The sequence below is a fragment of the Chlorocebus sabaeus genome, chromosome 16, assembly GCF_047675955.1.
Source record: "Chlorocebus sabaeus isolate Y175 chromosome 16, mChlSab1.0.hap1, whole genome shotgun sequence".
In the NCBI taxonomy this organism is placed as follows: domain Eukaryota; kingdom Metazoa; phylum Chordata; class Mammalia; order Primates; family Cercopithecidae; genus Chlorocebus; species Chlorocebus sabaeus.
Window position 1 is genome coordinate 70063788 of NC_132919.1, and position 69531 is coordinate 70133318.

Here is a 69531-nt window from a genome sequence, read left to right on the forward strand (position 1 = left end):
GTTTATTTATTTCAACACTCTCAGTTGCAGGGATAAGTAGAGTGGTGAAAAGAGACCAGGGGTTTTAGACTCAAAGGCCTCCGGGGCCAGGCAGGTAAGTAGGATCAAGGAGCGCAAACAGCCAAGTGTGATGTAATGGGGTGGACTGGGGGCTGGAGTAAGAACTATGGGCTGCAGTAGCCGCTCACCTCCCGCCCGTTGTGCTAGATCTTTTTCAAGAGTGCCAGGAAATGTAGGTGTTTACATAAAATCTCTTGATTTTTAAATACTGCCAATAAATTGATTTTTTTTTTTTTTTTTTGAGACAGAGTCTCACTTTGTCACTGAGGCTGGAGTGCAGTGGCACTGTGTCGGCTCACTGCAACCTCCGTCTCCTGGGTTCAAGCAATTCTCCTGCCTCAGCCTCCCGGGTAGCTGGGATTACAGGCATCCACCACCACCCCTGGCTAGTTTTTTAAAACATTTTTAGTAGAGACGAGGTTTCACCATGGTGGCTGGCTTTTTTTTTTTTTGTGAGACTGAGTCTAGCTCTGCCACCCAGGCTGGAATGCAATGGCACGATCTCGGCTCACTGCAACCTCTGCCTCCCAGGTTCAAACGATTCTCCTGCCTCAGCCTCCTGAGTAGCTGGGATTACAGGCACACACCACCACACCCAGATAATTTTTGTATTTTTAGTAGAGATGAGGTTTTACTGTTTTGGCCAGGCTGGTCTCGAACTCCTGACCTCGTGATCCGCATGCCTTGGTCTCCCAAAGTGCTGGGATTACAAGCGTGAGCCACTATTCCCAACATGGCTGGTCTTGAACTCCTGACCTCAGGTGATCCACTTGCCTCGGCCTCCCAAAGTGCTGGGATTACAGGAATGAATTGAAGTTTTGATAAAACGCTGTGCAAGCCAGAGAAAAATATGCATGCCCATGGACTGCTGGTTTATGTCCCCGACAGTCAGGGTCACTGCCCTTGTGGAGTTGAAGGCCAGTGGGAGAGAGAGCCACTAAACAAATAATAAGATAATGAGGCTGGGTGCTATGGCTTAGGCCTGTAATCCCAGCACTTTGAGAGGCTGAGGTGGGCGGATCACCTGAGGTCAGGAGCTCAAGAACAGCCTGGCCAATATGGTGAAACCCTGTCTCTACTAAAAATACAAAAATTAGCTGAGTGTGGTGGCGCATGCCCGTAGTCCCAGCTACTCAGAAGGCTGAGGCATGATAATTGTTTGAACCCGGGAAGAGGAGGCTGCAGTGAGCCGAGATGGCGCCATTGCATTCCAGCCTGGGCGACAGAGCAAGACTCTGTCTCAAAAAAAAAGACAATGACAGATTGTGAGAGGTGCCAAAAAGGAGATAAACAGGGTGATGTGACAGGGCCAGCCTCCTTCAGATGGGGTGGTCAGAGAAGGCCTCTGGGGAGGCAGCATTCCAGCTGACGGAGGGTAGGAAGGAGTCCATTGTGGGACAGGGCACGTGCCTGCCAGAGGAAAAACTCTGTAGGAGGAGATGCTAGGTGTACCTGATATATATGTGTGTGTGTGTGTGTGTGTGTGTGTGTGTGTATATTTGTGTGTATATATGTATTTGTGTGTATATATATATTTGAGAGTGTGTGTGTATATATATATATTTGCGTATTTGCGTGTGTGTGTGTGTGTGTGTGTATATAGACAAAGTCTCACTCTGTCACCCAGACTGGCTGGAATGCAGTGGCATGATCATGGCTTACTGCAGCCTCAACCTACGGAGCTTAAGCGATCCCCCTGCCTTGGCCTCCCAAAGTGCTGGGATTACAGGCAGGAGCCCATGTGCCTGGCCTGATACTTTGTTTTGATTCTATATTTACTAAGTAAACTTGATTAATAGTTTGGTCTCCTTGACATCAGGAGGGAGGAACCATGGCTAGGTCATGGGCATCCCAGTCTCATGGTCATACCCGTTTGAGAAGCTAAGGACCCAGCCTGCCAACTTGGGAACCTTTATACTGACAGACTTGGTTCTGCTGGAAAGGGTTTGGGGAGAGAGTTTGAATGAATGAATTGGAACTGTCCTTCCCAGTGTGCACGCAATATTTTGTCATACTGAAATATTTTTTGAGACAGAATCTCGCTTTGTTGTCCAGGCTGTAGTGAAGTGGTGCAATCTCAGCTCACTGCAACCTTCGCCTCCTGAGTTCAAGCTATGCTTCTGCCTCAGCCTCCCGAGTACCTGAGATTGCAGGCAGGTGCCACCATGCCTGGCTAATTTTTGTATTTTTGGTAGAGATGGGTTTTACCACGTTGCCCAGGCTGGTCTTGAACTCCTGACCTCAAGTGATCTGCCCGCCTCGGCCTCCCAAAGTGTTGGGATTACAGGCGTGAGCCACCACACCCAGCCACAACTCAGTTCTTTTTTTTTTTTTTTCCCGAGACAGGGTCTGGCTTTGTCACTTAGGCTGGAGTGCAGTGGTGCCATTATAGCTTACTGCAGACTTGAACTCCTAGGCTCAAGTGATCTTCTGCCTCAGCCTCCTGAGTACCTGGGACTACAGCATGCGCCACTATGGCCAGCTAATTTTTAAAATTGTTGGTAGAGTTGAGGTCTCACTATGTTGCCCAGGCTGGTCTTGAACTCCTAGACTCAAGTAATCCTTTACCTCGGCCTCCCAAAGTGCTGGGATGAGCCACCACATCAGGCCTGAGACTCAGTTCTTGACTTGCCACCAGCTTTGTGGGTGACCTGGTTTACCTCTTGGCTTCAGTCGTATGTCCTGTAAAAGGAGCCCTGGGTGATCTCTTCCTGGGTCTAAAGTCTGAAGCGCTGTTCTCCCAAGTTGGGAGCATTTCCAGAAGGGTCTTCCAAAGTCCACCTTCCAGTGTGGGAGTTTACCCCAGCCCCAGGAGCCTGAGGAGTAATCATGGAGGCAGGAGTAATTAGTTTGAAAGTGACATGTGTGCCTGCTGTTAATGCTGGCTTCTTTATTACTGTGCTCTGAGGTGCTGTCACCTGGGCAGCCAAGGGCAGGGTACAAAGCACAGGCTCTGGAGTGTCTGTATCTGAATATCTTCTCCATCTTGTTGCCCAGGCAATTTGGCCCCTCTCAGCCTGCATTTTCTCCTCTGTACGACAGAGACAGTAATGCCCTTCTCATAGGCTGTTAAGGGGATTTAAAGAGGAGACTATGTACAGCTGGATAAAAATGTACAGTTATGAAACCACTAAACAGATTATGCCAGTTTCCCAGAGGAGAAGGGAGAGAGAGAGCCTCCGAGAGCAGTGGGGGACAGGAGGGAGCCCCTTTGAATGAGGATGAGATGGAGGTGGGCACCTCTCCATGATGATCTCCTTGGGATGTGACAAGGGCATGGCTGTGTGGGACACCTTGGGACCCTTGACCTCAATAAGATTCTCCAAGGCCGCCAGCGTGGCACAGAAGCAGCAGAATCTCCCTCCAGGAAGGGATTGCATCCTCTGAGAAAATAGACATCTCCATGGTAACCAAGGCAGATAGATGATCTGGTCCAGGGGCTCCTTGTAGCTCTGGTGCTCTAGAAAACCCCGTGAGTGAGAGAATCCTGGGGAGGGCTGGAGCCCCTGTCATATCCAAGGCTGGATTTCTGAGCAGCCCAGTGGGATGTTAATTGGCAAGGATCTCACTTGATTTAAAGAAAGTCCAATTAATGCCATATTTCTTGCATTCCTTATTTGGGACCTACCACCCACGTACATAAGTGACTAGAATAGTTCCCCCTCCCCTGCTCCCATGCACATAGACGGTTCCAGTGAATGAAGGCTGCTATTCTTTCCACTTGGAGAAGGAGGGAGACCCGTGCCTGCTGCAGCTTGATCTGCAGCCTGCACAGGGTAATGATGAGATGTGCAGGTCAGGCATCAGCCGGGGTTCTGCTGGCAATACATCACTTCTTCATTTATTTTTATTTATTTATTTTTTTTTTGAGACGGAGTCTCGCTCTGTCACCCAGGCTGGAGTGCAGTGGCGCAATCTCGGCTCACTGCAAGCTCCGCCTCCCAGGTTCACGCCATTCTCCTACCTCAGCCTCCCGAGTAGCTGGGACTACAGGCGCCCGCCACTGCGCCCGGCTAATTTTTTTCTATTTTTTAGTAGAGACGGGGTTTCACCATGGTCTCGATCTCCTGACCTTGTGATCCGCCCGCCTCGGCCTCCCAAAGTGCTGGGATTACAGGCGTGAGCCACCGCGCCCGGCCAATACATCACTTCTTCAAACCTGCCTAGGGTAGATGCTGGGAAGGGACGTGGGGGAACCTTTTTTTTTTTTTTTTTTTTTGAGATATTGTCTCACTCTGTCTCCCAGGCTGGAGTACAGTGGCATGATCTTGGCTCACTGCAACCTCTGCCTCCCGGGTTCAAGCGATTCTCCTGCTTCAGCCTCCTGAGTAGCTGGCATTACAGGTGCCCACCACCACGCCTGGCAAATTTTTGTATTTTTAGTAGAGACGGGGGTTCACCATGTTGGTCAGGCTGGTCTTGAACTCCTGACCTCAAGTGATCCGCCTGCCTCAGCCTCCCAAAGTGTTGGGATTACAGGCGTGAGCCACCACGCCACGCCTGGCCTGACATGGGGAAACCTTATGGGGTGCTGGAAATGACCTTCCTCTTGATCCAGGTGGCAAAAATCTATTGAGCTATACCCTTATGGCTAGAGCGTGTGTTGTGTGTGTGTGTGGCGGTTATATTTTATCCCCACCTCCCAACCCGGTCAGCCTTTCTTCTTCTTCTCACTTTCTCTTCCCTTGCCAGGGACCCACTTATGCCAACCCACAACGGAGACTTGGCTGAGTTCCTCTTTGCCTCTTTGCTGGCAGAGCATCTGCCTTCCCCATCCTGCTTCCCACTCCTTCCCCTCCTGTCTTTCCTTTTCTTTCAGGGAGTCCTGCATGAGCTCCTATAGATTGGGGGAAACTTCATTTAGGAAGGGAGATAAAGGCCAGAGCCCTTGGTTCCTCTCTCTTGGGCAGGGCCATCCAGGTTGGCCCAACAGCGGACTCAACTGCTGAGGCAGGTGGGAGAGGATAGAAAGTGCAGCCTGGGCCCATGGAGGAGGTGGGGAAGGCCAGGCCTGGCATCTGGCCTCTAGGAGCTCACAGCCTAGCGAGGGTTCAGACACCGCTGCAAAGAACCAGGGGCCCAGGAAGCGTGGAGGAGGTGCCAGGCACAGGTGCACAGCGGGGTCCCGTGTTCTGACCGGGCACTGGAGGAGGTGTTCTCTAGCTGAGGGCGGGTGGACGTTCCAGATGGAGGGAGGAGCATTAGACATGTTTGATGGCAATCAGTTCCGATCTGGCCCCTTTCCTGGGACAAGCTCACAGGTATGTTTGGGTGGAGCAGTCTGCCTTGGACCCAAGCATAGGTCCTCTAGCCCTCCTTTTATTTCGTTTCATTTTATTTTTTAAACTAGTGTAACTCATACAAGGACTGTCTCCAAGAGTTCATCCAGCGGTAATTGAGCAGCAAGACTCATCAAGTCCTTCCCTTTCACTGTGAGAGGACAGGAAGAAATGCAGAGAGGGCTGGTGCCGTGTGGTGACAGCCCTCACCAGTTGGGACTCCCTGCTCCTCCCCTTTCAGCCACACCTCTGCACACCCCCCAACACTCAGCTGTCCCCAGTGTGCAGCTCTGGCCCCAAGCACGTGTCACCTGGAGGTGCCTCTCTGGGCAGCCTCCCCTCTCCTCTGCACCCACCGATCTTCCCCAAATTAAATCTAACTCTCAAAGGGCCACAGCAGCCACAAGCCAGTCTGAATGAGGATGCACTCTAAGTGTGAAAACACGCAGGGCTCTGAAGAATGAGCATGAAAAAAACCTGTAAAGTCTCACAGTGCTTTTTATTATACTGATTAATTTATTTACTTATTTTGAGTTGGAGTTTTGCTCTTGTTGCCCAGGCTGGAGTGCAAAGGTGTGATCTCGGCTCACTGCAGCCTCTGCCTCCCTGGTTCAAGTGATTCTTCTGTGTCACCCGAGTAGCTAGGATTACAGGCGTTCACCACTGTGCCCGGCTAATTTTTGTATTTTTAGTAGAAATGGGGTTTCACCATGTTGGCCAGGCTGGTCTCGAACTCCTGACCTCGTGATTTGCCCGCCTTGACCTCCCAAAGTGCGGGGATTACAGGCGTGAGCCACCACTCTCGGCCTGTTGTTTTTGAGACAGATCTTGCTCTGTTGGGCTGGAGTGCAATGGTGCCATCTCAGCTCACTGCAACCCTGCCTCCTGGGTTCAAGTGATTCTGCTGCCTCAGCCTCCTGAGTAGCTGAGATTACAGGTGCACACCACCTAATTAGCCCGGCTAATTTTTGTTTGTAGAAACAGGGTTTCAGCATGTTGGCCAGACTGGTCTCAAACTCCTCTGCTCAAGCCATTCCTGTGCCTCAGCCTCCCAAATTGCTGGGATTACAGGTGTGAGCCACCGTGCCCAGCCTTCACAATACTTTTTTTTGAATTACTTAATTAAAAGATGACTATTTTGGATCTATTATGTTAAATAAAATATATTAAGTTAATTTCACCTGTTTTTTTTTTAACTTTAAAGAAACGTGGCTCCTGGGAGATTTTAAGTTGCTTGTGTGGTGTGCGTTCCATTCCTACTGGACAGCGCTGCTCAGCAGGATGCTAGACCGACGCGAGCCTGCTGGCACACACACGGCAGGCCCTAGTCACAGGAACGGCTGTTCTTTCCAGCCTTCTCTGCCACCACCTGCCTCATTTCCTTGTCTCCTGCCCCCGCCTCCAGCATCCCTAGTTCCCAGTGATATAACTCTGCTGTGAGCTTGCATATTTCTGTCCCTGCTCCCAGTTTAGAAGACAGCTTGGTTATGGTCCTATGTACCAAAGCCAGGCCAGGGATGTGGAGGGAACTTTTTCCTGCTCAAGTGGCTTATTGAGTATTCACCCACCCAAACTGGGTCCCTTCCTGGGCCAAGAAGGTGAAATTCTCTCCTGTTTTTCACTCACCTAGCCCAAGCTGACCCTCCACCAGCCAGTGGACAGATACTGCCACCTGAGCATGCACCGGGGCAGTGGGGGCATCGATTTCATCCTTTGCCCCAAACAGCTTAGCAGCTGTCCCTTTACCGTAGATAAGACTCTTCCTGAGGGTTTTGCACAGTCCATTTTTTTTTTCATTTTGTGAAATTTACAGTGGTTGAGCTGTTGCTACGAGCTTAGCTGAGTGTTCCACACCCTGTCCCATGGAATCCTGACAAAGCTCATTAGTCCTTCTGCAGGCAGAGACCTGGCAGGGTGGCGGTGGTGGCCCTTTTCCTGCTGGGCTGCCTGACCACCCAAGAGGGACCAGGTTTCCTGAGCGAGGAACCTCTGGTATGATTCTGCTGTCATAAAGGGGTTATCTGTTTTCTTGATGGACGCCAGCATTCGGGGCATGCACCCCAGTTCTCTCCAGAGCTCGGATGTGCTGTGGGTATTTGGAGAGAGTCTGGGAGGCCGGTGCTACTGTGGACAATCTCATTGCAGCACACAACTTAAGATTCAAACAAATTCTCTCTCTCTCTCTCTTTCTCTCCCTCCCTTCCTTCCTTCCTTCCTTCCTTCCTTCCTTCCTTCCTTCCTTCCTTCCTTCCTTCCTTCCTTCCTTCCTTCCTCCTCCTTCTTCTCTTTCCTTTCCCTTCCCTCCCCTTCCCTTCCCTCCCCTCCCCTCCCCTTCCCCTCCCCTCCCCTCCCCTTCCCTTCCCTTCCTTTCTTTGTCTTTCTCTCTCTCCTTCCTTTCTTTCTCTCTCTCTCTCTCTCTCCCTCCCTCCCTCCCTCTTTCTTCTTTCCCTTCTTTCTTTCTTGTTTTCTTTCTTTCCTTCTTCTTGAGATGGGGGGTCTCACTTTGTTGCCTGGGCTGGTCTTGAACTCCTGGGCTCAACCAGTCCTCCTACCTTGGCCTCCCAAAGTTTGGAATTACAGGTGTGAGCTGCCACCCCTGGCTTCAAATACATTTTTGATCCTTAATTCCTCTATTTGAACAAACCGTAGCTAAGTCCCCATGACAGGTGCTGTGATGGGCACAGCCTGCCCTTGAGGAGCTTGAAGATGGGTCAGAAAGATCAACATGGTTCAGTCTTTTTTTTTGTTTTGAGATGGAGTCTCACTCTGTCGTCCAGGCTGGAGTGCAGTGGCACAATCTCGGCTCACTGCAACCTCTGCCTCCTGAGTTCAAGCGATTCTCCCACCTCAGTCTCCTGAGTAGCTGGGATTACAGGCACCCATGATGATGCCTGGCTAAGTTTTATATTTTTCATAGAGATGGGGTTTTGCCATGTTGCCCGAGCTGGTCTCAAACTCCTGACCTCAGGATCTGCCCACCTTGGCCTCCTAAAGTGCTGGGATTACAGGTGTGAGCCATTGTGCCTGGCGAGAATTGTTATTTTGTTTTACAGATGAGGATGTTACCCAGTGTAATGCCTGTGTGACACAGGTGAATTTCTACCCTGCCTTAATTCTGCTTATCTTTAGGGAACTGGATGCTTGAGGTCAAAAGCTCCCCCTCCTGACCAAACTGGCTAAGATTTGTGGGATCCAAGGCAGCTCACTTGACCTCTGAAGAACCTCTAACTTCATTATAACTAATTTCTGTGCTAAATGACACTCCCACCAGCACCATGACAGTTAACAATCACCATGACAGGCCAGGTGCGGTGGCTCACGCCTGTAATCCCAGCACTTTGGGAGGTCAAGGTGGGCGGATCTCGAGGTCAGGAGATTGAGACCATCCTGGCTAACACGGTGAAACCCCGTCACTACTAAAAATACAAAAAATTAGCCCGGCATGGTGGCGGGTGCCTGTAGTCCTGGCTACTTGGGAGGCTGAGGCAGGAGAATGGCATAAATCTGGGAGGCGGAGCTTGCAGTGAGCCGGGATCGCGCCACTGCACTCCAGCCTCAGGGATAGAGCAAGACTCTGTCTCAAAAACAAACAAACAAAACAAACCCTGTATCTCTGAGATTGGTCACTGAGATTTAAAACAAAAACAAAAACAAAAACAATTACCATGACAAAGACCGGAAGAAATCACAAAAGCACGAAAAGGAGGACGGCATCCAGTTTCAAGGAGTTCTCCACTCAGTCCCAGAAAAGAAATGAATATTTCCCTGCTTGCTTTTAATATCCAACCATTTCATTAAAGATGCCCTGACTTCCTGGCTCTCAGGAGCTGAGCCCAAGCTCCCACTTCTTTATTCTGTGACCATCTAATGAAGCCTGCACTGCTTGGCGCTCACTTTCAGTTTTGCATATTGGTTTTGTAACACCGAATGGGGAAAGGCTCCATTTTTTGGGGACCAGCTTTGTTAGTAACAAAGATACTGAATCATAGAGAGGAATCATTTTTACAAGATCACAGCCAGTAAGTTGCATGGCTGGAATTCAAATCCAGAGCCTGTGCCCCTAACCTGGAAGGGGTGCCTGCCCTGGAAGATTGTCTGGGTCTGGTCCAGGGCCCCATACAGGCATCACTGTAGTCACTGCTGGTTTTCCTTCCCAGAGCTTGGGGGAGGTGTTAAATGCCCTGCCCAGGTCAGTGTGGCATTAAAGAAAAAATTACTCATGACACTTGTTGAAGGAAGACTTTATTCAAGGGGGAGCTATTATATTGGGGTTTTGTAGTAGAGGAGAGAGATTGGGTTCCACTGTCTCTGCAATAGGGAAAATTGGAGATTTATAGCCAAGGAACAGGGCAGGGAGGTTGGTGGAAAATTACTAAGGAGTGTTGCAGCTCTTTTGCCCCTGTAGTTCAATGAGTTCCGAGTTCTTGTCCTGCGACTGAGAAAAATGAGGTACATGGACTGCAGAGAGTAAAGCAGAGTAGAATTTATTGAGGGACAGAAAAGCTCTCGACAGGGAGAGGGGACCTGAAAATGGGTTGCTGACCACGAGGCTGATATATTATAATTAACATATAATAAGCAGTCAGGGCACCAGAGGTTGGGTTGCTTTCTTTTTGTTTTTTTTTTGAGATGGAGTCTCTCTCTGTTGCCCAGGCTGGAGTGCAGTGGCACGATCTTAGCTCACTGCAACCTCCGCCTCCCAGGTTGAAGCAATTCTCTTGCCTCAGCCTCCCAAGTAACTGGGACTACAGGCACATGTCACCAGGCCCAGCTAATTTTTTGTATTTTTAGTAGAGGTGGGGTTTCACCGTGTTAGTGAGGATGGTCTTGATCTCCTGACCTCATGATATGCCCACCTTAGCCTCCTAAAGTGTTAGGATTACAGGCGTGAGCCACCGTGCCTGGCCCAGAGGTCACTTTCATTACTATCTTGGTTTTGGCTGGCTTCTTTACCACATCTTATTTTATCAGAGGGGTCTTCATGACCTGTACCTTGCAAAACCAGTCCTGCGAAACTCCTATTGCAAGACCACACAGGTTAATGGGTTAGCTCTACTATACTAGCCCACCTCATTTTTAAATTTTATCTATCTATCTATCTATCTATCTATCTATCTATCTATCTATCTATCTATCTATCTGACTACTTTTAGAGACAGTCTTGCTCTGTTGCCCAGGCTGGAGTGCAGTGGCATGATCATAGCTCACTGCAGCCTCCAATTCCTGAAAACCGTCCCACTGCGATGCCAGCCACAAGTCTGCGCTTCAGGTGCTTCTGGCCAACCGGTTATAAATCAGAGGTTCCCATAACCCCCTCCTTGAATTTGATAGTTTGCTAGAATGGCTCACAGAACTCAGGAAAATATTTGAGTGACTAGACTGACAGCTTATTATAAAAGAATACAACTACAAAACAGCAGATGGCTGGGTGCAGTGGCTCACTGCTGTAACACCAGCACTTTGAGAGGCCAAGGCGGGCAGACCACTTGAGGTCAGGAGTTCAAGACAAACCTGGCCAATACAGTGAAACCCTGTTTCTACTAAAACTATAAAAATTAGCCAGGTGGGGTGGCGGGCACCTGTAATCCCAGCTACTAGGGAGGCTGAGGCAGGAGAATCGCTTGAACCCGGGAGGTGGAGGTTGCAGTGAGCCGAGATTGCGCCACTGCACTCCAGCCTGGGCAGCAGAGCGAGACGCCTTCTCGACAACAACAACCACAAAACCCAAAACAACAACAACAACAACAACAAAACAAACCTGGCAGGATGGAGGAGACGCACAGGGCAAGGTGTGGAGAAGTGTGGGGAGCTTAGACGTGCTTTCGGGTGCACCATCCTCCCAACACCTTGAGGGGTCCTTTGGGTTTTTATGGTGGTTCCATTATGTAGGCGTGATTGATTACATCATTGGCCCTTGGTGATTAAACTCAATCTCAAGCTTCCCTCCCCAGATGCCAGGAGGTGGGGATGAAAGTTCCACTTCTCTTTTTTTTTTTTTTTTGAGACGGAGTCTCGCTCTGTCGCCCAGACTGGAGTGCAGTGACCGGATCTCAGCTCACTGCAAGCTCCACCTCCTGGGTTTACGCCATTCTAGTGCCTCAGCCTCCCAAGTAGCTGGGACTACAGGCGCCCGCCACGTTGCCCGGCTAGTTTTTTGTATTTTTTTTAGTAGAGACAGGGTTTCACCGTGTTAGCCAGGATGGTCTTGATCTCCTAACCTTGTGATCCGCCTGTCTTGGCCTCCCAAAGTGCTGGGATTACAGACTCGAGCCACCGCGCCCGGCCCGAAAGTTCCACTTCTCTAATCACATGCTTGGTTCCCCTGGCATCCAGCCCCCCTCCTTAGGGGCTTTCCAAAAGTCTCTCATTAACTTAAACTCTCGTGTGGTTGAAAGGGGCTTGTTTTGATAACAAAACATGTTCCTTTCACTTTTGTTGCTTCAGGGATATTTCAAGAGCTGGGGACAAAAGACAAATATTAATTTATTACTTTACTTTAGGGCTCTGTGTCAGAAACTGGGGACCAATGGCAAACATACTTTTCATAGCATATCTCCATATCGCAATGCCTATTGCATAAACATTTAAAAAGTAGCAAAGCAACCAAAAAATCACCTGTTAAGTCAGTCACCACCCAGAGATGACCAGGACCCATTCTGATCTATTTCCATCTGGTTATGTGTAGATTTATGATGACGCCAAATTCTTTGAGTCTCCCTTTGCTCTGTGCTGTGTCAATCTGTATGCAGTCCTGGGCAGCTCTTCACAGTCTCCCCAAAGAATTCATTTTCACTTAAAACACAAGTTATAACTGTAATAGGTTTATCGCTTGATGTGCACATGGGAAGTCAGTATCTGAGACACTGGGTTGTAGCAGAGAAAGAAGTTTAATTGTAGTGTAGCAGGACGAGCCTCAGACGCTGGATTAAAGAAGGAAGAGGTTTTTTATTTGGCCGGGAGCGTCGGCAGACTCACGTCTTAAGAACCGAGCTCCCCGAGAAAGAAATACTTGGCCTTTTTAAAGGCTTACAACTTTAAGGGGTCCACGTGAAAGGGTTGTGAAAAATCGAGCAAGCGTGGGAAACGTGACGGGGGGCTACATGCATCAGCTAACAGAACAGAAAGTTTTACAATGCTTTTTTCATACAGTGTCTGGAATTTACAGATAACACAAGTAGTTTAGGCCGGGGGTTGATGTTATTATTATTACTTTGTTTAACTCCTAGGGCTGGGTGGTGGTGCCAAGGTTGTCTGCCTATTTATCTTACTTTTGTTTTTTTCTCTCTTTACTCCTGTCTTGTGAACTAGGCAAGGTGGGGGGAGGAGGGCAGCAGGAGTAGGAGTGGTCTCCTTCCTTAGTAGGGCTGCTGAATGAGGAGACCAGAGGAAACCACATTCATCTCCCTGAGGAGTCTGCTAGGAATTTTAAGGGTTTTGGAGGGAACTGATCATTGGTTGGTGCAAGGTGAATTAACGGACAGAGAAATGAAGAAACTGCATTCTCAAGCTAATTTGATTCCTCTGTGGGAGCCTTCAAACTGGTTGGCATCAGCTGTTCCATTGGAATTCAGGATTAGAGAAACATCTTCAGCAATTCTTTTTTTTTTTTTTTTTTTTGAGATAGATTCTCGCTTTGTCACCCAGGCTGGAGTGCAATGGCGAGATCTGGGCTCACTGCAACCTCTGCCTCCCGGGTTCCAGCGAGTCTCCTGCCTCAGCCTCCCGAGTAGCTGGGATTACAGGCATGCACCACCATGCTCCACTAATTTTTGTATTTTTGTAGAGATGGGGGTTTCTCCATGTTGGCCAGGCTGGTCTCGAACTGCTGACCTCAGGTGATCCACCCACCTCGGCCTCCCAAAGTGCTGGGATTACAGACGTGAGCTAACACACCCGGCCATCTTCAGCAATTCTTAAACGAAAGTCTCATGATTCTAATGTCAGAGATCCTATCTACAGGAACATGGAGATACAGATGTTCAGTACTGAGTGTTAAGTGATTTTAGGTTACAAGGAACTGGAACAAAGAGCAGCCCGATTAATGCGTAATTATACCTGTATTCCTGTCCAGAGTTCTTGTTAACCTTGTGAGGACAGCTTCAGTGTGAGTGATGTAAACTACTCAGTGATCCCTGAAAGAGGTGGGGGAGGGTATTTACACACACACAGAGACACACACATGCCATATCTCAAAAGTCTTAACTTGCTTAGATCCCTCTTGACCTCTCTATGGGGGTTGCTTTCTCCATCCCGAACCTGTTCTGTTGGCTCCTTGATCTCCTCCTTTGATCCCCTCCCAATTCCAGACCTTCAACTTTTCTGTCTCTGGTTTTGCAGGTCAGTTTATCCCTGCTCCCTGCTTGCCCGCAAATGTGTACAGCCAAGACCTATTTCAGTACTGGGGAGAAAATATAAAGAGGGTTGCAGGTTTATAGAACCTCTAGAGAGCAGGAGGGGTTAGAAACATCCAAAAATTTCTTTTTTTTTTTTGAGATGGAGTCTTGGTCTGTAACCCAGGCTGCAGTGCAGTGGTGTGATCTCATTTTACTGCAACCTCTGCCTCCTGGGTTCAAGCGATTCTCCTGCTTCAGCCTCCTGAGTAGCTAGGTTTATAGGCATGTGCCACCACACCTGGCTACATTTTTTATTTTTTGTAAAGACAGGGTTTTGCCATGTTGGCCAGGCTGGTCTTGAACTACCTTGGCCTCCCAAAATGCAGGGATTACAGGTGTGAGCCACTGCACCAAGCCAAAATTTTTATTTTTATTTTTAAATTATACATTTAAGCTGTTGGAGATCAGAATATGCCACCCCAAAATATGACCATAGACCAGAATAGGCTGCCCCAGGTATACTTTGGCATAAGGATTATTTAGAACTGATTTTTTTTTAACAAAAAAAATTTACAGTTAAGGGAATATACAAGTTAATCATGTTTAATGAACAGACCCAGGACATGTCCTGATGTACCAATACCTTAAGAAACAAGGCCGGGAGAGGTGGCTCACGCCTGTAATCCCAGCACTTCGCGAGGCTGAGGCGGGTGGATCACCTGAGGTCAGGAGTTTGAGACCAGCCTGGCCAACATGGTGAAACCCCATCTCTACTAAAAATACAGAAAATTAGCCGGGTGTGATGGCGCGCACCTGTAATCTCAGCTACTCAGGAGGCTGAGGCAGGAGAATTGCTTGAACTTGGGAGGTGGAGGTTGCAGGAGCTGAGATCATACCACTGCACTCCAGCATGGATGACAGAGCCAGACTCAGTCTCAAAAACAAAACAAAACAAAAACCAAAAGCATTCTTAGTGTGAGTTTTGCTTTAAAGATAATATACCAGAGGTCGGATGCGGTGGCTCACGCCTGTAATCCCAGCACTTTGAGAGGCCAAGGTGAGCAGATCACGAGGTCAGAAAATCGAGACCATCCTTGCTAACACAGTGAAACCCCTTCTCTGTTAAAAATACAAAAAAGTTAGCCAGGCGTGGTGGTGGGCGCCTATAGTCCCAGCTACTTGGGAGGCTGAGGCAGGAGAATCACTTAAACCTGGGAGGTGGAGATTGCAGTGAGCCAAGATGACACCATTGCACTCCAGCCTGGCAACAGAGTGAGACTCTGTCTCAAAAAAAAAAAAAAAAAAGATGATTCCTAAAGTTGCACATTAGCTCAATTCAGCTCTCATGGGTTTATGTTTCTAGATCTTTCTCCAGAGATGGTGTTAGAATCACAGCAACTCAGTGAACCGGAAACATCTCTGGGGCTGGGCACGGTGGCTCATGCATGTAATTCCAGCACTTCGGGAGGCCGAGGAGGGGTGGATCACCTAAGGTAAGGAGTTCCAGACCAGCTTGGTCAACATGGCAAAACCCCATCTCTACCAAAAATATAAAAATTAGCCAGATATGATGGTGTGCACCTGTAGTCCCAGCTACTCGGGAGGCTGAGGCAGGAGAATTGCTTGAACTTAGAGGGCAGAGGTTACAGTGAGCCGAGATCATGCCACTATGCTCCAGCCTGGGTGACAGAATGAGACTGTCTCAAAAAAAACACACAGAAACATCTCCGGGGCAAGGGTTGTTGGGCCAGGGCTTTGCTCTTGGGAGCTTCTCTGCCTGGCTAAGTCCCTTCACTCATCTGGTTCTCAGTTCCTTCCTGTGTAAAAGTGAGCATGAAAACACACAGGGAGGCCGGGCGCGGTGGCTCAAGCCTGTAATCCCAGCACTTTGGGAGGCCGAGACGGGCGGATCGTGAGGTCAGGAGATGGAGACCATCCTGGCTAACACGGTGAAACCCTGTCTCTACTAAAAAAATACAAAAAACTAGCCGGGCGACGTGGCGGGCGCCTGTAGTCCCAGCTACTCGGGAGGCTGAGGCAGGAGAATGGCGTAAACCCGGGAGGCGCAGCTTGCAGTGAGCTGAGATCCGGCCACTGCACTCCAGCCTGGGCAGCAGAGCGAGACCTGGTCTCAAAAAAAAAAAAAAAAAAAAAAAAAAAAAAAGAAAACACACAGGGTTGGAAAACAGTATTTCTTTCTTTTTTGAGACAGGGTCTTACTCTGTTACCCAGGCTGGAGTGCAGTGGTACCATCTTGGCTCACTGCAACCTCCACCTCCTGGGTTCAAGCGATTCTCTTGCCTCAGCCTCCCAAGTAACTGGGACTACAGGTGCGTGCCACCACGCCTGGCTAATTTACGTATTTTTAGTAGACATGGGGTTTTGCCATGTTGGCCAGGCTGGACTTGAACTCCTGACCTTAGGTGATCCACTCACCTTGGCCTCCTAAAATTTTGGGATTACATGCATGAGCCACTGTGCCCGGTCCCCATTGATGTTTAATAAACATCTCAAACTCAGTATGGCTCAGACAGAGCCCCTAATCTCCCTGCACTGAACAGGTCCTGCCCACAACCTTCCCATTGTTCATGGCAGCTCTATCCTCTCAGTAATAGCATTCTTGACCCCTCCACCCACTACAGTTTGTTGGTACGTCTGGGGGCTTTCCCTGCATGTTAACTCCAGCATCTGGTTGCTTCTTGCCACCTGTACATCATTTTCAAGTCTACAGTTCAGTGTATGGTTCCTTTGCTCCGCTCTGATCTGAGCCGCCATCCTCTCTCGCCTGGACTATTGCAGTCGTTTCCTCATCTCCCAGTGGGTCTCACTCCTGTCCCTGCTCCCTGGCCCTTCATTCCACACAGCAGCCATAGTTTCCACCATGTTCTAGGAGGCCCCCTGTGATCCAGTGCCTGTGACTCTGCTCAGCTCATCTCAACTACTCTGCCTTCTGTTCCCACTCCAGCTACACCAGCACCCTAGCTGGGCCTAGAGCATGTCAGAAATGCTCCCACCTTGGGGTCTGGAAGCTTTCCTCCAGAAATCCCCATGGCTTTCTTTCTCAAAGTCTAAGGTTTTGCTTACATAGCACTTTTGTATGAGGCCTTTCCTGACCTCTCTCTCTCTATATATTTTTTGAGACAGGGTTTCACTCTTGTTGCCCAGGCTGGAGTGCAGTGGTGTGATCTCGGCTCACCGCAACCTCCGCCTCCTGGGTTCAAGCTGTTCTCCTGCCTCAGCCTCCCGAGTAGCTGGGGCTACAGGCGCGTGCCACCATGCCCGGCTAATTTTTTGTATTTTTGGTAGAGACAGGGTTTCACCATGTTGGCCAGTCTGGTCTCAAACTCCTGACCTGAGGTGATCCACCCGCCTCAGCCTCCCAAAGTGTTGGGAGTACAGGCAAGCCCCCGTGCCCAGCCTTGACCTCCCTATTTTGAATCGCAGCCCTCCCTGCAGTCTTCCTCCACTCCCTTATTCTGCATTACTGCTCCTTTCCCTCCAGGACATCATCTCCTACACCCTGTAATGTACTTATTTATTTGGACTGTTAGTTAATATCTGCCTCCCTCACTGTAATCTAATATCATATTCACTGAAGTCCCCCAATGCAGTGAAGGATGTGCCATCCCCAAATATGCCAAATTGGCATAGTGATTATTTTGAGCTGAAACTATTGGAGAAATTGTAGTTTCAGAAAGGGTGAGCTGACCTGTCTTTTCCTGTATTCAGTAAGCCATAAAGATTCCTCTGGGAGGTCCCTTCCCTGGTTTAGAAATTAGCTCTTGTCCTCACAGACTGGGAACTGAGGCTGCAACAGACCTGAATAAAACTTTCCAGGCTGGGTGCGGTGGCTTACACCTGTAATCCCAACACTTTGGGAGGCTGAGGTGTGTGGATCATCTGAGGTCAGGAGTTCGAGACCAGCCTGGCTAACATGGTGAAACTCCGTCTCTACTAAAAATACAAAAATTATCTAGGTGTGGTGGCAAGCACCTGTAATCCCAGCACTGTGGGAGGCTGAGGCAGGAGGATCACTTGTGGTCAGGACTTGAGATCTGCCTGGGCAACATGATGAAACCCCATCTCTACTAAAAAAAAAAAAATTAACCAGGCGTGATGGCACGCGCCTGTAGTCCCAGTTACTCAGGAGTCTGAGGCATGAGAATCGCTTGAACCCAGGAGGCAGAGGTTGCAGCGAGCCAAGATCGCACCACTGCACTCCAGCCTAGGCAACAGAACAAGACTCCGTCTCAAAAATAAATAAATAAATAAATAAATAAAATATGAGTCAAATGCATGTATGGATTAAACTGCTTTATTTACTATAAAGTCTGTACACATATGAACAATAACTATTACCTCCTCTTTTATTAATGTATTCTTTCTGGCTTCCTGAAGGACCTCTTCATTGGGATGTTCTGCCAGGAACTTGAACCCCAGCCCTGGTCTCCCCTGTGTGGCCCCTGACTTCCCAGCTCTGCCAGTGGCACCACCATCCGCGTCGCTCATGCCTCCTGTTCTTCCTTCCTTCCTAATTGCTCTGAAACCTCACCCATTTGCCCTATCCACTCCAGCTATCATGTACTCCAGCTATCATGTTCTTTTCCTGGACAGACTTCTGGTCAAGCTGCTGGCTTGCTCAAAGACCTTTGCTGGCCCCATGGCCTAAAGGGTTAAGTGAAACCTCCTACCTGGGCACGGGAGGACTTGGCCATGCTGCTCTCCCCTTCACAGTTGACCTAGACTTGGGACAAGCTGGATTCCTGAGAATCCGTGTTTCCTGCCCCCGTGCCTTTGCTCAGGCTGGTCCCTCCGCCCGCAGTGCCTTCCTTCATCTCTGTTTGCCCTGGTACCGCCTGCCCTGTAAGGCTCAGTCGCGACATGGCTTGCTGCAGTAGGGACTTTCCCGATGCGTTTCGGGGCAGGCTCTCTCCATCTTTTGGAACCTTTATCACGATCTTCTATTCTGGGCGGTATCTGACGCCAAGCTGAGTATTGGATCATGTCATTGGAAGGCCATCCTATCGGACCGTAAGCTCTTTCAGGGCACGGGCTGCGTCTTGTCCCTTTCTATGTTCCTTGTAGCCTCAGCACAGGGCCCGGTTTCGCTCAACCTGAGGGTGACCTGGCATTTCAGGTTCAACGCAGAGCGGCCTGACAGGCACACTTCCTGCAATGGCCACAGGATGGCAGCACAGACCGGGTTTCGGCACCTAGGCGCGCCTCCCGCACCCTCCGCACTATGCAGCGTTTCTCGGCCCTAATGGGGTACTCGGTTCTCTGGAGATGTTGTGCAGGAAGGCCCTCTCTCTAGGGCTGGGGGCTTTAGGGCTGGGGAAGAGGCACCAGGGGCAGAGCCTCTGGACCCCACGTGAAGTCCTGTAGTGAGTGCGTTTCCTCCCCTTCCCCGTAGTCCCTTTTCCAAGAGAGAACTCTCGTGCTCGCTTCGGCAGCACATATACCAAGAGAGAACTCGCGGGGGTGGGGGTGAGGCGGTGGGTAGGGGGTTAGGGGGGTAGGGGGGTGGGGGTTAGGGAGGTGGGCGGGGCGCGGGTAGGAAGGAGCACTGGGGAGGGAGTCGGCGGGTTTGGGTCCTGGTTCTGTGCTGCGGTCCTGGGCTGGTGTGGTGTGTAACGGGAAAAGGCCTGTCACAAAGCGTGGCAAATGTGCTCGTGGCAGATGCCCACGAACGTTTGTCTCCCTGTTCTCTGGCCTCCACCTCCCTTGAAGTTTTCCCAAAGGCAAAATGATGGGTTGGACAAAGATCCGAAGTGCAGCCACGTTCGCTGCGCATGGGGCAAGGTGGGGGGTTTCTGGGGCCCCAGAGCGCTCTGCTGCCATCTCAAGGACCCCGCTTCTGGAGGCAGGGTTAACGCTCCTTGTAGGCAGAGGAAACACCCCGGGTTTCTTATGATTCTTGCTGTGTGACCTTGGGAAGTCCCTGCACGCCTCGGGCTGCAGCTGCCGCCTGTGAAAGTAGGTGCTGCACTTCCTGGATGGTGGAAGGTTGCTAAGGTAACCACAAAGTGCCTGCTCAGCAGCAGCTGCCATCATCATCATAGTTATTATTATTAGGGTTTTGTCCTGTGCCAGCATTTGACAATTCTAACCTCACCTGGAGGCCCGCTAAAAGAACAGGCGAGGGCTGGTGCTCGTTTAGGGATGCCTAAAACGTTTGCAGGGAGAGTAGGAGAAAGGAAGGACAAAGGATGTTCATGACGGTCAAAGACCTGGGTTTGGGACTTCCTGGGGTGAAGGGGTGCGGAGGGAGGGCCCCAGATCGCGCCTTCTCCCTGTAGGTCTGGTCCCGGGGTCGCGGCGCGCGTGCGCAGGAGGAGGCCGTAGGCCTGGCCGGCAGAGGGCGCCGCGAGCACCACGCCCGGGCTGAGCTGTGCGGGGCTCTGCCTTGCTGCGCGGTGGGCACGCCGGCCTGGCTGCGATTGGAGAGGGCTACGCTGGGGAGCTGAGGGTAGGGGGAGCTGTCATTATTTTCAGTTGTTGGTCGGTGTCCTGTGTGGCATTGTGGGTTTGCCTGCAACCACCCCATATTCATTCATCTATTAATTCCTTCATTCAGCTAGCACGATCGAGCACCCACAAGTTTCAGCCACTGTGCTGGGAGTAAAGAGGGGAACGAGGTGCATGCCCGCAGAACCGCACCCGCCATCCAAGTGACAGAGGTCAGCCCAGGACTGGGAGAGCTTGGAGGAGGGGCCGCCTACCTAGAGAGAACAGGTGAGCCAGACAGAAGGCAGGAAGCACGGAGAGTCCGCTCGCAGCTTGGCAATGTGGGGAGCTGAACAGAGCAAGAACTGTTTGGTATCATGCTCTCGAACACTGGCCTAGGGCCGGTGATGTCGAAGTCATGATGAATCCAGGGCTAAACTACAGCAGACACAGCGGCTGTCCCCAAGGGGGTTATAAATGCATGAGTGTGTGTGTGTGGGGGGGGGGGCGGGGGGGAGGCTGGGGGGTGTAGGCAAATACCAGGGCTGGAAGAAGTAGAGTCCTAGGATCTCGACCCTCCTAGGCCAGCAGCAGTGTCTTGCAGCCTCCCTGTGAAGGTAGGTGGCCTGCGTGGGGAAGGAGGGCCAGGTATGTGAGTGGGGGCGTGGACAGAGGGGTGGGGTAGGAACCAAGGGCAGCAGGGAGTCCAGGCGGGAGCAGTGGGCACGGGGATGGAGCAGACAGTCTGGTGGGAGAGTGAGGGGTGGGATGGACAGTAGGGAGAGGGTGGCAAAGCCTGCTTGAGCCTCTGAGCCTCAGTTATCTCAGAGGATGTTGGCATAACCCAGAGGGCAGTGAGGATGGGGACAATGGGAAAAAGAATAAAGTGAAGACCATCTTGGTTCCATTGTGAGGAGTAGAGTGCCCTGATCAAGGAGGTGATGATGGTTCCATGTGTCCTGAGCAGGTCAGAGAGCAGGACCTGAGAGCGTTAGAACTGGTAGCAGCCTTTCAGGCCATCTTATCTGATTCCTTTCTCTTATATATGGGGAAACTGAGGCTCAGAGAACGTAAGGAAAGGCTACTCCCCCAGAACAGAGTTCAGTTCTTAATGGCTTTTTTTTTTTTTTTTTTTTTTTGAGATAGCGTCTTGCTCTGTTGCCCTGGCTGGAGTGCAGTGGCTCAGTCATGGTTCACTGCAGCCTTGACCTCCTGGGCTCAAGTGATCCTCCTGCATCAGCCTCCCGAGTAGCTGAGACTACAGATGCATGCCACCATGCCTGGCTAATTTTTAATTTTTTTGTAAATGGTGGGGGATCTCCCTATGTTGCCCAGGCTGGTCTCAAACTCCTAGGCTCTAGTGATCCTACAGCCTCAGCCTCCCAAAGTGTCAGGATTACAGGATCGAGCTGCCATGCCCCACCCTGGTGGCACATTTTAAAATGCAGAACACTGACTGATAGGAACTTTTCTGGAAAAGGTCAGTTGGGGATAAACCATGTCATTATCACCACCTCTGTTATCACCACTGAGTACCTAATGGGTGCTAAGCACTTCACAAAACCATCCCTCTGACAGGTGCAGCCCTGAGGTCAGTGATCCATCTTTTACAGAGGAGAAAATGGAGGTTCAGAGAGGTTAACTAAGAGACAGACAACACAGCTGGTAAGGGCTTGAGCTGGGATTCATATCCAGAGTACCCTCCCGCCTACCCTGTGTGAGGGCCTCTGCCAGGGAACAGCCAGTGAGGCTGTTACAGGGTGAGGGGTTGTGTGGGGAGCAGGGAAGCACCTCCATCTGTGTGTATGCCTCAGGAGCCTGTGGGCAGAGGAGGCATCAATTTCATCTCAGAATGAGCTTTCCAGCCTGCAGAGCTGCCCAGTCACGGAATGGGCTCTACTAAGGAGCAGAATGTGCTCTGCCTCCTCCCAGGACAGGCAGTGGCCCCCTGTTGCCCCAGAGCGAGAGCAGATGCTTTAACTTTTCAGATTCACCCAGCATTGGAGGCTCTGACTGGCTCAGCCCCCCTCTCTCTCCAGCTCTGCCTGACTTCCTCTCTCCATCACCCTCGGCATTCCTGCCGGTCAGTCCTTCTTTCAGCCACTTTCCGGTACACTCATCAGCTCTGGAACTTGGCACCTGTGGTTCTTCTACCCTGTTGGCTAGACGACCCATTCTCAGGCCACTGGAAGCCTTCCATGACACCCAACAAGGTCAAGTCGGCGGGAGGGTACTCTGGATATGAATCCCAGCTCAAGCCCTTACCAGCTGTGTTGTCTGTCTCTTAGTTAACCTCTCTGAACCTCCATTTTCTCCTCTGTAAAAGATGGATCACTGACCTCAGGGCTGCACCTGTCAGAGGGATGGTTTTGTGAAGTGCTTAGCACCCATTAGGTACTCAGTGCCCATATGTGCTGCTCAAGTGGCTTCTCTGCCCCTCCAAATACGCCTCATCACACCTTATGAATGATTGGATAGTCAGTTCCACGAGGGCAGGACTGCTTTTCCTGTTTGCAGGTGTTTCTCCAGCACCTGGCACCGCACATTGTGTTGTGCTCAAAAAGAGTTTGCTGAAAGAATGAATAAGGAATGAAGTTAAGAAAGAACGATGAAGTACTCAAGGCCAAATGCCTGGGGAACCAGACTTAAGTCAGCTGACCTTCACACCCCCTCCATCATCTTTTGTTCATGGTCTTTGATCAGTTCCCCAGGGTTAGAGATCCACAGCCACAGTTAGTAAACATTTAAGCTCTGTCAGGTGTTTTCTCACCGATCAAATAATAAGCAGGGGCCAGGCGTGGTGGCTCACTCCTGTAATCCCAGCACTTTGGGAGGCCTAGGCGGGCGGATCATCTGAGGTCAGGAGTTCAAAACCAGCCTGGCCAACATGGCCCTGTCTCTACTAAAAACACAAAACCCCGTCTCTACTAAAAACACAAAAATTAGCCGGCGTCGTGGGTGCCTGTAATCCTGGCTACTCTGGAGACTGAGACAGGAGAATCGCTTGAACCCGGGAGACAGAGGTTGCGGTGAGCCGAGATTGTGCCACTGCACTCCAGCCTGGGCAACAGAGCAAGACGCTGTCGCAAAAAGAAAAAAAAAAAAGCAGGGACGAAGTGAAACTTTTTCAGTGGATACTAGCTTAAAGGCTTCAAGTCCTGCCTGGAATACTTTGTGCGCTGGTCGTTGCCACACCTGGCTGGACCAGCAGGGCCTCTCTCGGAAGCTACGTGAGCTTTTTGCTCACTGGATCTGGGCTCCCAGCTGCGCTTCCAGAAATAGCCACCAGGTGGTGGCAGAAGCTAAGAGTCCGGGCATAGGGCGCGCCGGCCAGCCCCGAACCACCGGCAGGGGGCGCTGCTGCTCCGCCAGGTGAGCGGGTGCAGCGGAAGTAGGCCAGGTGTACCTGCTGGGCTAAGGGGGGCTGGGCCTGTCCCACCAGGAGTGAGTGGAGGGGAAGGTGCTAATAGCAGCAGGGAAGGAAGGTTGGGTGGCCCCTTTACTCTTCTTTGTACACTGGGAACTTGACCCCTACTTTATGGGATTTATAGGCAAACTGTGAAGGTCTGTAAGTCCTCTATTGCAGCCACTCAACGCTGCCCTTGTGGTGTGGGACAATCCATGGGTGCGTGGGGGTGGCTGTTCAGATGTCACAAAACGCAGCTGTCCCTTGGGTTCCATGGGGCTTTGGTTCCAGGACCTTCTACTTAATACCAAAATTTGCAGGTGCTCAAGTCCCTGCTATAAAATGGAGTACTATTTGCATATAACCTGCGCACACCTTCTGTTTAATTATCTCTGGATTACTCAGAAGACCTAATACAATGAAATGCTGTATAGATAGTTTTTTTGTTTTTTTTTGAGATGGAGTCTCGCTCTGTCACCCTGGCTGGAGTGCAGTGGTGCGATCTCGGTTCACTGCAACCTCCGCCTCCCAGGTTTAAGCGATTCTCCTGCCTCAGCCTCTGGAGTAGCTAGGACTACAGGCACCTGCCAACATGCCCGGCTAATTTTTGGATTTTTAGTAGAGATGGTGTTTCACCATGTTGGCCAGGATGGTCTCGATCTCTTGACCTAGAGATCTGCCCGCCTCGGCCTCCCAAAGTGCTGGGGTTACAGGCGTGAGCCACCGTGCCCGGCTGTCATAGTTGTTATACTATATTGCTTAGGGAATCATCACAAGAAAAAAGTCTGTACATGTTTAGTACAGAAACAATTTTGTATTTTGGAATATTGTCCATCCGTGGTTGATTGAATCCGTGGATATGGAGGATCAACTGTATTGTTCTTCTTCCTTTATTTTTTTGGACAGAGTTTCGCTCTTGTTGTCCAGGCTGGAGTGCAATGGTGCGATCTTGGCTTACTGCAACCTTTACCTCCTGGGTTCAAGCGATTCTCTTGCCTCAGCCTCCTGAGTAACTGGGATTATAGATGTGCAACACCACGCCCGGCTAATTTTGTATTTTTAGTAGAGATGAGATTTCACCATTTTGGTTAGGCTGGTCTCGAATTCCTGACCTCAAGTGATCCACCCACCTTGGCCTCCCAAAGTGTTGGGATTACAGGCATGAGCCACTACGCCTGGCTGTCTTCTTCCTTCCTTTCTTTTTTTTTAAAGACAAGATCCTATTCTATTACCCAGGCTGGAGTGCAGTGGCACGATCATAGCTCACCGTACCTTCGAATTTCAGGGCTCAAATGATTCTCCCACTTCAGTCTCCACAGTAGGTGGGACTATAGGCACACACCACCATGCCTGGCTAATTAAACATTTTCTTGTTGTTGTTGTTGTTGAGATGGGGTCTTGCTTTCTTACCCAGGCTGGTCTCAAACTCCTGGCTTCAAGTGATCCTCCTGCCTTGGCGTCTCAAGGTGTTGAGATTACAGGCACGAGCCACTGCACCCAGCCTGTTCTTTTGATTTTTAAAAGAACTACCTAAAAATGTGAAAATCATTCGTAGCTCTTGGGGCCGCATAAGACAGCAGGGGGCTCTGACTAGGTAAAGTCTCACACCAGTGCCTGACCCATAAAAGGTGCCCAATTCATGGCAGGTGTTGCCAGCCCACCCAGGAGCTCACAGCCAGGGCTCCATGGCTCCACTCTCCTGCCACCCCTGGAGTGGGGGGTGGGATGGGAGGTAGGACTCTGTCCTTCCGATTGTGGCCCCTGGCTCTCTTCCACTTTGTAGAAAGCACTCAGTGAAGGTTAGCTGTCATCTGTCCTCCCTGGCTGCGTGTCCACGTCTGCAGGCCTCTGCTCTTGCAGTTCCTCCTCCTGGTGAATCCCCTGTCCTTGACATCTTTCAAGGAACCACCACCACCATCAAGACAGAGAACATTCCCTACACCCCAAACATGTCCCTCGTGCCCCTTCCCAGTCGACCTTGACTTACAAAAAAATCTCCCAATTACCAAGTGCTTGCAGGGTGTCAGGCGCCACAGAGGCCCTTGGCCAGCTGGTCTCACTGAAGCCTCTGGGACCTGGTGATGTGAGGGCAGTTGCTACAGGTGGTACCTTAGGGCTGAGGGCTCTGAGGCCACGATGGGCAGGAGGCAGAGCTGGGACCTGAATCCAGGCGCATCCCTTAGCCACTCTCCTGCCCTGCCTGTCCCCCAGCCCTTCGTGTTCCTAGGGCCACGTTGCTCACACCTCCTTTACTCCTGGCTAATCTGGGTGTGGCCTGGGACCCACAGCCTTGGCATCCGCTGGGAGCTGGTGGGAAATGCAGAGTGTCGGGCCAGATCCCACACTACCGAGTTAGCACCTGCTGTTCTGAGGCTCGGAAGCTCTGTCTTGAGGCGGGCTCTTCCTGGGAAGTGGTGGCCGTGTCTGTGTCCCCTTCCCTGCTCACTGTGAGCTCCTGCTGGGCAGGTGCTCAGCCCTCTGGTGCTCACTTCGGGGCCTGACCCTGGCCCCCTGTGAATCAAAGTTAAATGAACAGATGAAGGGAAGGGCAGGTGGTCAAAGCTTTGCGTGAGGGTGTGGGGGTGCGGGGCTGTGGTGCTCAGGAGCCGGTGGGAGGAATGGGGCCGGGGCAGGGGCCTCGTCACCTGTTTGGAGGTCTGGTTCTTCACTCACTCTGGGTGCTGCCCAAGTTGGCTCAGGGAGTCTGCATTCATTTGCATACATTTGCGTGCACTTAGCGTATCTCTCTGGTGCACTAGGAGGCGCAGGCTGGACTGTGGAGGGGAGAGGGTGGACAGGACAGCAGGCTGGGGGTGTTGGGGGCTTTAGCGTTGCAGATGTCTTTCTTGGAGCAGGTCTGGAGTTTGAGCACCCATCCTCTTTGGGTGAGGACAGAAGCCTGCTGGATCCTCCTGGCTCTGGGTGCCTGCTGGGGCTGAGCAGTTTCCACCTCCCTGGCTTCGCTCCTCAGTGGCCCTTTCCTGGAACGCCCTTTCCCCTGTGTCCCTGTGACAACCTTGTGATCTGGGTGCTGGTTACACAGGTGGGTTCCGTCTGTGAAAATTCACTGAGTTGTATAGCAATTATATGTGCATTTTCTGCATAAAAAATGGAAAAAGACCAGAACTCACTTCCAGGAAGAGTCCCATGCCTATTCCACGGCTGGGAGCTCTCCCAGGGTGCCTCTCTTGCCCCCGCCCACCGTCTGCGGTGAAGGCCCTGGTCGATTTCAACTCGACTGAGTTTTATTTATTCGCTCTCCTCTCCCCCTGGACTGTGAGCCACCGGGGGCAGAACCAGGTCCTGTTCATTCTTGTGTCCCCTGACATGGGACCTGGCACAGGGCAGGTGCTGAACACATAGATTCAACCTCACTGTCTCTGGGGTGCTCCCGGAGGCCTGAGGCACTGACCACCTGAGGGGGGCATTTCTCCTTACTACCCCCACCCCAGGCACACAAAAGGCCAGCACCACAATGCTCCTGCTGTGGGCCAGGGCTAGAAGTGGGACTTAAGGGTCCCTGGGTGGGAGTGGGTGTGGGGCACGGCCACCCTCTGGTTCTCAGCGCCCTGCCCTCCCCTGTTCTCTCTAGCCCGGGTGGCACCTCCTCTTGTCTGTGGTTCATCCTCGGCCTTGAGGCCATCTGGGTCCCTGCTGAGTTCTTCTTCAGGCTTGGGGAGGGGGAGGTAGAGGCCTGGCTTCTCTGGATTGGGCCTGCATGCTGAGAGGCTCTGGGCCTGCCCAGCCTGGCCCTGCCTCATCCCTGCCAGCCCCTCCCTGCCCTGCAAGTTGGGGCCTTCCTGCCGCCGAGTCACAGAGACCTGTAAGCGGGCACACAGCCCCCTCCCCACCATCTGGAACTTGGCAGAGAAGGACTCTGGGCAATGGCCTGCCTCTCTGGCCTCAATTTCCCTTTTCCGTAAAGTGGGGAGAACAATTCAGGCAGCTGCCAGCTCAGATCAGTCAAGAGGGTGTGGGAGACCTCAGGACCCAGGAGTGTGCAGAGCAAAGGCCTGCTGGGTGTGTGTGGGGTTCGTGAGGGCGCCCCTCAGCTGGGCCGGGGTCTGCACGTGAGGGGGGCAGGTGAGGGGGTGGGAACCTTGTTGGGGAGAGCACGGGAAAGTCAGGGCCTGAGTTTCAGCCCAACTTGATCCTAACTGGCTGCAGGCCCATCCCTCCTGAGCCTCACTTTACGTTTTTGTAAAGGGGGCCCTGGGTGAGACTGTCCTTCAGCCCACACGAGCTCCAAGGCTGGCTGAATGCCTGGCTTTGTTTGACCCGCACAGGGTGTTACTTTGGAATTAGTCTCCACATTTGAAGCATCAGGAGGCTTCTCATACAAACCCACAGTCCCAGCTTCCTGGGTGCGAAGTGAGAAGATCTGGCCTCCTGGGATTCTCTGTTTGCAGGCGGCCAGTGGCACCGTGGCAGGGGAAGGGGCCTCCGTTCCCCCTGCCCCAGGGCTGACCCTCCTACCGTCCACACCCGAGAGGCCCCGCCCTGCCTAGGACCCTCAGTGGCTGGCCACCCAGCCCCAGCCCGGTCCTCTGGTGTCTGGTGCACCTGCGTGGGCAGCCTTCTTCTGTTTTGCCACCTTGCAGCTTCCGAGGGCAGGTCTGGATCAGACTGGCATTAGCTCATGTGCTCATCCAAAGCACACAAAGCAGAGATCTGGGTCTCGGCATTTCCTGGGGGTGTCCGGAGCCGTGGTCAGGGCCCAGAGTCTGTGTGTGGGGTGCTGAGTCGCTCCTGCTGGGGTTCAGTCCTTTCCTTCTTACTTCGCTGGCCCCCATTCCATGTCTCAGCCTGGTCGCAAGGCCCTCGGGGACTGGACCCTGCTGTCCCTCTCTCTCTCCGTCTTTTTTTGAGTGAGCCTCTTGTTTATCGACCTTGAGACAGGGAAGCTCTCGCCCTGTGTGGGAGGCCTGCGGGGCTCCAGAGCCCCGGGTTTCTTCCTCGCTTGAACAGAGGTGGTCCGGAGTGCTGAGTGGTGCGGCCCTGGCTCCGTGTTGAGTTAATGGCTGGGTAGGACAGAACCCTGGGCTCCTGCCCCTGGCCTGCGTTCTTCCTGTGGTTCCAGGTTCAGAACAGCAAATGGCAGGGCCCCTGGCTCTGAGGCCGGGGGTTTAAGGAGCTGGCAATGTAGGGAATGTGGGTTTGAAAGCCCTGGGCCCAGACAACAGGATGAGTCCAAGCAGCGATTCCAAGTCAGCCACAGGGACCCGCCCGGTGCCAGAGGCCCCTTCAGGGAAGCCCCTCCTCTGCCCCATCACATCCGCCCCTGAAATCGTGGCTGAAAAACCACACTGGAATTCCTGAGGGTCAATGCCGAAGCGGTCCCAAACTGAGGAGGCCACTTTGCATGGGGACAGAGGAGGGGGCCATGGGGTAGGGGGACAGGAAAGGCTGTTGCAGCAGGACCCAGAGGGGGACTGACCCAGGCTGAGCAGGAGTCCCAAGGAAGGGCCCAGGTGCTGCCTGCCACCAGGACCCCCGCATCACAGAGGCCTCTCTTGCAACAAGAAAGCTTGCACATTCCAAATGATGGCATCATTCTTGGGCAGGAGGGAGGGGAGGCAGAGCCTGTTCCCCACTCTCACTTTCCCGGATGCCACAGGGAGTCTGGGTCCCTGTGTCTCTCATATCCCGAGAGGCACAGACCCTGTCAGGGAAGGGGCATGTGGCCGCGGGGCAGGAGCACCTGTGCGAGGCTGGAACCACCAAGCGCTGGTGGCAGCATAGACCCGGGGGCCTCTGTGCACAGCAGGGCCACCAGCAGAGCCAGTGCAAAGGTCTTCATGGTGTGGGAAGTGCTTGTTCGCGCTCTCTCTGGCCAGCCTGGCAAGTGGTCCCCTCCCCCGCCCGCCGTCTCTTGGCCTCACCTTCCTCCCTCCCCGTGGAAGGCCCACACTCCCGTGTTCCTGGTGGCAGTGCCTGGCCACAATCTCAAGTCCCCTTCCTTTCTTCCCTACCTGCGCCCCCCGCCCCCAATTCAAGCCTCAGCGTCTCCACTGTCTCCAAGCCATCCCTGCCCCATCAACGAGGGCCAGCTCTGTGCCCCGATGACCTGCCAGCCTCCTGAGCCCGGCTGTGCGCTGACTGCCAGGCCAGCCTCTGTCCTGCCTCCCCCACTTCCAGCTCAGAGCCCGTCATGCTGAGGCTGTGATGGGGACCTGGGAGCAGGAGGCAATAGGGGATTCCTTGGTCTGTGGCTCTCATCAGTGCTGGGAGAAGGAGAAAGGACCCAGCCATTCCTGACCACAGCCCTGGGCTCCTGCACTCAGCCTGGCACTCACTGCATGCCAGCCCCAGGCAGGGCAGTAGAGCCACCCGGAAGAGTACCGAGCCCTTCCAGCCAGGGCTCCAAGGCCCGGTCACGACTCCCGGCTCAGTGCCCAACTCCTCCACCGCTCAGCATCCACCTGCCCAGCTCATGTGAGGGAGGACGAAACAAAGGAGGCCCCTGGGGGACTGCACAGGCCAGCTCCTGATGCTATACAGATGGGGAAACTGAGGCTCAGAGGGGTGGCAGTGACTTGTCCAAATTCATGGGCCCAGACCTGCAGTCCTGGGCCTCTCTCCTGGGTGGCCTGAGTTAGGCCGTGGTGCCGTCAGTCCTGAAGGTTGGGACACCCACAGCAGTGCCTGACTTGTTGGGGCCCAGCCCCCAGACCCCTTTGAGCAGCAAGGGAGCCTGCCCTGCCCCCAGCGTCTCCCCGGCCTGACTGAGTTTCCCAGAGCCAGCAGAAAGGCAGGGCCAGTGCAGGTCTGAATTCGCCCGGGGATCTGGGAGTCCCAGCCGGCTCACCCTGCCCTCAGGCCCTGGGAGCGGGAAGTGAGCCTCCCCACCCCAAATCCTCCGCCTTCCCTGCCACCCACACCTTCAGCCCGGGGCCCAAACATGGCAGGGAGCCAGGCCCTTCACCCCCCTCCTTGGTAACCGAGGCCAACACCCAACACTGGCGACTGTTTGTCCTGCCAACGCTGCACCACAACCTGAGCCCCCACGCCCTGCCCTACCGCGGCTGGGAGAAGCCTGGCTGGGGGAGGGGATGTGGCTGGGGCAGCCAGAACCTGTGGGCCTGGGGACTCTTCCCCTCCACTCCAGTCCCCCAGGAGCTTCTGAGTGAGCACAGGGCAGCCAGGGCTGTTGTCTTGGCACCTTTGACTGTGGGGCCCCCAACCTCAGCCTCTGCTCCACCCCTAAGACTGTGCGCCTGGAAGGTGGAGGAGGGCTGGCTGGGTGAGAGGGTCTGTGCTGGAACTACAGCAGAGAAACAGAGCGCAGAGGGAGAAAGTTCTCTCTGGCCAGCTGGGCTGTGGGAGGGCTCAGGGAGGGAGGCCTGTGGGCCCTTTCTTTGCAGGCAGGGAGGGATAGGAGATTCTACCAGCGCCAGACCCAGGGGGCTCTGTCTCCTGATCCCCAAAGTCTGGGTGGGCACTCTGAGGCACTCCAGCATCGTGTCTGGGGGCTGGCTGGGTGGGCAAGGTGGTGGATGTCAAGGCCTGGGGTAAGGTGGCGCTGGGAGGGGACCGGCAGTTTTTCTGGCCTTCACTGGCCTGTGGTTTCCACTGTGCAGGGCGTGGGACCGTGGGGCGATGGAATAAAGAGGATGGAGTCTGTCCCTGGGAAGCCTCTTGTCTGAGGGGAGACATGCCCCGAGGCTTCAGGGACCGCCTAGTCGGAGGGGAGACACAGCCCTCATCCTGGGGAGTTTGGAATAGCCATACTGGGGCCAGGGACAGAGGACAATGGAGTCACCCGCTCTGCATGGAGCACGGGACCACCCAGCCTCACGGGGCCGGGCAGACGCTTCTGTTTCTTCTGCATGGAGCAGGCGGTCACCTGGCCTCACGCGTCTGGGCAGACGCTTCTGTTTCTTAGGAAGAGGTGGGATTGGAGGGTCTGTTTGCTTCTCAAATGCTTCCCGGGGACCTCCTCCACCACCGCAGCCCTGCACTGTGGGCAGGAACATCACTAGCCCCCTTTTACGGATGAGGAAACTGAGGCTCAGGCATCTGGGAGAACGTGCTGTGGGGAGCACCCCCGACCAGAGTCGTGCTGGTACCCTCCAGACAGTGCAGGAGAAAGGCAGGCCCCACAGAGTCCCTACTGTTCCCCCAAGTCCTGAGGCCAGGGGGGCTGTCTTTACTCTCAGTCTCCCCCATCCAGGACCTGTCCCCTGGTTCAATCCCAGGCAGACCAGCGGGGAGGGTGGAGTGGGAGACTCGGTTCTGCTGAGGCTGCAGCTTCCCCGGCCCACCTAGGCTGAGTCAGGACGAGGCAGGAGCCGAGGGCGGCAGCTTTCCCAGGGCCAGCCCGGGCGGCGTCCGCATTCCTCACTTGCAGGGTGTGTCTGGGCTTGGCTGAGCCAGGTGTGCTGTTTCCCACCCAGGCCCCCGCCTGCAGCTGAGCCAGCTCAGTGCTCGGGCCTTGTGAGGAAGCTTCTGGCAGCCACCAGGAATGGGGTGTGGGAACTGCTTGGCTTGCATGTCCTTGCCGGGTGGGGTGCAGGCTGGGGGGGTCAGCCTGCTAGAGCCCAAGCTCCCACAGTGGCCAGGGCAATTGGGGTGCCCACTCCTCACGCCCTCTTCACGCTCTGCTCTTGCGTCTGCAGCTGGAGAGCTGGAGGCCGAGGCCCAGACCGTCTGTGGTTTGGGGCTTTGGTCTTGGTCATTGCTCACCACTGCCCTTCGCCCCAGTAGATGCTGGAGGCGGAATGAAGGATGTTCTGAGAGCTGAGGTGGCAGTGAGGGCCCCACAGTGGCCAGAAAGCAGCAAAGGGACACGTTCTGTTTGCTGCCTCCAGCCTTTAAGGGAGGCCTTTGTCCTAAGCAGCTTGGAGCTCGATGAGGCCCTGAGGCAGAGGCTGTGAGTGCGGCCTTCTGCCCATGGGGTCCCCATCTCCAGGGGCTGCTGCTGACACCTTGCCACTTGGCCCTGCCTCCCCCACATCCCAGCTGGGCTGTCTGCACTGACACCTGGGGCTGGAAGGGGTCTATGTGGGGTTGGCCAAGGTCAGTCCTTGCCATTTACTGCAGTGAAATTCTTCCCACGACCCACTTCTCTTTGGGCCACTGTTTTCTTTCCTGGAAAGTAGGGGTAGGAACTCCCTTTCCCAATGTCCCTGGGTTATTTTTGTTTATTACCTAATTAAATTTTTTTGTGTGTGTGATTTTTGAGATAGGGCCTCACTCTGTTGCCCAGGCTGGAGTGCAGTGACACCATCACAGCTCATGCAGGCTTGACCTCCTGGGCTCAAGCGATTCTTCCACCCCAGCCTCCTGAGTAGCTGGGATCACAGGTGTGCACCACCAAGCCTAGCTGAATGTCCCTGGGTTCTTGGTGGAAGGAATGTGACCGTAAGACTGAGGATGTGTGTTGGGAGCTGAGATGAGCTGTGCTGGGACCTGCATCTTCCCCACCACGGGACCCCCCAACTTAGTGCTGTAGCTTCTCCATCGCTCTCTGTGGGTCTGGCAGGGCCCCTGGCTGGTGACTGGGGAAGGAAACTTCAAGTTTGGGATTTGGGGACCTCGGTCACTGTTCAGGCTCTTCCTGGAGGGCTACTGGCAGGGCCAGCATCTTAATCACACCAACAACCGCCCATGGGGGGCCTCCTTGCCTCCCTGTCGCCCAGTTCTGAGGCCTCAGCATTTCTGAGCACAGCCCAGGGCTGGTTCCCTCTATTGTGCCTCGCAGTAGGCAGGGCCGAGCTGTTTCCTGGGAACCTGTGATGGGCCCAGGGCGGGCCCAGGGTGGCTTGGTCTGCAGAAATCACTTCCCAAGCCTTGGTGGGAACCAGCAGTTCCTGGCCCTGGGCCCAGGGTGGGCGTGGGAATTCTGTCCTGTAGGGAGGTCAGGAAGAGTGACAGTAGGGCTGTGGGAGCAGAGGCTGAGGGATGAGGTGGGACACTGGTCCTAGGCATCTAGCGCAGCCTCCACGGTGAGGGCGGCAGGCTGAGCTCCGGGCAGCTGGGTTGAGGGGCAGGGATCAGAGCAGGTGCAGCCCCCTGGCCCCACCTGGCCCCTTGAAGAGCAGTGGTGGGCAAGCCTGGCCGAGGTGTCCCAGGCTGGGGCAGAGACCCCTTGGCTCCTCTTTCTGGGGGCGACTCCTCACTTCCCCAGCTTTCTTTGCATGAGCCCTGGGGCTGGCTCTGGGGTGCCCCGTTCCAGGGACTCTCTGGGGACCTTGGCTGCTTTCCCTGCTTCTCTGTCCAGGGCCTTGTGGCAAGAGGGTAGAACTTTGTCCTGGCTGTTGGTGCTGCCTGCAGTGGAAGGAAGTGCCTCAGCTCCTGAAAATCCTGCTCTGTGTCTGTGTCTTGTGGTTGAGGATGGCTCCGTGTGTGTGTGTGTGTGAGCACACGCATATGTGTGTTGATGGCGTGTGTGTGTGTGTGAGCACACGCATATGTGTGTTGATGGCGTGTGTGTGTGAGCACACGCATATGTGTGTTGATGGCGTGTGTGTGTGTGTGCAGGCATATGTGTTGGTGGGATATGTGTGTGCGTTCATGTGTGTTGGGGTTTGTGTGTGTGTGTGCATGTGTGTTAGCGTGTGTGCACGCGTGTGTGGGCATATGTGTTGGGGTTTCTGTGTGTGTGTGTGCATGTGTGTTGTTGAGGTGTGTGTGCAGTGTGTGTGTGTGTGCATGCATGTGTGTATTGGGGTGTGTGGATGTGGGTGCATGTGTGTTGGTGGGGTGTGTGTTTGTGTATGTGTGTGCGTGTGTTGGTGTTTGTGTGTGTGCATGCATGTGTGTTCATTGGTGGGGGGTGTGTGTGCATGTGTGTTGGTGAGGTGTGTGTTTGTGTATGTGCGTGTGTGTTGGTTGGTGTTTGTGTGTGTGTGCATGCATGTGTATGTTGGGGTGTGTGTGTGTGTTGGTGGGGGGTGTGTGTGTTGGTGAGGTGTGTGTTTGTGTATGTGCGTGTGTGTTGGTTGGTGTTTGTGTGTGTGCATGCATGTGTATGTTGGTGGGGTATGTGTATGTTGGTGGGGTGTGTGTGTGTGTTGGTGGTGTGTGTGTATGTTGGTGGGGTGTGTGTGTGTGTTGGTGGGATGTGTGTGTATGTTGGTGGGGTGTGTGTGTTGGGGTGTGTGTGTTGGGGTGTGTGTGTGTTGGGGTGTGTGTGTGTTGGTGGGGTGTGTGTGTTGGTGGGGGGTGTATGTTGGTGGGGTGTGTGTGTTGGTGGGGTGTGTGTGTGTGTTGGTGGGGTGTGTGTGTTGGTGGGGTGTGTGTGTGTTGGGGTGTGTGTGTGTTGGTGGGGTGTGTGTGTTGGTGGGGGGTGTGTGTATGTTGGTGGGGTGTGTGTGTGTTGGGGTGTGTGTGTGTTGGTGGGGTGTGTGTGTGTTGGTGGGGTGTGTGTGTTGTGTGTGTGTGTTGGTGGGGTGTGTGTGTTGGTGGGGGGTGTGTGTATGTTGGTGGGGTGTGTGTGTGTTGGGGTGTGTGTGTGTTGGTGGGGTGTGTGCGTGCAGGTGTGTTGGTGGCGGAGGCACTTGTTTCTGTGGGGTGGGCTTCTGGACATCCGCACTGGGGTCCCTGTAGAGTCTGAACCCTGAAGGATTCTGGGAGCTGGCACTGAGAGCTGGGCCCAGGGCAGCCTGGGACCTCATGGGAACAGGTGAGAACAGGCTGGCACTGGCTGGCGGGAGTGGCAGCAGCTGGAATGTGTGGGCTGCAGTAGCCCCACCCTACCTCACCCAGGAACGGGCCCTCATCGCAGAGCCAGAACCCAGCCCCTTTGCCCAGCTGTCCCAGCTCTGCCCCACCAGGCCTCCTGAGCCCCCGCTCCCTCCTGTGGGCCTCCCCCACTGCCCTTTCTCCTGGCTGGGCTGGAGCCAGCGGCCCAGCTGGGGAGGGCTGTCTGGGAGAAGCTGGCTCTGCTTCCTCAGGATCCCAGGTCTTGGTACTGTGTTTCCAGGTCTGCACAGACCGACCCTCTGTCACTTACAGGGGCCTCATTCTGACGAATCAGGGAAGAACGTGGCTGTACCTGTGGGGGGTTCCCCTAGACCAGTGGTGGGCTCCTGGGCCTTCTCTGCTCTTGGAATGGAGGCTGAGGGCCACCTGCCCTCCTGCAGGTTTTGGGTACAAGCTGTGCGCCTCTGCAGAGCATCTGTGTCCTCTCCTGTCCTGTGCAGTTCATCAGGGCTCCAGGTGACTTTCAGGAGCAAGGCCCCGCTCCCTCGTGTGGCAAGCAGGGCCTCTCCCAGGCGGGCCCCTGCCCACCTCGCGAGGCCCAGCCCCCACCCCCTGCCTCTCCAGCCAGCTCCCCTGGCCCAGGACATCTCACGCTTCCCTGAGGGTGCCCCCTGCCATGGCATGTGCCTATCACCCTGCCTGGAAGGCTGGCGTCTGCTGTGTCTCCTGCTGTGCTGGGCCCACTCAGATCCTTTCCCCAGCTGTTCTGCCTTGGGGCTGGGGCAGGGACCCCTCGTGGATACTCCCACAGGCCGACCTGTCCAGGCCTGCATGGTGTCTCGTGAGGTCCGGGAGCTCCCCACAATTAGGGCCTGCTGTGTGTCCCCTGTCATGTCCCCAGGCCAGGCCCTCCCACGAACAGGCTGGGAGTGAGAGGATGAGCTAGTGAGTGGGTGCAGGAGGCCCAGGGAGTTCCTCTGAGGCCCGGTCCTGGCCCCAACTCTGCTTCCTCAGTCCGGGAGGAATATCCCTCTATCCTGGGACTGGGGTCTCCTGGGAACATTCTAGAAATCTCTCTTGCAATCAGGGAGGATACAAGCCCCTTCTCTCTCCTGGTGAGGATGTAAGATGAACAGGCCAGAGTGGCAATGACATCTTTGTGTGAGTGTGTAAGGTGTGAACCCGTGAGAGGTTGTGTGAGTGTGTAAGTTTGCACAAGTGTGCCCATGAGTGGGTGGCAGTGTGGACGCGACTCTGTGAGTGTGAGTGTGTGTGCGTATGGGGAAGTCTGTGAGCAGGTGCTGCTGTGTGAGTCTGGGAGTGTCAGTGTATGTGTGTGAAAGTACATGTGAGCTGCACATGAATGGCTGTGAGTCTTAGAGTGTGTGTGTGTCAGCCTGTAAGCATGCGCCTATGTGTGAATCTGGGAGTGTGAGTGTATGAGCTGTGTGTGAACGTGTGTGTGTGAGTCTTTGTGTGCACATGTGTCTGAGAGTGTCAGTGTGTGTGTGGATGTGCATGTGAGCTATGTGTGAATGTGTGTATATGAGTCTTTGAGTGTGTGTGTATCGATCTGGGAGCATGCGCCTGTGTGTGAATCTGGGAGTGTGAGTGTGCATGTGAACTGCGTGTGAATGTGTGTGTATGAGTCTTAGAGTGTGTGTGTGTCAGCCTGTGTGTGAATTTGGGAGTTTAAATGTTCGTATGAGCTATGTGTGAATGTGCGTGTATCAGTCTGTGTGTCTGAGAGTCTCAGTGTGTGTATGTGCATGTGAGCTATGTGTGAACATGTGTGTATGAGTCTTTGAGCGTGTGTGTGTCAACCTGTGAGCATGCACCTGTGTATGAATCTGGGAGTGTGAGTGTGTGTGTGAGCTACGTGTCGATGTGTGGCTTACCCTGCAGGAGTGCTTAACCCGGGACTCCAGGCGGTAAAGAAGCCTGGGTCCAGGCTCTCCCCTTCCCTAAAGCCACAGGCAACCCCAGAGACACTCAGAGCCCTCTGCATTCTGGGGATTCTGGGGGTGAGCTGGGGAGCTTGGAGGCTCACTTTGCTCCAGGAGTGTTGACTGAGTGATGAGTGGTCTTTCCACATTCTGGAGAGAGCTCAGAGGCCTTTATCTTAATAAGAGTAACACTGAATAGATTCAAAATAATATTTACAAAATATGTGTAGGATTTAAGAATGAAGGCACTGCCGGGCGCCGTGGCTCACGCCTGTAATCCCAGCAATTTGGGAGGCCAAGGCGGGCGGATCACCTGAGGTCAGGAGTTCGAGACCAGCCTGGCCAACATGGTGAAACCTTGTCTCTACTAAAAATACAAAAATTGGCCGGGCGTGGTGGCACGCGTCTGTAATCCCAGCTACTTGGGAGGCTGAGGAAGGAGAATCGCTTGAACCCAGGAGGCGGAGGTTGCAGGGAGCCGAGATCACCCCATTTCATTCCAGCCTGGGGGACAAGAGTGAAACTCCGCCTCAAAAAAAAAAAAAAAAAAAAAAGAAAAAAAAAAGAAAGAGAATAAAAGCACAATAAATATCCGTGAATCCACTGCCCAATTTTAGACATTTTAGCTTGGACGTGCGCCTCGCGCTCTGCCCGCAGTGTAACCGATAGCCTTGATTTGGGATTTGATTCCTTGCCTTCCTTTACAGATCTGAAGTCCTTCCCGCCAGGCCCTGGAGGGGAAACTCAGGACTCCTCTCTGGGTGGAGTCTGGCCCAAGTCGGGCGAGAGCAGCTCAGTGCTGCCCTCTGGGGGCGAGGCTGCAGCTTCCTCCTGCTCAGCCCCAGCCAGGGTTGGAAGAAGCCCACCCAGCTTAGCGTGGCGAGACCCCACAGAAGGGTGGGCGCAGTCACTGCGCACACACCTGCAGGGCACGCCTGGACGCACATCCGCATGTGGCTACGCACAGGTGCGCACACGGACTCAACCCTCGTTCGTTTGTATTGTGTCCCCCGTTGGTGTCACACGCTGCGTGGGAAGCCCAGAAGCCGCTGCCGCTCCTCAGGAGTTGCCAGGAGGGAGAGGTCCCCGCGGGTGGAGCGTGTCTGCTCCAGGGACCCTCGGACTTGGGGCCGGGCAGGCTGGAAGGAAGGCTGGCTTTGGAGTTAGCAGTTTAACAGAGGGACCTGAGCGGGTGGGCGTGGGGGAGGGAGACGTGCCAAAGGCAGGGAAGGGCTTTTTTGAGATGAAGGATGGGGGATAGGGATGATAACACAGCGCAGGTCAGCTTCAGTGGGGAATCTTGTGTTCATGCGCCTGGACACAAGGCCCAGCCCAGTCCCTGGCAGTTAAGGGACTGGAGACGGTGGAGCTGAAGATGGCGAGGAGGAGCCAGGACCCTGGGGGAGAAGGAGTGGTTTGAAGAGTGCAGGCGGAGGATGAGCCTCCAGGGCCCCTGCATTCCTCCCCCGGCCTCGCGGGCTCCTCCCGGGACTGCAGCGCAGAGGCGCTACCCAAGGTGGCCAGCAGAGAGCGCTCCTGCTACAGATTTGGGGATACCGGGCGGCCGGAGCCTAACAGGGCATCAGCCTTGGAAGGCGGCTGGGCCTGGGGTCTCCATGAAGAGCACTAGGGCCTGCCCCTTGGGAGCCACGGAGCAAAGGAGTGAGGAGAGACGACCTCATGACTTGGGAACCCCACAGGGTTCCATGCATCCCTTTCTGCTGCTGCCGGGTCAGGCATTTGTCTGGTCAATGCTTCCATCCTTTTGTCCCCAGGTGGTGACTTTGAAATCACTCCCCGGAGATGTGACTGGCCCTCCTAACCTGCCCTGGAGGTCTTCCTCCAGGCCGGGGGTCTGTTAGGGCCAGCCAACCTTTCTAGAAAGTTCCCTGGGTTCTAGCCCCTGGAGCTTCCCTGGTGATCCCTTGCTCCTGCTTCCTGTCCCTGCCTCTGGGAGGAGGACTTGCCTGTCTGTCTCCTTCCTCACCCTGCCTCATCCAAGGAGCCTTCTCCATCGCTCTGGTTCTGTGGACCAGACGCACCCTTGGTCTTCTGCCCTAAAGAGTTACAGGCGTCCACGCAGCTGGTGGGTGAACACTGCCAGGTCCCCTGCTTGGCTTGAGGCGTGGTAGCCCCCATCAACTACTGGGGGAGGCGATTAGGAAGGAGAAAATCCCTTCAGTTGTGAATTCTGCCTTCCACCTCCCAGCATCTCCACCTGGACAGGGGGACCACACACTCAAGCCATTTACTCACTGATTTTTAAATTAAATTAAATTAAAAATATTAAATTTTAATTATAAATTTATATTTAAATAATTAAATCTGTTTATAATATAAAATAAAATTTATAAATTTTAAATTATTTAACATAAATTTTATTTTATTTTATTTTATTTTATTTTTGAGACAGAGTTTCGCTCTTGTTGACCAGGCTGGAGTGCAATAGCATAATCTCGACTCACCACAACCTCTGCCTCCCGGGTTCAAGCGATTCTCCTGCCTCAGCCTCCCGAGTAGCTGGGATTACAGGAATACGCTACCACGCCTGGCTAATTTTTTGTATTTTTAGTAGAGATGGGGTTTCTCCATGTTGGTCAGGCTGGTCTCGAACCCCTGACCTCAGATGATCTGCCTGCCTCAGCCTTCCAAAGTGCTGGGATTACAGGTGTGAGCCATTGCACCCAGCAAAATTTATTTTATCTTAATTTATTATTATTTTTTTGAGATGGAGTCTCACTCTGTTGCCAGGCTGGAGTGCAGTGGCACAATCTCGGCTCACTGCAACCTCCGCCTCCTGGGTTCAAGTGATTCTTGTGCCTCAGCCTCCCGAGTAGCTGGGATTACAGGAACGTGCCACCACACCCAGCTAATTTTTGTACTTTTAGTAGAGACGGAGTTTCACCATGTTGGCCAGGATGGTCTTGATCTCCTGACCTTATGATCTGCCTGCCTCAGCCTGTCAAAGTGCTGGGATTACAGGCGTGAGCCATTGCACCTGGCCGTATTTTGTTTTTTCTTTTTTCTTTTCTTTTTTTTTTTTTTTGAGAAGGAGTCTCGCTCTGCCGCCCAGGCTGGAGTGCAGTGGCCGGATCTCAGCTCACTGCAAGCTCCGCCTCCCGGGTTCACGCCATTCTCCTGCCTCAGCCTCCCGAGTAGCTGGGACTACAGGCGCCCACCACCGCGCCCGGCTAATTTTTTGTATTTTTAGTAGAGACGGGGTTTCACCGTGATAGCCAGGATGGTCTCGATCTCCTGACCTTGTGATCCGCCTGTCTCGGCCTCCCAAAGTGCTGGGATTACAGGCTTGAGCCACCGCGCCCGGCCGTATTTTGTTTTTTCGAGACAGAGTCTAGCTCTCTCTCCCAGGCTGGAGTGCAGCAGTGTGATCTTGGCTTGCTGCAACCTCCACCTCCTGGGTTCAAGCGATTCTCCTGCCTCAGCCTCCCGACTAGCTGGGATTACAGGCGTGTTCCACCACACCTGGCTAATTTTTGTAATTTTAGTAGAGTCAGGGTTTTGCCATGTTGGCCAGGCTGATCTTGAACTCCTGGTCTCAAGTGATCTGCCCGCCTTGGCCTCCCAAGGTGCTGGACATTCATTTATTAATTTGTTCACTAATTTATACATATCTGCAGTTATTGGGTACTCTTTGCTATGGCCATTTCCAGGGACAGAGAGAAGGAGGCAGGGTCCCTGCCCCATGTCTAGAAGGGGAGTCAGGTATACAAGAAGGTGTGACCACATAGCGTGAGACGTGCCTCAGAGAGGGGAGTTGCTGTGTTTCTGTGAACTCTGCTTGTCCTAGCTTCCCCATCCTACTCAGTGACATCATCACCCACCCAGTTACTCAGCTCAGAGAATGCAGAGTCATCCTGCTGTTCCCAGCTCAGGCCTGGCTCCCTGTTGGCCATGGTGTTCCATCCTCACCTCACATCTCTCTCCTAGGCCGCCACTTCAGCCCTGGGGCCAGCTCTGCCCTATCCAGCATTCACACTGCCACCAAAGGGAGCTCCTTCTTCAAACTACTCAATGCCCAGACACAGAAAAAAGAAGGAAGGAATGTGGCCTGAGAGAATTGTCTGTATGGAGAAAGACCTATAAACAAAGTTGGAAAATGAAAAAGTAACTGGGAAAATGCATTCACAACACCTGTGCCAAAGCCTCTTCCCATGTTTATGAAAAGCTCACGCAAGCCAGGAAGGACAAGATCCCAGACAAGAAGAGGCAAAGGTTAGGAACAGCCAGTTCCTAAGAAACAAGAAGGAAAATAAGAAGCAACCATGAAATATAGGGAAGGATGTGGTCTTTGGCTGTTCTGTGCTGTTGTAACTGAACACTTGAGACTGGGTGAGTTAACAGAGAACAGAGATTTACTTCTGACAATTCTGGAAGCTGGGAAGTCCAGGGTTAAGGGCCTGCGTCTGGCGAGGGCCTTCATGCTGCATCATCCCTTGGCAGGAAGTGGAACGGTACAGAGGGGAATGGGGGAAGAGAGAGAGACAGACAGAGAAGGAAGGGGGCCAAACTCATCCTTTTATCAGGAACCCACTCCCTCCATAAGTGCAATAACTAACCCACTCCCCTGGTAATGGCATTAATCGCTAAGGCCATTGATCTCTGCCCTCGTGACCTAATCTCTTCTTAAACTTCCCATTTCTCAACAGTATTGCATTGGAGATTACGTTTCCAATACATGAACTTGGGGGATACATTCAAACTATAACAGAAGTTCAGTTTTACTCATAATTAAATAAATGGAAACTGACGCAACAGAGAGATCTGTTTCAACTATGAAGAAAGACAAAAGAGTCAGGCACGGTGGCTCACGGCTGCAATCCCAGCACTTGGGGAGGTTGGGGTAGGAGGATAGCTCGAGCCTGGCAATTTGAGACCAGCCTGGACAACATTGTGAGACCCTATCTCTACAAAAAATACAAAAATTAGCCAGGTATGGTGGCACACACGTGTAGTCTGAGCTACTTGGGAGGCTGAGGTGGGAGGTCACTCAGGCCTAGGAGTTCAAGGCTGAAGTGAGCCATGAACGGTGATCCCACCATTGCACTCCAGTCTTGGTGACAGAGTGAGACCCTATCTCAAAAAAAAAAAAAAAAAAAAAAAAAGAAAGGCTGGGCGCAGTGGCTCACACCTGTAATCCCAGCACTTTGGGAGGCTGAGGCGGGCAGATAACTTGAAGTCAGGAGTTTGAGACCAGCCTGTCCAACATAGTGAAACCCCATCTCTACTAAAAATACAAAAATTAGCAGGGTGTGGTGGTTGGTGCTTGTAATCCTGGCTACTTGGGAGGCTGAGGCAGGAGAATCACTTGAACCCAGGAAGCAGAGGTTTCAGTGAGCTGAGATCATGCCATTGCACTCCAGCCTGGTGAAAAGAGCAAAACTCCATCTCAAAAAAAAAAAAATAAAATAAAAAAAAAAAAAGGAAAACAACAGCAACAAAGAAACTTTGATGGTGTCATTGCTAGTAGAAGTTTAAGGGGAAAGATATTCTCAGTTATGATTAGGGCAAGTGATAATTTGTAGAACTTTTCAAGGTGACTTTTTTTTTAACTGTGGAAAATTCCAGATGTACACAAAAGTAGAGAGAATAGCAAAATGAGTTCCCATATGCCCATCACCCAGTTTTGATAATTGTCAACATGATGCCATTTTGGTTTCTTCTCTTTCCCGCTGCCAGTTTTTATAGGAGAGGTAAGACTATTTTAAAGCAAACTCCAAGTATCATTTTGTTTTACTCTGGAAGAAAATTTGGCAATAGCTCTCGAAGTATGAAAGGATTTATCCTTTAACCCAGTCATCCCACTGCTAAACTTTCCCCCTGAAGATGTATTTGCAAAAGTTCACCATGCTTTACATTCAGGGAGGCTTATGACACCATTGCTTGGGAAAGCAAAAAGCTTTGCAGACCAGAGAGGTGGTCGTCAGGGACGAAGTAGGTAAATTATAGCTCATGGTCATGATGGATTAAAAAGAACGAGGTGGCTTTCCAAGAGATATTATTAACTGGGAAACTGAAGCATTGGAGATATCGATAATATCCCTTTTGTTTGATTAAAATCTATGTAAACAGACACATTAAGAACAAAACAACACACAATCATGCTTGGACGACTCCCTATTAATACAGGATAAAGTCCAAACTCTTCAGCATCCTATCATGGTGGTCTTCCTTTTCATCCTTTGTCCCAGTCGTTTCTTCCATTGTATGACCTGTGAATTGGCCCAGAGATTTCCAAAATGGTTTCCCAGGAACCCTAGCTCCACCAGCTTCTCCTGGAAGTGGCTCCATGTCCATATGAGTTTGGGAAACACTTAGCATCGTGGAGGGTCACACTGTGCATTGGCTTGTTCCGGGCTCTGAGAAGTTTGCAGAGAAACAAGCAAACAAAAACTGTCTGTCGAAGATGTGAGGCTCCCAGGCCCACAGGGCTGTGGATCGTGGTTCTCAGTCCTGCTCTTAAGAGCACCACAGGGGTCAGCTCTGTACATCAGGGATGAGAACCTCTGCTCTGAGGGTCAGCCCTGTCCCTTCCTGACCTGATGTGGCTCGACTCTCTTCTTTGCCCACTCCACCCCAGCCACACAGGCCCTTCTTTCTGTTCCCCAAAAAGGAGTACCTTGGTCCAGCCTCAGGGCTCTTGGACCAGCTGTTACCGCCGCCTGGAGTGTCCTTCCCTGCACATGGCTGGCTCTTTCCACAGTTCAATTCCCTGCTTAACTGTCACCTAGGGGAGGCCTTCCCCAACCTCTTGAAGCACTCATAGTCCCCTTTGTATTTCCTTGGAGAATGGACCATCCGTTGGTTTGCTGATTGCCCATTTCTCTTGCTAGAATGTCTGCTCCACGAGAGCAAAAATGCGGTTTGTGGTGTTTGTTCCTAGAGCTGAGACAGCGCCTGGCACAGAGCAGGTGCTCAACTAACAGGAGATGAAGAAACGTGTTTCTTTGCAAGATCCATTTTCCGTAGCACTCCTACTGCATCCCCCTGGAAACGCAGATGCAGCTATGGGTCTCTGGGTATTCGCCAAACACATCAGGTGCATTCCTGTCTCTACCTGGACGATTTTCCACCTCGTCTTCACAGCCTGGCAAAGTGCTGCCCTGGCTTCGAAACCGAGCTTTGCTGTCCCTCCCTGTGAAACTATCCTCGGTGGCCTTGTCTGAATGAGTTGCTCCCTCCCTGGGCCTCCCAAGGTGCCTGTACACACATACCTTTGTCACTGCGCAAGAAACATTGCCCTGCACTGAACTGTTCTGTGTCTGTCTCACTCACGGCCTGCTCTCATTAAGGGCAGGGCTCGGCTGACTCAGTACTGAATTCTGAGCACCCAACCCCGTGACTGCACACAATGAATGCAACAATTAGGTGCTGAATGAAGTCCAACTCTGGGCTCTTACTGCCTGCTTCCATTCAGCAAGCATCAATAGGGCAACTACTGTGTACAAAGCACTGAGTCAGACCTTGTAGTAGGTCCAAAGATGAACAGAAAACCATCTTTTGGCTGTAAAGGATTATCAGTCGAGAAGGGGAGCAGATCCGCCTTCCAGTAATTCTTTTTCTTTTTGTGATGGAATTTCACTCTGTCGCCCAGGCTGGAGTGCAGTGGTGTGATCTCAGCTCACTGTAACCTCCGCCTCCTGGGTTCAAGTGATTCTCCTGCCTCAGCCTCCCAAGTAGCTGGGATTACAGGCGCTTGCCATCATGCCTGGCTAATTTTAGTATTTTTAGTAAAGACGGGGTTTCACCATGTTGGCCAGGCTGGTCTTGAACTCCTGACATCAGGTGATCCACTTGGCTCAGTCTCCCAAAGTGCTGGGATTACAGGCGTGAGCCACTGCGCCCAGCCCCGCCTCCCAATAATTCTAACAGGAGTGTGAGAGGCTAGCACCTCTGGTGCTAGAATGAGCTAGGAGAGTGCGTTCATTTTCCATTACTGTTGTAACAAATTATCAACAACTTAAAGCCAGAGGTCCAACATGGGTCTTAGAGCGCTGACTGAGGTGTCAGCAGGGCTGTGTTCCTTCTGCGGGCTCCAGGAGAGACTCTGTTCCTTGTCTTTTTCGGCTTCTGGAGGCTGCCGCACTCCTTGGCTCAGGGCCGCGCATCAGTCTGACCTCTGCTTCTCTGGTTACGTCTCCTTCTTGGGCCCTGACTCCTGTCTCCTTCCTGTTAAGATCCCTTGTGAACCATCAGCCTCACATCTGCAAAGTCCTTTTTGCCCTATAAGGTGCATATTTCCAAGTTCTGGGGATTCAGATATGGACATATTTGGGTTTATTTTTATTTTTATTTTTTATTTTTTGAGATGGAGTCTCGCTCTGTCACCCAGGCTGGAGTGCAGTGGCGTGATCTCGGCTCACTGCAAGCTCCGCCTCCTGGGTTTACATCATTCTTCTGCCTCAGCCTCCCCAGTAGCTGGGACTACAGGCGTCTGCCCCCACACCTGGCTAATTTTTTGTATTTTTAGTAGAGACAGGGTTTCACCATGTTAGCCAGGATGGTCTCGATCTCCTGGCCTCATGATCTGCCCGCCTCGGCCTCCCAAAGTCCTGGGATTATAGGTGTGAGCCACCGCGCCTAGCATATTTGGGGTTTATTATTCTGCCTATGACGGGCAGGGCAGGATGACTTCTCATGGCAGGGAGCCTTTGCTCAGCCAACTTTTGGAGTCACTGAAGCTTTATTGAATCGCTAGTTACTACAAGGCCTGTGCTAGCTACTTTGACATATTGACTCATTTAATCTCATGAAGAGTTTGTTACAAAAGTCTAGTCCTGGCTGGGCATGGTGGCTCACACCTGTAATCTCATCACTTTGGGAGGCTGAGGTGGGCGGATCACCTGAGGTCAGGAGTTCGAGCCCAGCCTGGCCAACATGGTGAAACCCTGTCTCTACTAAAAATAGAAAAAATTAGCTGGGCGCAGTGGTGGGCACTTGTAATCCCAACTGCTCTGGAGACTGAGGCAGGAGAGTCGCTTGAACCCGGGAGACGGAGGTTGCAGTGAGCCGAGATCAAGCCATTGCACTCCAGCCTGGGCAACATGAGTGAAACTCCGTCTCAAAAAAAAAAAAAAAAAAAAAAAGAAAGTCTAGTCCCCTCATTCCGCAGAGGAGGAGGGTTTGAAGCTAAGAGAAGAAAAATGACTTGCTCAAGAGCATACTTGGGCAAGAGTCCAGATTTGACCCCAGGTTCTTGGACTTGGAGCTCTTTTCATGACATCATAGAGTGATCGCAGCTAACAATGCCTGACCTTGTGGTCGTGAAGATTAGAAACTCTGGTCCCTCCCCATGAAACTTTGCTGAAAGAAGTGTGCCAACCAGAAACGCTCAATAACAAGGCTCCCGGGGTCCCTGGGTTCTGAGGCAGAGACGGCAGGGACCACAGCGCTGCAGGAGTCTGGTGGAGGGAGATTGCTCCTGGCTGGCTGGAGGGCAGCTCAGCTTCACAGATGGAGGAAGTAGGCCTTGATGGCGGGCTGGGGCTGAGGCAGAGCACTCCACGGAGCCCAGGCCTCTGCACAGGAATGCTCCTGCCCTGTCCTCCTGTTTTGCCCTAGGAAAGGATAGACGATGACTTGCTCTGGTCCTCTTCCCCTTGTCCTCCCTCCCGTAGTCCTCTCTCCCTTGGTCCTTCTCCCATAGCCCTTCGTCTGCTGGTCCTCCCTCCCCCAGTCCTCCTCCCTGGTCCTCTTTCCCCTGGTCTTCCTACCCTAGTCCTCCCTCTCCTCATGCCCTTCCCCTGGTTCTCCTCCCCTGGTCCTCCTTCCGCTGGTCCTACCCACCGAGTCCTCCGTCCCCTGTTCCTCCTCTCCCACTCCTCCCTGCCCTGGTCCTCCTCCCCCAGTCCTCCCTGCCCTGGTCCTCCTCCCTCAGTCCTCCCTGCCCTAGTCCTCCTCCCCCAGTCCTCCCTGCCCTGCTTCTCCTCCCTTGTTGGTCAGTCAGGTGTGTCACACTGTGGTGGGCTGGGTGGTCAATACAAGGACAAGGAGTTGAGAGACTCCCTTCACATCGGGGAGAAAGAGCCCCTATGTCAAGGGAGTCCCCAGTCTGAGGGGGAGACATGGCTGCTACCTTGAGGAGGTGTCCAATATAAGGGGAGAGACACAGCCTCTGTTTCGGGGAGCCTGGCCCCATCTGCCCCTGGAGAAAGCCGCTCAAGAGCATTACAGAGCAGGTGTGAATGAGCTCTCGTCAACAGGGAGAAGCCAGCCTCCCCAGGGTGCGGGGAGGGAGGAGCGAGCTGGTAGGTGGGTGAGGGAGGGAGGTGCAGCTGGGGGTTTGAGGTCTGCAGGGTGGGAAGGAGCCTGGAGTCCCTTTGGTGTCTCTGACATCCCACTCCCCCAGGCCCTCAGGGCCCCCTCAGCCAGGCTGCAAGGCAGAGTGGAGAGGTGGTGTGAACCCCAGGCCTGAAAGGGGAACCCACTGGAGTTTCTGCCTCTCACTCACCCCCATGCATCCCTCAGGCCAAGGAAGTCGTGGGGGGAAGTGAAAAGAGGGAGGAAAAAGAGGGAGGGAAGGGCAGAGGGAGGGAAGGGCAGAGGGAGGGAAAGACAGAGGGAGGGAAGGACAGGGGGACGAAGCGGTCTGGTCAAGACTCCTCTCACAGAAGTCTTCACCCTGTGAGAGGCAGTGAAGTGTCCCATGGGTGACCCCTGAGGCCTGGGTTTCCTGTCCGCGATGTCCTCCCCACCCATTCCTGCTGGTCCCCAGCCTTCCCTCTCTTCCTCCCTTGCTCTGTCCTCCCACCCTGGGCCTCATCTGGGGTCACCCATGGGACACCTCCAGGCCCTCTTTTGGGAAGGGCCCCTGGACAGCTACTGTGCTGCCTGGAAAGGTGGCGTGTTCCTGGGTGACCGTATCCTACATCTTGGATCCGCCCCAGGCCGACGGTTCCTGGAAACCATTCAGAGGCAACTGAGGGGTGCAGAGGGGAAGAAAGGCTGGGTCCACTCGCCCCTGGGTAGGGGAGCCCCTGGCCAAGCTCTGGGTATGCAGGGGATGCTGGGGGATCCCCTTACCCTGTCTCTTCAAACTGGGGCAGAGGCTCAGGGCACCCTGCAATGTCCTGAATCTCCCAGGGCCCTGGGAAGGTGGAGGGCGGGGCCCTTTGCAGCCAGATACAAATCATTAGTGGGTGGATCTGGGCGGGGCCGCCTGGGGCCTCAGGATAGAGGCAGGAAACAGAATAGAGGAAGCGGGATTCCACCTGCGAACCAGCGGCAGGTGTGGCTGGGTGAGGGTGCACTTCTCAGGGGATGCTGGGCCAGGGGTGGGAGTGCCTGAGGGTGAGCGAGGGGTAGGAGATCTGTGAGCACCAAGGGCCCTGCAGGTGACAGGGGCTCTGTGCCTGAGGGGTGAATGGAAAGACCCCAGTGGGTCCTAGTGACAAGGGACTAGGGTTGGAATGAGGGTCTCTGGAGTTGTCTCTTCATCAGCCAAGCCAAGGTCTCAGCTGGGAGCCTGTTCCAGGCTCCTGGGCCTCTCACTTTCCCTGACCACCTGATACTGACCCGTTTCCATGGGGGGAAGGATAGGTGGCCATGTCCCTTTCCTGGGACCTTGTCTCCACCCCAGTCACCGCCCAGGCTCTACGATCCTAACAATTCAGCAAGCACTCGCAGAGAACCTGCTGCGCACAGCCTGCCCTGGTTCTGGGCAGCGGCATGGGGTGTGGGGTGAGCACCATCCTACGGGTTGACAATTACTGCTTGGGAGGCCTGTAGGAGCCAAGGCCAGTTGGGCAGACAGGGCATGACCTTGTTTTTTTGTTTTTTTTTGAGATGGAGCCTCGCTCTGTCGCCCAGGCTGGAGGGCAGTGGAGCGATCTCAGCTCACTGCAAACTCTACCTCCCGGGTTCAAGCGATTCTCCTGCCTCAGCCTCCTGACTACCTGGGATTAGAGGTGCCCGCCACCACGCCTGGCTTATTTTTGTATTTTCAGTAGAGTCGGGGTTTCACCATGTTGGCCAGGCTGGTCTTAAATTCCTGACCTCAAGTGATCTGCCAGCCTCAGCCTCCCAAAGTGCTGGGATTACAGGCGTGAGCCACTGAGCCTGGCCAGACCTTGTCATCATCAATATGCATCTATTGGCTGGGCGCAGTGACTCACTCCTATAACCCCAGCACTTTGGGAGACAGAGGCAGGAGGATTGCTTGAGCCCAGGAGCTCGAGACCAGCCTGGGTAATATAGTCAGACCCCATCTCCATTTAAAAAAAAAAAAAATGCACTATTGAACATCTCCTGTCCACAGGGCCTCAGATCATTCTACACCCTCTGCCTCCCCACAACATAATAGGGGTGATATTAGGGGACACCGTCCCCAAACCCTAGCCCTGCTCAAATTCCAGGCAGGTTCCGTCTGTGCTGCGCTTTCCAGCGTGCTGGTTTTTCTGCCCTCTCTGCAGAGGAGACTGAGGGGGAGCCAAGGCTGGGCTGGCACCCAGGGCACTGGAGGAAGCTGCGAGTTCTCCCAGCCACCTCCCTGGGCCTCCCCCTCTCCCACCTGCGCTTGACTCCAGCAGCCTCTGGGGCTGGAAGAGCCATTGGACCTCTCCTTCTCTTCCCCTTCATCTTCCATGCGGGCTAGGCTGCTGCCGCTGCTGGAGCTGCAGGCCTGGGCTGCCCCTTTGGGGAGACAGGGACCTCTCCCTGCTGGGGGTGGAGGACAGGCCCAGACAGGATGTGCCATGGCCCCGAGGACCTCTGTGTGGCCCTTCAGCCGGCCCCTGCCAGGCCTTCCTCCCTGGCTGGGAGAGTGGGACTTGCCGAGGCCTGCTCTAGGCCCGGCTCTGATGCCAACATTGGACCGCCCGACTGCCCGCTGCTCAAGCACCCTGCGCCTTGGTGTCCTCAAGGCACTGTTGTGAGGGTCTCAGGAGGAATGTTTGCATTTTTCTAGCCCTGGTCAGGGAGTAGCCCCACGCTCTGGAGGGCAGGGGAGGCCTTCCTGGGGTCCCACTTCTATCTCTGCACTGAGAGCTGAGCTTGCCCTCCTGCCTGGCTGGCCCAGCCTGTCCTCAGCATGTGAGGCTTCTCTGGGCTGGGGGCTAGAGGGAGATTCACAGGCAGTAGAGCCTCTAACGAGCAGAAGCAAAGAGGCCTGGGTGGGGGGGGGGTCAGTGGCGTGGGGAAACTGAGGCCCAGAGAGGAAGAGGAGCGGGCCGGCGGCAGAAAGCCTGTCAGGGGTAAGGAAACTTGTGGAGGCTAAATGGTGGTCTTGAGGGTTGGAGGCATGGGTGATTTTAGAGGTGGAAAGAAGGTTAATAAACTCTCTGCCCCTTCAGATTGGGCGTCAGGACTAAGGTCTGGGTACTCTGGAAGTGGGGTTCCCAGGCAGGGTGAGCACTGGCGGCGTGTGCTCTAGGGGGAGGCAGAGGGGCGGTGGCACCCCATGGCCTGGTCCCCTCCCTAGGGCCCTGGCTCTGCCCCACATTTGCTGCTGGAAGGTGGGGCAGTCCCTTTTCTGAGCCCAGAGTGAGGCCCACCTGGGCAGCCCAGCTGACCTGGGGGAGGATGGGGCCTGGGAAGGGAGGGGTTCTTACTAGAGGATGGGGATGGGGAGGGTCTTCGTTTCCTGTCTCTTTGTGTGTGAGTGCCTGCGGGTGTAGGCCTGACCCTGGCTGCTCAGGTGAGCCCGGGTTTTACTGGGTCTCTCTCCTCCCTGAAGACAGTCCTGGATTACCGGGAAGTCCTTCCTGATGTCTAACCTCATGTTCACGGTGGTCTGACCCTGCTCTCTAGCCTTGGTTTTGAACCTCCCCCCATCCCTGCCCAGCACCTTTACAGGCTGGGCGGGAGCAGTCAAGTCAGGGCTCAACCGCTGTCTTCCAGATAGCTCCTGCCGTTCCCAGCTGGCACAGCCCCCAGCTGGCACTTTCCGTGAGAGACCACCCACTGTCCGAGCAGGAAGTCTTTCCAGCAGTGTGGTCTCATCTAGGAGCTCTGGGCCACATGGAAAACCCGATTCCCTCCCTGTCGCCGTGTGCGGGCAGAGAGCCCAGGCCACCCGTGCACTTTCCTCCCCTCTCCTGTTCCGCAGGCCCTGGCCGCCCTGGGAAACTCCACATTCAGACAGGCCTGGTGCAGACGCTGGTGTCCTGGCAGCGCCTAAATCATTAGCGCCGCGGAGATTAGGCTGCTAATCTCCTTGTTGGGTGGAGCGGTGCCAGCCGCCAGCCTGTGGATCATGCTGCGCTCTTGCAGGGGCCGTTCCTCGGGGCAGGACGCTGGCTCCTGCACAGATCCTGTTCCTTTGTGGCCTTCCTGGGCTGCCCTCCCCTCCTCCAGGACTGCTCTGGACTGACGCTTCTCAGGTTCGGGTGAGCGGGGAGGCTGCCCTAACCTTCTGGTCTCAGACCCCTGCTCCCAGCCCCACCCCTGCTTCCTGTTTTGTTAGAGCCTGACTGATGTCATTATCTCTCCAGATTCCCTCAAAGACTTTGGGAGACAAGATTTGGTCCCCCTTTTACAAACGAGGGAATGGAGGCTCTGGAACTGACTCCCTGAATGACTTGGATCCAAAGCTCCCTCAGTTCAGGCGCCACGTCTGTTTCCCTCAGACACAGGGATCCTTGAACCTGTGGGCTGTATCTCCGTGTGGACTGGGATGAATCCCAAGAGAGTGGGGCTTCCGCAGGTCAGACGCTAATTCTGCCTCCTCTGACTGGGAGTCTCTGCCAGGGCCACGTTGTACCTGGGGGATGATGTCAGGCCCCGATCTCTCCACCCTCGCCCCGGGGCCCTGCAATGCTGGGTGGGGGGCCAGGCCAGCCTCCCGCTCCTGCGCTCCTGGCCTGTGCAGCCTTGTCCTGTGCCTGTGCTGGCTCCCAGGGCTGGATTCTCCGGACTCCACACAAGAATGAGCTCAGCCTCCTAACTGCGGCTGAGCGTGGAGGGCCACCCTACCCCAGGGCTGCAGCTCCGGCACCGCCCCTTCCCTTCCCTTCCCTTCCCTCCCCTCCCCTCCCCTCCCCTCCCCTCCCCCTCCCCTCCCCTCCCTCCCCCTCCCCCTCCCCCCCTCCCCTTCCCTTCCCTTCCCTTCCCCTTCCCTTCCCTCCCCTTCCCTGCCCTCCCCTGCCCTCCCCTTCCCTTTCTTTTGACAGAGTTTTGCTCTTGTCACCTGGGCTGGAGTGCAATGGCACGATCTTGGCTCAGTGCAACCTCCACTTCCCAGGTTCAAGCTATTCTCCTGCCTCAGCCTCCTGAGTAGCTGGGATTACAGGTGCGTGACACCATGCCCAGCTAATTTTTGTATTTTTAGTAGAGATAGGGTTTCACCATGTTGGCCAGTCTGTGCTCGAACTCCTGACCTCAGGTGATTCACCTACCTTGGCCTCTCAAAGTGCTGGGATTACAGGCGTGAGCTACCGCGCCCCGCCACCACCTTTGTGTCTGAACAGACCACTAAGAGGCCCTGGTGCTCAGGCTGGGCTCTGGCTATGGAGGGGCCCCTGGGGAGGCTCTCAATGTGTCCAGCCTGAGCCCCAGGCCCTGGGTGGCTGGGATGGAGGCAAAATACACTCCTGGGGTTTTGGCCTGAAATTCAAGGGCCAGGGTCCGAGCCCCACTTCAGCCTGGCTATAACGGGCTACCCCGTCTCCATCCAGACCAGACCCTTCACCCGACCCATGGACACCCTGGTTGTCACCACTACCAGCATCTGCCAGTTCTCCACCTCTGGGTCTGTCAATGGCCTGCAGACACCTGGCGGGGGTTTCTCCTGGATGTCATCTGTCAGTGTGTTGCCTTTCGGGCCACCAGCCTCCTGGGAGCCAGCAGCTGTGGCAACATGTCTGTCACCTCCTACTGCTTTTTGGCAGGATTTCGGGGAGGCTACAGCGGTGGCCACACCTGCAACCTGGGTGGGGGCTTTGGCTCCAGCGTTGGCATGGCAGATGCCCTGCTGGGGGGTGGTGAAAAGGAGACCATGCAGAACCTTACTGACCACACACACATCACACACCTACACACAGACACACATCACACACGTACACACACACCACACACATACACACACACACCACACACACACCACACACATCACACACATACACACACACACAAACACGATACACACATCACACACACCACACAGTACACACACACAAACACCACACAAACCACACACACATCACACACATCACACACATACACACACACAAACACCACACACACATCACACACCTACACACACACACCACACACACACCACACACATCACACACATACACACACACAAACACCACACACACATCACACACCTACACACACACAAACACCACACACACACCACACACATCACACACATACACACACACAAACACGACACACACATCACACACGTACACACAAACACTACACAAACCACACACACATCACACACATACACACACACAAACACCACACACACCACACACACCAAATACACCACACACATCACACACATACACACACAAATACCACTCACACACCACGCAGTACACACACAAACACCACACACACCACACAGTACACACACACAAACACCACACACACCACACACCCCACACACATACACACACAAATACCACTCACACACCACGCAGTACACACACAAACACCACACACACACCATACACACATCACACACATACACACAAACACCACACACACACTACACAGGTACACACACACAAACACCACACACACCACACAGTACACACACACAAACACCACACACACACCACACAGGTACACACACACAAGCACCACACACGCATCACACACATACACACACAAACACCACACACGCACCACACATGTACACACACACAAACACCACACACACATCACACACTCACAAACACCACACACACACCACACAGGTACACACACACAAACACCACACACGCATCACACACATACACACACACACAAACACCACACACACACCACACAGGTACACACACAAACACCACACACGCATCACACACACACACACAAACACCACACACACACCACAAACACATCACACACATACACATAGACACCACACACACCACATACATCACACATACACACACAAACACCACATACACACCACACACATACACACACACACAAACACTACACACACTACACACACATCACACACACAAACACCACACACACCACACAGTACACACACAAACACCACACACACCACCCACGTACACACAAACACCACACACACATCACACACATACACAAACACCACACGCACCACACACATATCACACACACACACCCCACACACATCACATGTACACACACACAAACACCACACATACCACACACACATCACACACACCACACACACACTACATACATACACACACACAAACACCACACACACATCACACACATACACACACAAACACCACACACCACACACGTACACACACACAAACACCACACACACATCACACACATACACAGAAACACCACACACACCCCACACATACCACACATATATCACACACACACCACACACACCACACACACATACAAACACCACACACACACCACCCACACATACCCCACACCATGCACGCCACACACATTCCATATGCACCACACACATACACACTACACACACACCATACACATATGTACCCACAGTCACCCACATACCACACACCACACACACCACACACACACACCACATACATATAAACATGACACACCACACACTACACACACATCACACACCACACACACATCACACACCACACATACCACACACACACGCACACACATGCATACACACTCTCTCTCATGACCTCTAAGAACATGGCTTTGGCATTCTGTAAACATGGCCACTTTGTCTTCTGCACAAACCCTGCCCTGGAGGGTCCTACAGAGCAATGCCACCAGTGCCAGGTGAGGGGTGCAAGAGATGAGTACAGTGGCCAGGGGGCCAAGGGAGCCAGGGGAGGCAGGGGGACCGGGGAGCCAGGGGAGCCAGGCGGCAGTCAGGTTAGGCCCAGCTGGCCCTGGCGGTTAGGCCTGCTCAGTTTCCTGGGTGGAGAGCCAGGCCTGGTGCTGCCTACGAGGGGCTTTGTCTGTTCCTGCCCGGGACCTCCACTAGGTGGGTATTCCTGCAATTTCCCCTTGGAAGCAGAGATACTGGCAGTGCCAGATCAGATATTGGGGTTGGTCCTGGCAGCGGGGAACCCAGGGAAACCCTGGTGAGTCAGGGTGCTCCTGATGTTGGGACCAGCCAGCGCCTCATCACCACCCCTTGCTGTGCCCCCAAAGCCTCCTGAGCAAGGAGATGGGGGCTGGGTGGGTCTCTGCCAGATGCAGATGGGCCCACTGAGGCAGAGGAAGGGGTGCTGGGAACAAACTGGCCCTCGGCTCAGCCTGACCCAGGGTCACTTCACAGAACTTAGGGCCTCGAGTAGGGTCTGGGAGGGGTTGCACAGGATGAGCCTGTGGGGGCTACTAGTGTGTCCTGGGGCTTCTCCCTCTGAGGCCTTGGGTGGTCAGCCCTGAGCTTCAGCAAATTCCAGATTCTACACGCACATGTATCACCTTCACAAGTGCTTCAACTTCTGGGTTGCTGGAGGGGCCTCACTCTTTGGTGCATGGCCATGACCTCAATTGGAACCCCTCTTGGGATTTCCAACCATGCCAACAACAGCAGCAGTAATCACAACCAACCTTATGCTTCTTCTGGGCCCCTCCCTCCGTGTTTGCATTGAAACCGCCCAGATGACCTTGTGGGAAAAGAAAGCTTTGCCCTAGGTTTGAGGTGAGGCCAGTCATAACCTCATTAATTAATTAACGAATCACTTAATTAAACTAACGAACCCTCGGGGCCAACTCTGGGCCAGGGCACTGTGCCCAGGGCTGGGGATTCCAAAGAGAAGGAAACAGACATGGCCTTGTCTCCCTGGAGCTCACAGTCCAGTGGAGGAGGAAATAACCAAAAAAGTCATAGAAATAGGTATAAATTCACAACCTGGAGAAGGAAGGAGGTATGACCCAGAAAAGAGATGCAGAAGGGAATCCAGGGGGGCTTTCTGGAGGAGGTGGCAGCTGAACCTAGAGGTGAATTTAGTTGGGAAAGAGGGAGTGAGACCTAGGCAGCCATGAACCCCATAGTGGCAGACAGCTGCATAAGGGTCTCTCTCCTGGCATCCGTGTTTACCCATGCCTGAGCATCCTACCCCCATCATCCTTTAACCTCCTGAGGGCCTTGGCTGGGTCCCAGAAATTCCCAGGAGGGTGCTCAGAGAAGACCATGGGCACTCTCATCACCCTCACCCTGGCTCATTTCCGAAAAGGCTGCAAGAAGGGTGTTGGAGGGTCTCCTGGAGGCTGCCAAGGGCATTTGCTCATGGAGCCCACGTCTCTCCCAGATCCCGGTGGCTGTGATCGCTAATTCCAGCTTCGTGCTGGCTGCAGGTGGATGATGCCCAGCTGGCTGCCGATGACTTCTGCACCAAGTGAGGCTGGGTCTCTGGAGCTGCCCCAGGGACTGGACAAGCTGACCCTGGCCGGAGCCAACCTGGAGATGCAGACTGAGAACCTCAAGGAGGACCTGGTCTACCTGAAGAAGAACCATGAGGAGGTGAGGTCAGCTCAGGGAACGCAGCAGAAATTCACCTGGAAGCAAGCGAGGCTGGAGCCCAGAACCTCCCTGGGCCGGGCCGTGTTTTCAGTCCAGTTCCCATCTCTTATGGATGCCCAGCCCTGACCCTCAGAGGACCCTGAGTGAGGCCTGGAGGAGCCTCTCTTCCCAAATAGACTTCATTTGTACCTTGAGGCTCAGCTCACTGAAGTTAACTAACTAATGAGTAACTCAGTGTAAGAACACACAATGCTAATTATTATAATTAATTATAATAGTGATAGTCATGAAAACAAGGAACTTCTGCCCAGCACTGCAAATGGCTCAGAGCCATTATCTCAGCTGATACTGCAGGTGGGAGACAGATACTCTTTCCTCCTTTTGACCCGTGAAGAAACTGAGGCTCAGAGAGGTTAAGGGATTTATCTACGGCTGCACAGGGACCCTCCTTCAGGTCTGTTGGACTCGTATCCACTCCACCTCTCTGCCCCCTCTCCTGCCTCTCCTTTCCAGAAGGCTCTAGGTCCCAGGGACTCCAAGGCTCAACCCAAGGATAGCGAGCCAAGGTTCTGCCGGGGCAGCCAGGAGGCCTTACATGCCCTGTCCTGTGGCTTCCTTCTCTGCCGAGCTCCGTGCTGCTCTGAGCTGGGGGAGCCTACTCCCTGAGAAGCGGGACACCTGGAAGGGGTTTTCCCCTGGCTTTGATGCTGGTTATACTATTGCTTTCTTCCAGCAGATTAACATTTGCTAACGGGGCCTGGCGTGGTGACACCAGTGTTGCTTTCTGCATGCCTGTGCTGTGGGGTTGGTGGTGGGGGCAAGGTCAGGGCAGTGAGTGAGGTCATCCGTGGTCATCCTCCGCCGTGCTGGGGGGTTGTCATCTCTCGGGGCTTAGCACTCGTTGGGGATGGGTGAAGTCCAGTCCCGAGTCACGGTGTGTGTTGGGGGAGGTTGCTGATACTTATAATAGCCCTGTATGTTTGAGAAGTGACAACATCTACCTCCACCTTCAGGGTGAGGAGCTGTTGGCCTATTTGTGTCTGTCTGTCTGTCTGTCATCTGTACCTGTCTCCTCGAGGTAGAGAAGGCAGGTCCCAGGGTCCTTCCTCAGAATAGCCTTGGGTGAGCTCCTGCTGTACTCTCTGCCCAGGAAATGAACGCCCTTTGAGGTCAGGTGGACGAGGATGTCCGTGTGAAGATGGACACTGTGCCTGGAGTGAACCTGAGCTGCATCCTGAATGAGATGTGTGACCAGGACAAGAAATTGGTGGAGAAGAGCTGCAAGGATGCCGAGGGCTGGTTCTTCAGCGTGCTGGGTGGCCGTGTGTAAGCAGGTGTGCACACGTGGTGGAGAAGAGCTGCAAGGATGCCGAGGGCTGGTTCTTCAGCGTGCTGGGTGGCCGTGTGTAAGCAGGTGTGCACACGTGTGGGCACATGTGCTGCATGCTGGTGCAGCTGGAACACTGGCAGATCCACAGGCCGTCCCAGTTGGAAGGACTTTTGGAAACCAGTTGGACCAGCCCCTCATGTTTTAGATGTAAAATGTGAGGCTCAGAGAGGACTCAAGCTCACACAGCCCTTCACTGTGGCCTGCGAAATAGATCCAGGTCTCTACAAGCCTGGTCTTGGGTTTCCACCACAGCTGTTTACAAGATGTGTGTGTTTGAATACATATGCATACCCTTGGCAAGCACAGGCTAAGTGTCTCCAGTGTCCTAGGGACAGCGACAGGCACAAAATAATAACACCCAGTGCCTGTCTTTGAGGTGCTGCAGTTCGGTAGGAGTAAGAAATGCAAATGACCGCAGAGCAGGCTGAGTTCCCCCAAGTTCCAGTGTGGGTGCAGAGGGTCTCTGTGTGCAGGTGCCTTTGGGGCCCCACAGAGGCCAGGGAAGGGCTAGGGGATGGTTCTGGGAAGTGAGGGTTCAGGAGCAGCCCCTTTCCTGTGCCCCACTTCTGAAAGCCTCCTTACTCCCCTGTGGCCCACTCTGTCTTCCAGAGAGAGGGGCTGAACTGCGAGGTGGCCACCAACACAGAGGCCCTACAGAGCGGCAGGACAGAAATATGGAGCTCTACAGCTCTGTGCAGAACCTGAAGTGTCCCAGCTCAGCCAGGTAGGGCCTCTGTCCCCTCCCCACCCTGTAGCTGTCACCCCAGGGTGAGCCCAGCCTTGTAGACCCCTGCTTGGAGAACCAGAGTCCCCACCCAGCCTGCCCCTTCACACTCAGTGGCTGGGTGCATTGCCACCCCACTGTGCCGGCAGCACCCACAGCCCCGTACAGTAGGGGCTCCTCTCCAGTGCTCTGCTGTGGGGAAGCGTCCCAGGTCCATCTCATCGCACTACTTATCTCTTGGTTCACAGAAAGCATCACTGGAGGGCAGCCTGGTGGAGACGGAGGTGTGTTATGGGACAGCTGGCCCAGTTGCAGGGGCTCATCAGAAGCATGGAGCAGCAGCTGTGCGAGCTCTGCTGTGACACGAGGACCACGAGCACCAGGTCCATGTGAAGACATGGCTGGAGCAGGAGGTCGCCACCTACCGCCTCTTGCTGGAGGTTGAGGACGCCCAGTGAGTGTGCACCCGGGTACCTGCTGGGGTGGGCTGGGGGCCCGCTTCACCCAGGGAGAAGTTGGTGTCTGAGCACCTGCGATGTCCAGGAGGTGTGAATGTGGGAACCTGTGGGGGTTTGCAGGAGGTGAAACTGAGGATACAGGCTGGAGTCTGACTGAGGAGCCTTGAATGCCAAGTTAAAGCGTCTGGACAAGATCACGTAGGCAATGGGGAGCCATGGAGGGATTTGGAGCAGAGGAAGGGAGTGAACATCAAGATATTTTAGAACATTCACTCTGGCTGCAGAGGGAGAAATGGATCAGAGGGGTCAGGCTGGGGCCAGAGAGATGCATCGGGGGCTGGAGCAGGGAGTCTGGCCAGAGAAGTCCTGCGTGGGGGGCAGGGAAGGAAGGTGGTGCACGCAGAAGAGAGGTTATAGCTCAAAACAGCAGGACTGCATGCCTGGATCTTGGGGTGAGCGTGGCTCACAGTCAGGACTCAGTAAGTGTCGCTGAACACATGAAGGAGTGGGCATTGATGACCCTGGCTTTCTGGTTCCGATGACTGTGTGAGTGGTGATACCATCAGCCACAGGGTGAGGAGCGAGGTGGGTGGGGGTCGGGTTTGCAGTCGGGAAGGGTGATCAGGCCTCCAGTTGAGAGTGTTCTGGAGTCTCCATGCTTAGTCACACGTTGCAGCTTTTTGCTCCCCGAAAATGGTGAAGTCCATCTATAGTCTAACCACAGTGTCTCCTGCTTTAATTGGTTTTTTTTGTTGGGTCCTCTGGGATATGGAAAAGCCACTTGCTCTGCTTCTCCTTGTAAATTCCTGGTGAGTAGTCACACAGTGCTGCCAGGCCTACGCTGTGCGTTTCTTTTTCTTCTTCCCGCTGTGCGGGGCCCCTGCCCTTTCTTCCTGGGCCTGTGCTGATTTCTGTGCATTCCCAGCTGCGATTTTTCACCAATTTGGGGGAACCTCCTCTGCCAGGGCCTGCTTCTCCCCAGCAGTGCTTGCAGGGGCCTGGGCTGGCTGGCATCCCCGGGCTGATGGGTGCTCCTCTCCCTGCAGGCTGGCCACTCAGTACTCCTTGTCCCTGGCCTCACAGCCCACCCGGGAAGGTAAGAAGCTGCCCTGTCCTGCTGTGTGGACCCCAAGGCAGGGGAGAGGCTGAGGACCCTTCTGTGTGTGAGACTGGGGGGAACACAGACTGGGGGACAGGTAGGGGGAAGAACTCCTGCCTGATGTTCCCTGCGCCCCCCCCGCCTCCATCGCCTGCAGCCACAGTGACCAACCACCAGCTGTGCCATCGTGGCGGAAGTCCAGGTTGGAGAGGTGGCCTCCTTCTGTGAGCAGATCCAAGTCTCCACCACCGAGGCCCCTTTCTGCCTGTGACAGCCCCACCTCACGGGCCATGGCACAGCCCTCAGCTCCAGCTCCAGCATGATACTGCCATGCTCCGAGTGTCCGACTGGGCCCCGGTCCATGGCCTGTGGTCTTTCTGTATCTACTTCCTGTAGCCCCACACTGAGGAGGCCTCCTGGGTTTGTCCAGTGCCTGCTGTTAAAGCTTTGCCCCAAGTTCAATGCCTCGTGTGATCTGGTCTATTCATTGGTTTGGGGCAGTGTGGGCTGAGGGACTGGGGGAGGTGGATAATTTATTGAGTGTTTGGGTATCGGCTTGTCACCTGCCAATCTGTGCTGCCCACTCCATCCAGGCCTGGGACTCCTGGGAAGATGAGAGGGGAGGAGGCGGAAGGATTAAGGGTGGAGGGATGGGACAGCCCCTTGTATTGGGAAAAGTTTCTAAGAATCAGCCCCTGAGTCCCTGTCACCTGTGGCTGGTCCCTGGGACAGCCACACAGACTTTCCAAGGACCACGCCTGTTGGGGAGCACTCCCTGCCTCAGCCCAGGGTGTGTTCGAGAGCAGAAAGAGAGGGGCTCGGTGGGAAGGGACTTCTGAAGGAGTGGTCCAGGGCATTGATGAGTGAGAGGGGGTGGCAGCGACGCAGCCAGCCCAGGAAACCAGACCGGCTCTGCCCAGCTCGGGGTGTGTGTGTGGGGTGGGGTGGCCGCTGTGTGTGTATGCGTGGGGGGCGTCCTGTTTGCTTTGGTGGCTTGGCAGCCACTGGGCTATTGAGGAATCTCTTTCAGCTGCTGGCGGGGCTGTCTGGGCCTGTCTGGGAAGTAGAAGCCATTGGCAGTCTGAAATATGACCACATTCCACCCAGTGGGCCTGGAGGGACCCTGGTACCCAGGGCCGGGCTTGGGGTGGTGGGCAGGGAAGGGTGGGGCTGTGGGGTGGGGCACATGGCACACCTGAGGAGCCACATTTTGGGGAGCCTGGAGTGGGGAGGGGGCTGGCTGGGGTCTCAGTAAAAGCCTCTTCTTGGGCAATATACTTTAGGTTTCCTGTGGGCTGAGACCTGAGATAAATGCCCCTCACCTGACCCTGAGGTCTCTTGGGGTACAGAGGGGTGAGGGGAGTGGAAGGGGGCATCCCTCTCTCAGTTGGTTTAGATCCTGTCTTAGCACAGCCCACCATTTCCCCATCCTATAGCTGAGCCCCTGTTTACCCACCCCAGCCCTGGGGTATAAACCTGGGGAAAGGTCTACATGAGGAGACTGAGTTAGCAAGGGCTTCTCGGGATGGGGCAGGGCCCGAAGCTGACTGGATGGAACTCTAGCCCCTAGAGTGCTTTTCTGAAGGGGCCAGTGTGGACACTGCACCCCTCTGGAGCCCCAATTTCTTTATCTGCGACGTGGGTTGGTCTCCGAGGCTTGATGGCATTTCTGTGCTGCGCGGTGGGCCTGGTGGGTTTGGGCTCTGTTTCCAAGGCAGGATAGGCTCTCAGTCCCCTCTGTCTCTTCAGCACCCAGCCCCGGGCCAGCACCGTGGGTGGAGCAGTGTGGGGTGAAAGACAGCAACTTCAGGGGGGTCACCTGACACTGCAACCCATTTCCCCACCAGACAGGGTTGAGGCGGGCCGGGCTGGGGTGGTGGCTGCCTGGGAGGGCCTGGGGACGGTGACGTCCTGCCTTCTGCTCTTCTCCGTATTAGGTCATGGGAAAGCATAGCTGGAGGGCCCGCCTGAATCACAGGTGACGGGCCTGAGACCAGAGGCACGCACACGCACACGCACGGCACCCAGCATGAGGATTTGGAGAAATGAGGCAAATTCCTGATGATGGGCGGGGAGGGGGCCCCCAGCCACCTGGAAGCTGGCAGGTGGCCAGTGGTGATGAAAGCTCAGGGGAATGGAAACAGAGGAGCAAGCCTGTTGTAATCGCTACGCCCACTTGGTGGCCTATAAAGGAAGCGGGCAAACCCCGGCAGCCCTACACACCTTGGGGCCCCTCTCCTCTCCAGCTGTTCTCCTGTGTGCCTGCCTCCTGCCGCTGCCACCATGACCACCACCATCCGCCAGTTCACCTCCTCCAGCTCCATCAAGGGCTCCTCCGGCCTGGGGGGCGGCTCATCCCGCACCTCCTGCCGGCTGTCTGGCGGCCTGGGTGCCGGCTCCTGCAGGCTGGGATCTGCTGGAGGCCTGGGCAGTGCCCTCGGAGGTAGCAGCTACTCCAGCTGCTACAGCTTTGGCTCTGGCGGTGGCTATGGCAGCAGCTTTGGGGGCGTTGATGGGCTGCTGGCCGGAGGTGAGAAGGCCACCATGCAGAACCTCAATGACCGCCTGGCCTCCTACCTGGACAAGGTGCGCGCCCTGGAGGAGGCCAACACTGAACTGGAGGTGAAGATCCGTGATTGGTACCAGAGGCAGGCCCCGGGGCCCGCCCGTGACTATAGCCAGTACCACAGGACAATCGAGGAGCTGCAGAACAAGGTAAGGCCTGCTGGTGGGAGGGGTCTCTGGGGGGCATGACGTCTTCCCCCCAACTCCTGCCCTGGCCAAAGGCCTGGAGTCCAGCCACAGGGTCTCAGGGAGCCAAGGGTGGTTTGGCTGTGGCTTAGCTTCTGGGAACCTGCCTTGGGGCCCCTGTGTGGCCCACATCCCCCTTTTCTGAGGGCAGCAGGCTGAGTCACGAACAAACAGGCCTCGTGGAGCCCCTTGGAGCCTCAGTTTCTCCCTCGTGGAGCTCCTCCACCTGGAGAGGTTGTAGGATGAGGCAGGAGGATGCAGAGGGAGGGCTGGGCCCCTGGGCCGCTGGATGCGTGGTGTCTTGCTCCTTTGGAGCAGGGGTCAGCCGGAGGGGATTTTGGGTGATGTGGAGTGGAGGTGTCTGAGTGAGCTCCTGACAGCACCTGCTGCGGGGGGAGGTCCCTGTGGGGCGGGACCTCAGGGTGGGGAAGGCCTCTGATGTGCCTTATTTGGGGATTTTTCTGGCTTCTTCTTTCCTCTTGCTGTCCCTTAAGACGGGCTCAGCAAACCCCAGGGGGCGGGGCTGCTGGCTGGAGCCCACGGTTAGGGATTAGGAGGGGTCCTGACTTCTGATTTGGAACCACTCTTTGGTGAGGGCTCCTTTAGCCTCCTTTTGGGGAAGCCTGTCAGGGGCACCCTCTAGCTGGCTGTGAAACGAGGGGATTGCCCACATCCCCTCCCTTGTTCTAGAATTCTGGGACAGCTTCTGCCCTGGGGACATTTTCCCATTCTTTTCTGGTTGCCTCATACTCCCAGCCAGCTGTCTCTTCTCCTTTAAGGCTGAGCTTGGCATGGGGGTCTGGTGGGGGAGGCAGGTACTGAGTAGCGGGGGAAGAAGAGGCACCTTTCAGCCCTTCAGACTCCTGCTTGCCCCTCCTCTGCCAATAATACAGCACAGGGCAAGGAAGGGACTGGCAGGGAAGAGAGGCCCCCAGGCAGGAAGATCTGCTCAGAATGCTGGTGTGGGCTCAGCCACCCCCATCCAATGACCTGACTACTCTCCCATCTCCTCAGATCCTCACAGCCACCGTGGACAATGCCAACATCCTGTTGCAGATCGACAATGCCCGTCTAGCTGCTGATGACTTCCGCACCAAGTGAGTCCTGGCCAGTGGGCTTGGGCAGCCTGGGCCAGCTGGGAGAGGATCTCGGGGTATCCCTCCTGACCCCAGGACTCCTCGGTTGCTTGTGGCAGGGCCCAGGAGCTCAGGGTGGGGCAGTCCTAGGAGCCTCACTCCTTAGTCCAGGATGCAGGGAAGGCAGCCAGTTCTGAAGATTGCTGGGCTTAGGCAGGGAATAGAAGAGAGGGAGGGGAGGTGGGAGGCGTAGAGAAGTAAGGAAGCTGGTGGGCATGGGATCTGGCCCTGTGATGGTCCCCGGGCCCCAGGACTGGAATTCGTTTCCACTCGACCTTCTCATCAGCCCTTCCAACCCCTTAGAGTCCTGGCAAAATGAAGGCAGGTGAGCAGCCAGTACCTGGACCTGCAGGTCCAAGCAGCCTGGGCTGAAGTCTCTGATTCCCACGGCAGGTTTGAGACAGAGCAGGCCCTGCGCCTGAGCGTGGAGGCCGACATCAATGGCCTGCGCAGGGTGCTGGATGAGCTGACCCTGGCCAGAGCCGACCTGGAGATGCAGATTGAGAATCTCAAGGAGGAGCTGGCCTACCTGAAGAAGAACCACGAGGAGGTGAGGTGGCTGGGGCAGAAGGTCAAAGAGGCTGAGGAGTGGGTGGCAGAGCCCTGGGGCTGGGCCATGGCTGAGGCTGTGGGAGAGAGCAGAGCAGGCGCATGGGATTAGTCACCTTAGAGGGCTTCCCTGTCTGCAGAGCCCTGATCCTTGGGGTCCAGCATGCAGGGTAGACTCCTCTTTGTACTACACGGCTTCTCTGTACCCAAGGAACCTCCTAGGGGCCCTCAGAGGCTCCCTCTACCTGCCCTGGCCTACCTCACGAGGGCAGGGGATAAGTAAGGAAGTCTCCTTCTTGTTCCATTTCAAACTCTCAAAGCTGAACATCTACAGAGAAGCTTGGAAATTAGAGTGGAAATTTTTGGGGCCTAGGTCTAATAATTAGATTTTAGTTTGGAGAGCCCTTGGTCTAATGAGGGAGATAGAGTCTGATGGTGGAGATAATACTGAGCAGATGAATAAAAATCATTTAGAGGGTCAGATAGAGCAGAGGGAGAACAAAGGAGGGGTCCTTGTGGGAAGTGGGGTCCCCTTGTGGGGAAGGCTTGGGAGTGAGAGGTCAGGATGGGTGCAGATGTGCACACCCACATCCCGTTTTTCCATAGGAGATGAACGCCCTGCGAGGCCAGGTGGGCGGTGAGATCAATGTGGAGATGGACGCTGCCCCAGGCGTGGACCTGAGCCGCATCCTGAATGAGATGCGTGACCAGTATGAGAAGATGGCAGAGAAGAACCGCAAGGATGCTGAGGATTGGTTCTTCAGCAAGGTGGGGGCTGCTGCAGGCCAGAGGTCTCTCTTAGGGGCTGGGGCTCGGGGGCCTTAGCACTGACAGTAAGCCACGGCCAGGTGTCTTGGAGGTGCCCCCTCCTCAGTAAGCTGCATGGATCACAGGATCACCCGCTGCATCAATGGACCTGGAGCTGAGCTCAAGCTGGGATCTGGGGGGTGGCGGGGAGATAGGGAGCCCCCACAGAATAAAGGCAGAGGGTAAAGACCCTGGGAGTCCCCACCTTTCCCTCAATAAGTCAGGAACTAGCACCAAGAGCCAGGCTACATGTTCTGACTGGTTCTCAAGTTTCCGGTTTGTGCCTCCCACACGCAGGGATTAACCATAAAAAGTTAACATTTCAAATGGCATGTTTCTGGGCTTTGGGATGTGGGAAGCTGGTGAGAAGGCACCACTCTCTCCACAGTAGATTTAGGAGGAGGCCTGACTCGGGAGAGGGATCTAGGCTCACACCGCCCTGTCCTGTGTCCTGTCTGCAGACAGAGGAGCTGAACCGCGAGGTGGCCACCAACAGCGAGCTGGTGCAGAGCGGCAAGAGCGAGATCTCGGAGCTCCGGCGCACCATGCAGGCCTTGGAGATCGAGCTGCAGTCCCAGCTCAGCATGGTAGGAACAGTCCTGTGCATGGGGGTGGGCCCAGAAGAGGGCACTGGCCACCCTCACTGACCCCTGGTCTTCCTGCCCTCCTACAGAAAGCATCCCTGGAGGGCAGCCTGGCGGAGACAGAGAACCGCTACTGCGTGCAGCTGTCCCAGATCCAGGGACTGATCAGCAGTGTGGAGGAGCAGCTGGCCCAGCTTCGCTGCGAGATGGAGCAGCAGAACCAGGAGTACAAGATCCTGCTGGACGTGAAGACGCGGCTGGAGCAGGAGATCGCCACCTACCGCCGCCTGCTGGAGGGCGAGGATGCCCAGTGAGTGGGGGCGCCTGGGGTCAGGGCTGGGGGCCTCTTGGCAGGGGTAGGGCTCTCAGACCCACATCTAATTTCCTCTCTCTCTCTTTTTTTTTCTTTCAGCCTGACTCAGTACAAGAAAGAACGTAAGCATCTTGGTGGCTGAGACCGTGGGGACTGGGTGCATGGGACAGGCAGCCCATCTGCACATTGCCGGGGCAGGGTCCCTGGGAGCTCCAGGAGTTGATGGCTGTTCCTCAGCAGGGGTGGGAGAAGTGATCTATTAGCACTGAGGATTGATACTCAGGAAAAGATCGAACGAGAGAGATACTGTCTGGTCTGATGGGGGTGGAGTAGGAAACTGGTCCTTACCTTGGAGATCCTAGTCTGATGGAGGAGACAGGTCCCAGCTCTGGAGATTGTCATCTGGTGGGAAGACAGGAACATGGTCCCATGATCTTTGCTCTTGACAGCTTTCGGATGAGCAAAAGCAGTCCTGTCTCTGGGGACTCTGGCCTGATGGGAGATAGGGACATGGTCCTTGTCCTCCAAATTCCAGTCTGAGGGAGAAGATATGATCCTAGCCCCAGGGTTCCTAGTCTCATGGAGGAGATAGGGGCCTGGCTTTTGTCTTGGCGACCCCAGTCTGATGGGGGAGATAGGAGCAAAGGACTGTGTCCTGGAGACTGCAGAGAAATGGAGATGGATTGCATGGAGTCTACATGGCTCCTCCCTGGCAGGACACACTGGCTCAGAATCAAATAACCCATCTGAGGAGGCAAGACTCACACAGGGCCACCGGCAGAGGGATGGGATGGAAGGGAGGCGGTGGCAGGGACAGAAGGGATGTGTGTGTAGTGTGACCTCGAAGTGCCAGTGGAGGCACTCACAGCACCTGGGGGAGGATGAGGGAGAGAGCCGGCTCCTGTCCATGAGGGCTATTGGGCAAGCGAGGGTCTCCTGGTCCCTACCCACTTTCAAGCGCCTGCTTCTCCTGCAGCGGTGACCACCCGTCAGGTGCGTACCATTGTGGAAGAGGTCCAGGACGGCAAGGTCATCTCCTCCCGCGAGCAGGTCCACCAGACCACCCGCTGAGGACGCAGCTCCCCCTGGCCAGCCCCCCAGGAGGCAGGGAGGCAGCCGCCCCATCTGCCCCGCAGTCTCCGACCTCTCCAGCCTCAGCCCCCTGCTTCAGTCCCTTCCCCATGCTTCTCTGCCTGATGACAATAAAGCTTGTTGACTCAGCTCTGAAATGTGTTCTTGTTCTGGCCCCTGAAGTGGGCACTAGGGACAAAAGGGTGAAATGGGAAGGAGTGAGGGTGAGGGGAGATGGTGAGGGTGAGGGGAGATGGTGCTTAGACACCCACTGTTGTTGACTGGCAGGTCAGGGGTCAGCTTAGACCAGCATAAAGAGTAAGTCTGGGGAGAGTTTGGAGGGGTTGCTCGCATCTCCCAAGGGCTGGAGATTTTCAGGGGGTGGTCCAGGCTGTGCTAGACCCGGGGTGGAGTTGGTATATCAGGTGTGGTCCTAGGTGGCCTCTGCTTGCCCTGTGAGTAGCTCTGTGACCTCCGGAAGTTAGGCAGTCACTTCTCACTGAGTCTTGTTTTCTCAACCATAAATGGATGGGAAGATCTCAGGTATGGGAGCCTGAATCCTCAGAGATGACTCACTCAATCAGTTTGCTCCTCCCGGTCCTGCGGGCTGTGCCCTCCCCCTAGATGGGGCAGGAGGTGGGCAAGGGCTGGGATAAGCACAAAGGGAGGGTGGGTGGGGAAGGCAGCCTGGGTGGTTGGGCCCCAGACTCCTGTGTGAGTCTCAGGAAATCCCCAAGAGGGGCTCCCATTGCCTCTGCCCTGGGAATGTGAGCGGGAGGCTGGTGTTTGAGGGAAGGCTGCGGACCCCTGGCAGGTGTGGGAGAAAGGATGGGGCCTCTCTCAGGAATGTTTCCTCATGTGGTCAGCTGTTGCTCAGGATGGGGACGGGGCAGAGCGGGGGGCACTGCAGATGGGGTGGCTGTGCCCAGGGAGCAGTGCCACTCTCCCTGGTGGTCTGGACCTTCTTTGGTTCCCCACTAGGGACAGGGGTGGCATGAGGGAGGGTAGAAACTGCCTCCTAGGAAAAGGAGGAGGAACAGTCCTGCTCCAGCCACTCCTGGCACCCTCTGAGCACCAGCCCCAGCTCTTGCTGTTGGCAGCAAACGTGGCTGTGGGGAACAGTCTGTGGGAGGTGAGCCTGACACCTGGAAATCTTCCTTCTAGTAAATCCGGAAACTGCCAGGCAGGATGGCCTGCTTTCCTGGTTTTCTTCAAACAAGGGGTTAGTAGGAGGAGGGTGCCTCCACCTCATCACTGCTGGACCTGGGGTGTCATCAGACCAGGGCCCCCAAACACTCTCTCTCTCCTGGTGCCTGGAGGCTGGGGGTGGGGCCCAGGCCCGAGGAGAATGGGAGTGGCCAGAGCCCTCTGAGCCTGGGTTGGTGGTTGGTGGGGATTCGGGACTGGCAGAGGCCAGGGATGGGGGTGGGTACTGACCACTGGAGTATGGGCGACTTTGGGCTGGTCACAGGCCCTCCCTGGACTTCGGAGCTACGACATCCCGGGAGAGCGTTTCTCTCTGCAGGGGAGATGGCTGCCTGGAGTCGGGGACTTGCGCCTGCAGCAGCATCTGCACGACTCAAAGCAAGGGCAGGTTCTGCTCCGTCAGAGGCTGACGTCTCCCTGCTGTCTGGCAGCAAATGTGGCGCCATGGAGGGAAGGAGGGAGGCACTGTTTGCACCAGGCCCCCACCACACATCCTGCCACAACCAGAAGAACCAGCCCTGGGCTGCAGATGGCTCATTCTGGAGGGTGACTTCATTTATCTGAATAGTCCCAGGAAACAGGGAGGATCTGGGGGAAGGCGCCTCGTTGTGTGGATGGGGACACTGAGGCTCCAAGGAGCAGTGACTCAGCCCTTGTCCTGGAGCCTGGGCGGCCAATAATGGAGACAGGCACAGGAGGGGAGTGGGC

The 69531-nt window shown here is 54.5% G+C and overlaps 1 protein-coding gene and 2 long non-coding RNA genes across 6 annotated transcripts; all 3 read left to right on the plus strand.

Moving 5' to 3' along the window:
• Nucleotides 1–20065: 20065 nt before the first annotated feature.
• On the plus strand, nucleotides 20066–42225 carry LOC119622130 (uncharacterized). Its single transcript, XR_012088988.1, has 3 exons — nucleotides 20066–20141; nucleotides 20250–20407; nucleotides 41066–42225. It is a non-coding gene; the product is annotated as an uncharacterized lncRNA (long non-coding RNA).
• Nucleotides 42226–51218: 8993 nt separating this feature from the next.
• LOC140708695 (uncharacterized) lies at nucleotides 51219–56730 on the plus strand. The gene is made up of 3 exons (XR_012088909.1): nucleotides 51219–51453; nucleotides 51565–51776; nucleotides 56524–56730. It is a non-coding gene; the product is annotated as an uncharacterized lncRNA (long non-coding RNA).
• A 1238-nt stretch (nucleotides 56731–57968) lies between these two features.
• Nucleotides 57969–67766, plus strand: KRT17 (keratin 17). 4 transcript variants are annotated; one of them, XM_037993477.2, is made up of 12 exons: nucleotides 57969–58149; nucleotides 58735–58849; nucleotides 59098–59303; nucleotides 59428–60403; nucleotides 62344–63121; nucleotides 64172–64254; nucleotides 64687–64843; nucleotides 65449–65610; nucleotides 66111–66236; nucleotides 66323–66543; nucleotides 66646–66668; nucleotides 67523–67766. In XM_037993477.2, the coding sequence occupies exons 5-12, from the start codon at nucleotides 62690–62692 to the stop codon at nucleotides 67615–67617; spliced, it is 1299 nt and encodes a 432-aa protein (XP_037849405.1). In that variant the 5' UTR covers nucleotides 57969–58149; nucleotides 58735–58849; nucleotides 59098–59303; nucleotides 59428–60403; nucleotides 62344–62689; the 3' UTR covers nucleotides 67618–67766. The 4 variants fall into 4 exon arrangements, with proteins under 4 accessions (XP_037849405.1, XP_037849407.1, XP_037849408.1 ...); XM_037993479.2 differs by having other exon boundaries at nucleotides 60354–60403; XM_037993478.2 differs by lacking the exon at nucleotides 57969–58149 and adding an exon at nucleotides 58503–58598.
• Nucleotides 67767–69531: the final 1765 nt, after the last annotated feature.

Excerpts from the sequence above, each read along its gene's own strand:
- KRT17 (XM_037993477.2), top strand. The coding sequence starts at position 62,690 with ATGACCACCACCATCCGCCAGTTCACCTCCTCCAGCTCCATCAAGGGC. Across the intron at positions 66,544-66,645 it reads CTGGAGGGCGAGGATGCCCA|CCTGACTCAGTACAAGAAAG; the intron begins GTGAGTGGGGGC and ends TTTTTCTTTCAG. Across the intron at positions 66,669-67,522 it reads GACTCAGTACAAGAAAGAAC|CGGTGACCACCCGTCAGGTG; the intron begins GTAAGCATCTTG and ends CTTCTCCTGCAG.